Here is a 53,414-nt window from a genome sequence, read left to right as displayed (position 1 = left end):
ACAATGTCTTGCGAGTTCCTGCTGGGTTTTTCCCCTCCCCCCTTTTTCTAAGCCGCTAAGCTGCTTATCAGCTGATCCGATCAGCAGATAAGCCGCTAAAAGCTGCTAATAGCGCTAAGCCGCTTATCAGCTGATCTGATCAGCAGATAAGCCGCTAAAAGCCTCTAAAAGCCGCTAATAGCGCTAATCCGCTAATCCGTCAATGGGCTTGCTTCGCAAGACGAAAAAAACCACTAGACGAAGAGAATCACAGAACGGATTCTTTTCGTCTTGCGAGGCATCACTGTATTTATTTAAGCAAGCAAATTCTCTTCTTCCTCTTAAGTCACCCCCTGGCTGCATTAAGTAACAGGGGGCTGACCAGTTCCCTGACTGCTGCAGTATTTCAGAGAACCACTTGGATGGCTGAAGGTTGCATTCATTCACACTCAGGTGGCAAGCGCAGCTAGTTAGAAAGACATGTCCCTGCTCTGCTGGCCTCCAGTGTTGATTGGCAAGCTAGCTGAGCAGGAAATACTATTCCTGCCCTGCTCCAACCTTGCCTTCCCCGTCCTCCACCTTTCAGCATCAGTCAATGAAAAAGAGCCCCCTTCTGCCTGATTGTACTGAACATTGCATTAGGGGAAGGGTGTGTGAAAATGTTTATAGTGTGAGCTCATGGAAAGAGAAGCACTGGCAAGAATCTAGATTGCAGAGCAAATGCCAGAGGAATCTCAGAGCCCCAGCATAAAGTGCATCATTGCTTTTAGTGAGTGCTGACTTGCTGCTAATGCTGATGTGCTGGTTGGAGTGAGGGATTATCAGGGAATGCAATAAAATTGACATCATGCTTCGGAGCTGAGGCAAGGTTGCATCTGTCAACAGCATGACCCTCTTCTTTGCTCAGAATTCTAAAAATATATCTGTATTGAATGAAGGACTTCATCGACTTCATCCGTGGCAGAGAGAGAGGCTTCCTACAAATGCAGACAGGAATTGTACATCCCTAGAGTAGCTTTCCAGACATCTTTGATACTCACGGGAGACATGGTGGCCCAGCTTTTCATAGTGGGAGAGGTTTTTTTTAAAAAAAATGCAATTAGCCCATTAATTCTTAAACTTACATATACACAGAATATTATTCCCTTCCCTCAAAATAAGCAGCTTTTCCTTTTTATGTAATGAGGATACTCTGTGTGTACCAATTGGGCCTAGAGTCAGTGGGTGGGGGAATCTGTTTTTGCAGACCCTGTACCCATTTTTCCTACTGGAAGGTCCGCAACACAGCCACACAATATATTTAAAGCACATGGTTTCTCTCAAAGAATCCTGGGAACAGAACTGGGAACAGAACCACAATTCCCAGCCACCTTAACAAACTACAGCCAGTTGGGTAGGGTATAAATAATAAAATTATCATCATCAACATCACCAGGACTCAGGTTTTTTGGGGGGTGGGGGGGAGGTGAAGATGTGACCATAGTCCTTACTTCCTGTCTGACACCTAGACTCTTTCCCAGAAGCTTCTTATACATCCTGAATAAACAGGGAGGGTGGTCCTTCTATGAGTGATCCCAAATTGAGAAAAACTAACATTTAGGATATATCATCCAAAATTGGTTTGAAGTCCACATCATGGTAACAGTTTCATAATATTTGGCATGGTGATATATTGCAAATCACGATGTGTGTGTGTGTGCTATGTAAAAAATCATGACGTGGGGGGGGGGGGATATCATGATTCTCTCATGATTCCTGCCATCTCTGTTGCTCTATACTATAAAATAACAGTTGGAACAATATGTTAAATGTAAGTAAAAATATCTCTGTTTTAGACTCCTGAGTAGTAGCAGTTGTCAGGACATTGTCCCATTCGCTTCCACACAGTTGCATCCTGATTTCAGACATTGTCATATATTGGTATATTGTGATGTTTAGCTGGTGATATATCGTGATGTTGGAAACCGGACATCACTCAGCCCTAACACCCTTATGGATCGCAGGATCTAGAATCAGTGGTGGAGCAAGCTGATTGGGCACCTGGGGAGGTGTGCGTACCCTGTGCCCAGGGGCGGGGCCAACCACCCACGGGACGGGGCAAGCCAGGGCAGGACGCTCAGCGGGGCCTCTGAAGAGTCTGTCCTACAGCTGAGGGGGAGGCAGTGGGCAGACCGTTTGGGGCAGTGTGGAGCCTGTGGGCGCCAAGCCACTGCTTCACTCCCAGGAGAAATACATGGCTCAGGCACACAGTAGGCCCCATGGTGAATGCCGCCCAGCATTTTATCACCCCCTCAGTAGTGACACCCAGGGTGGCCCGCCCCCACCACACCCCCTTCCTCCACCCCTGTCTTTGTTGCCCAACAAATTGGGCTACAGCTGAACTGGGGTGGGGAGGGTCAAATGGGATGAGCTCCCAGTTTTGAAAATTCAGATTCTGATGGTGTGTGGATTCAAAAGGTCTTTGTAAGACAAAAATCTGATGCTTTGATAGAACTAGAGACCTTCTTAATTACTTATGCCATTTATGGCTCACCACCAAGAAGCTCAAGATAGCATAAATGGTTCTCCACCCCGATTTCATCCTCACAGCATCCCTGTGAAGTAGGCTTGGCTATTTATACCGACTGACTGACTGACCTTCTGTCTATCAGAGTGGGCACCCTCAACGGCAAAGACCTCTGTATAGATATCCAAAACAATCAAAGTGGAATGTGGAAAGAAACGAGCCTCAGATGTCCCTATTGGTATAAAAAAATATTTTCCTAAGTAAGTAGATTAAATTATTTTTTTTGGCACAGCCAAGACTACCACAAACCTGACTCCCACAAACTCTGATTACCATGATACCCAAAGCAACAAAGACACCTTCCTCTTCCACACACCCACAAACACACCTCCTCCTCTATTTTGGAACTGACTGCGGGCAGAGCCTCAAAATGCTCTTCTGCCTCTTGTATTTTTGGCCCAGTCTCCACTTTGAAATGTGGCCAAGGTGATATTTGGATGATTAGCGTAACCAGTGGTTATCAGCTTTCCTGGCTGCTTAGGACCTTCTCACAGCCTTGCCATTCCTCAAACGCTGTAGATGCTTCGTGTGAAAAAGAACACCCCTTTTCTGGTTAGTCGCAAGAAGATGACTGAGAGAGAACCGGGACTATCCCTCAAATTAGCACCTGCACATCAGAGCCAGTCCCAGATGCTGAACAATAATTATGGCAAAAACAGTTCATTGTGCAGCAAATACCTTCTTTGGGCAACTTTCAATAGTCACTGGGAGGAACTCAGCATTGCATTAAGTTGATCGTTCTGACAGCTCAAGCATTTCAGCTTACAGGGAAATCTTCTCTAAGCTTTAACACTTTGTTTTGGGGGTTCTCCTGACCTGCCCAGAGCCAATGTCAGTGGGTACATGGGGTGAAGAAAAGGGTACAAGTCTCATTGCATGAGAAGGAGTCAGGTGAACCCCACATACTGATTCCTACTGTGACAGAAAAAGAGAATACAACTTTCAGAAATTTTAGCCAGATTTTAATTGCTGGCTTACATGTGTGCACATTTGTACAACTAGTTTTACATATTGGACAGTATTACATATTTTAAAATACTGATTAAGATTATATGGTGAATCCATTTGTTCTATTTTCACCTTTTTAATGGAGGGGTGGTGGTGGGGAATCTCAGATATTTAGGGCATGTCCGGTAGGCCACTTTCCAAGTTTCTACTCTGGCCAAAGCACTCAAGAATTCAGGGAGCATCTTAGGAGGAAATACCAGTAGGTAGTCTGACATCCTTCATCCTGGGAAATCTGGGTCTTTAATGGTCCTTGTCAACTAATAGCCTGCAGTCTCCAACCACCTCAAGATATCTGCAATCACCTTAAAGAAAATTCTCATTTTTATATCCACGTTTACTCCAGTCTTTTCCCATCCTCATGTATGTAACTGGATCAAAATTCTGCAAAACTTGAAATCCTGCTTCCCTAATGCAAGCTGGTCTTCAAGCAGAGGCTGGACAGTCATCTGTTGGAGAGGATCCAGTTCTGTATCAAGCAGGGAGATGAACTTGGTGGCCTACAAGGCCCCCTTCTGACTCTATGGTCACCTCCACATCATACTTTTAACTCATGGTTCTGTGTTCTTTTGTGCACCGGGGACCAATTTGTGGGACGGTGCTGCTAGCTCCAATTGCAAGGGGCCCTCCTGGTCTTTTGAGTGATCTCACAAGGCCTTGCCCTGCACTTGTGTGGCCTTGTGGGTAGAATGCTGGCCTTTTCAAAAGGGCTCGTCATGGTCTTTCCCTTCATCAAGCTTCCCCAACTCACCCTCTCTCAGTTTAGAGTATCTTCACTGAAGCTTCAAATGGCGGCTGATTTTCTGGGCCAAAGGAGAATTTTACTCTCAGTCACCATTGTCTAGGTGGGGTTTCTTTTGTGGCTTTTTTCTCAGTAAAAAAAAAAGCCATTTTTGTTAGGTGTTTGTCATAACTTGGGTAAAAATAGGATTGGCTTAACATGGCAGGTGCTCTGGGATACTTTCCCATAGTCTATTCCAAACCCCACAGCATCACCCTGAGTCAGACATCCCCCCCTGTGCTCCACATTGAGGAATTTCCTTTGGAAGAGCCCAAGGTCTGAACATGGGGGTGTCTGATTCATGAGGTAACTGCTGCTTGTCAATGACATACAGCCTGGAGGCATTTGGGTTGAGAGGAAGGGAGACTGCCCAGGGAAGGAAGGAAGAAGAGGCAAGGCTCCAGGGCTGTACGGCCAACCAGTCACGCCTGTGTGTACAGACAGAAATCCTGGCTGTGTAGGTGGTGATCTCAGAACAAATCATTCACTAGCATATCCTTCAAAGATACAAACGGGGCTTTGCCAAATATCCCTTCCTTGGAACAGTAGTCAAACGCACATGTACTGGTTGTATCTCCGCCCAGTGGTTCATAGCAACGTGCTGTTGCATTGTCTCCTGCTAGTTCCCCCCCTTAACCCAGAACAAAGGAAAGAACAAATGTCTTTGTGGCTCACGATGGCAGTAAAGAGAAGGAAAAACTTATTCACTTCCAGGAATGCTGGAAGTCAAGGGAGCACTTGGCAGCACTTCAGTTGATGACACTGCCTCTCTCTATGAGACCATGCGCTTCACATCCCAACGAATAGATGGGGGAGCAATGTTGCTTTATTTACAGCGGGCGGATGCTTCAGATGGTTCTGTTCCCAGAAATAATCAGTACCCTTTGACTAAGTTAATCCCTGATACAAAATCCTCTAAATGAGCGGTGGGGAGACTTCTTCAGCCTGAGGACTGCATTCCTGCCATACGTTACCTTCCAGAGTTGACATGCCAACAGAGGGTGGGGCCAAAGCTCCATATACCTTCCATTCACACATGTATATACCTTTCATTCACACTCATCCCTTCATCCATCCACATGCTCCTGACCCACCTTCACTCTGTGCTCATCCTCATCTATGCATCAGCAGCACATGGTTCCTCTTGGGTTTTTCCCCGAAGATGAAAGTTACAGCTTGCCTGATGTTAAATAGAGAATTGTGAAATTGCTAGTTGTGGCCTGATTAAATAATGGTTATTATGATCAGAGCCAAGGCTGGTCCAATACATTTGGGCACCTGAGGTGAGCCACAAAATGACACCCCCTTTCCCTGCCAGGAAGGGGGGGGGAGAGAGATAAAGACATCAGGTTCTGCTGCCCCTGTGGGTCCTGCCACCTGAGGTGGTCATCGTGACTAGTGTCACCAGCAAACCCCATAGTCTTTCACTGCGTGGTTGGATTTCATGCCATATAAGCAAAGCTAAACACTTTACTTGACATGGTGACATTAAGTGATTGACATGTGGTGGCCCCGCCCACCTTTCAAAATAGCCCACGGGACTTGCGGGAGGTTGAGATCTGGCTCACCGGCTAGATCCAATTCCCACCCCTGCCTTAAAGCAGCACCTGGACACCTAGGATCGGAATGTTAATAGCTCAGGGTATTCAGGTGATGTGTCTCCATGGGAGATAATTGTTAGATGATTGCTTCTTAATACAAGACCACCTTGCATTGTTCTGAAAGTAAAATACCTGGAAGGTCATGAAAAGTGACATGCCTTTCTTCTCCTGACAGAAGCTGCAGTTGGAGTTGGGAAGAAGAAAGGCTGAGAGAACCAAGAGGGCAGAGAGGTGAGTTTGGGTTCTGTAAGCAGCTTTGGGACGCATCTCTTTGGAGATCTGAAGTGGACAACAGTTTGGCTATCTGCTGTCATGTGCAAACTGGGGCTCCAACTCTACTCAATCTATATATCTGCAAATAAATTATACAAAATGCTAGCTAGACTCTAGTGACCACCTTCCAAAGGGAAACAAACTTGCGTAACTGCTTTGCCTCAGGAGCTTCCTACCATGTGGAGAAATCACAATACTTCAACAATATTAGTAGCAGTGGTGCAGGTAACGGCTAGCAGGTAACAAAGTTTCAGTGCCTGTGTCTCTGGGTTGCACCATGCCCCTGAAACGGATGCAGAGAGGAAATGAAAGTGAGGAAGAGGCTGCAGGAAAACAAAGGAGAGAGGATGTTGTTACAGAGTGTTCAGCCACTTGGAGTGGCAGCCTTCTAATGGACTCCTGACACAAGGAGAGATGTTGACTTGGAGCCTTGGATTTCAAGCCAATCCAAGTAGCCTTGGTCTTTGTGGTTTCTTGCATTGTCTTTTCCCTAGTTGACCCCCTGCCAGTTGTTTGTGACTCCCACACTGTACAGCGTCACATGCACAGTTCCGGTGTGAGCTGTGAGCCTGCCAAGAGGATGACTTAATCTAGATCTACAAGAGGCATCTCTCTCTCTCTCTCTCTCTCTCTCTCTCTCTCTCTTTCTTTCTTTCTTTCTTTCTTTCTTTCTTTCTTTCGTTCTTTCTTCTGAGGATGCCAAAAAAGTGCATCATTGTTTGCTTTGACAGCCTTGATTTCACCTCAGGGAAGCTTCCCCCACAGTGACTCTTCCAGTATTCCTGTTAGAAAACCATTTATCTCGGATTGCTTCCAACCTGGCAGCAACAGGAACAGAAATATCTCCTGCAGAAACATACCATTTACAATGCTCAGTCCAACAGGGGTTTGAGGAGGAATTATAGTAGCATTGAAATGTTAGGGAGGTTAGATGTCATGGGCATCTGTGGGTTATAAATAGATAAAGATAAATAGATAAAGATATAAATAGATAAAGATATAGATAAAGTGGGCAGGTGCTCCCTGCCCATGACCCATAATCCCCAGATTCCTATCATTTTACCAAACAAAAAGAGTAAGTTTCTAACATTTCTAGAACCTCAGATATGAAGCAAAATGTACAGGCAGTAATTCTCCTATCTTTTTTTTTGAAACTAGCATGCTCCTCCCCTTTCAGTGTTTTACCTCTCTGGGATAATTCCTGCAGAGGCTCATGGGTACCACCAACTTGATAGGGAGTAGCACTTTGACACTACCCACTTCACAATGTCCCCTGTGGGCTATAACAACACTCTAAGGCCAGGTCGCCAATTCAACAAATAAGTTTGCTGGCGTTTGTGGTACAGTTGGGCTACGCTCTTCTATAAGCCCCTGTTGGACAACCCCAACACTAGGTATAAATCTTCCTTGGTCAAGGCCTCTGGTGGGCCCCACAGAACCTCTTGCCATATAGGTTGCCATGCTCAGTCACAGACTGCTTTCTTGTTCCATCATCTTGGCCAACTGGGAACTTCTCTGTTCCTGTTTCCTTCCCTGCCCCATTCTCTATGGTTCTTTTAGCTCTCAACCTTTTGTCCTTTGCCTCCCCTGCTTTACCATAGAGCTTTGTCCATTTTCTTAAGGGAGAGGGCCATAACTCTGTGGTGTGCCATAAAAAACCATATCCTTTATATGAAAAAGGTCCCAAGTTGAATGCCCAGGATCTCCAGATAACGCTGGGAGAGACCCCTGTCTGAAACCCTGGAGAGCTACTGACTATCAGAATAGAGTCAATATTGAACTGGATAGACCAGTGGCTTGACTCGGTATACACCAGCTTTCTCTCACTGTCCTCTTGCCTGTTTGGGGCACTCTCTCTTCACCTGCTTTTGCCTGCTCCTCTGGGACTCTTCATCAGCAATTTCCCACCACACCATCTGTCTAATTCTTATCCACCTAAACTCCCTTTCACTGCTCTCTGCCTCCTGCCCTCTCCTTTCCTCATCTTCACTTTCTGTCAATGCCAACCAAACTTGGAAGAAATTGCCAGCCTGTTTTACATAAGTCATAGTGTTGTTGAGTTTTTGTTGAGCTCATAGGGCTGGACCCCACCACCACCACCTCAATCTGCAAAACAACAGGGCTGATTCCCATTCATCAACCCAAGTGAAAGGGGACATTTGCAGCATCTGCACTGATGGAATTCTGCTAAATCTTCTCAACAGGGTATGATTGTTCAAATGATGCTTTGTACACTTTAACACACCACAGACTGACAGTGCAGGAAGCTTCCATGCAGGCACATCCTTAGAAAGCACAATCAAACTCTCACTTAGGCTCCCATGTGCCCAACTCTTCCATGTATCTACCCTGCAGTTGCCTGGTAGCTGACACAACATGTTCTCAGTTGTAAATCTTTTAATTCCACCAAAGCTTGACGGCAACTTAGCCAGCAGAGCTGCAGGATGCAAGATCCCTAAAATGGAGGAATGATATAACTGGATTACTGTGCCAACTATGTCATAATCCCAGCTCCTAGCAATAATCTACAATGCTATGTTGCAGAGTGATATGAGGATGCCACAATGATTTACACCAAGGGAGCCTCAAGGAGCAGGGCAGAACAACAGCTGCATGAGTATTGATTCCTAATTCTATTTGCAGGAGAAAACAACTCCTACTAGCACGATAACACATGAGAGGGTTTCTTCCAGAGGGACTTGAAGTTCCCATTGCACCTGATAGTCAGAAAAGAAGAGAGAGCCTTCCTTAGGTACCATATGCTTCATGACACCAGGAAGGGTTGTAGCTCAGTGGTAGAACGCATGATTTGCATGCAGAAGGTTCCAGGTTCAAGCCTTGAAATCTCTAAGCAGGGCTGGGAAAGGCCTCTGCCTCAAACTTTGGAAATCCAGTGTCAGTCCATGTAGACCAGGGTTTCCCAAACTTGGATCTCCAGTTGTTGTTGGACTACAACTCCCATCATCCCTAGCTATGAGGGTGATGGAAATTATAGTCCAAAAAACAGCTGGAGACCCAAGTTTGGGAAACCCTGGTGTTGACAGTACTGAGCCAGATGACACTAGCAGTCTTATTATTATTATTATTTATTCATACCCTGCCCACCTGGCTGGGTTTCCCCAGCCACTCTGGGCGGTTCCCAACAGAACATTAAAAACATGATAAAACATCAAGTATTAAAAACTTCCCTAAATAGGGCTGCCTTCAGAGTCTTCTAAACATCAGGTAGTTGTTTATTTCCTTGTCAACTGATGGGAAGGCATTCCACAGGGCGGGCGCCACTACCAAGAAGGCTCTCTGCCTGGCCAAGGGCTTCATGCTATATTGCTCTGTTTTGCTCTGTCTTAATTTGCATTGCTCCATTAGCCAACATGGCAACTGAACTAAAAAGAGGTGATAAATTGCATGGAAAAAGAGACGCAGGGAAGGTAAAGAACAGTCTGTTTAGTAACACCGCATTGGTCCTCAAAGGGCAGCTTGATTAATTATGGCAATGTGCATAAACTTTCATTCTGGAATCATAGTTTTTGCATGAGGCATTGACTACAACGATTAATAGAAAAGACGCTAAGGTTATATCGTACTGCCTTGTGTTGTGTGGAACAAACTTTTGCACTGAAGTGCCTCATAATTATGGAAGTGAATGATAAAACGCCTCTTCATTTTAGATGGTCTGTGAACCTAGCAATGTCCCTCGTGAGCCTTTATTTCCTTGAGCAGGACTTCAATATAGCAGCTCTATGGCAACCACCCTGTTTACTGGCAGGCATTTGCAACTTTCTAAACTGCACCTAGCTTCTGGGAGAGCAAAAGAAACAGAAATGCAGCCTGTTTGCTGTGTGCCAACCTGTAACTTATTAAGCCTGACAAATGGATATTTTCTTAAAGGATCTCTTAGAGCCTTCTCAGAGGGACATCTTCAATCACTTGACAAGGACGAAAACAACCATGGCAGTCCCTTTTAAGAGCGCACTGAAAGGTAAGGCATTCTGGGTTGACTTGCTACATCACCATCAGAGAGCCAATCATCTGTTGTGGCCAAATCCCAATCTGAACAAAATTACTGAAGAGTTGATCTATTTTGTTAGGAAAGCTTATGTACTGCTTAATCAAAAGGAACATCCAAGTGGTGTTATGTGTTCCCCATACATCTTCATTGAATTACATGTTTAAAGTTTTCTTGGTACATGCTGAATTTGCACAGTTGCAGCCCCGCATATTCAAATATATTGGATGAAGTGTTGCTATTATTTTTTAAAGGTGGGTTTGGGGAAGAGAGTGATCCTTGAGATGGGACTATATAGCACCTGTGTTTATCTTATGCCAAAAGAAATTAATAGAAGTTACCATATTCTCGGAGGCAGGAGGGCGGTCATGGATGCAAAGGCATAAATTCACTTTCATTGAAAGACTTTCATACTGAAGAAGGAATAGAACTACGGCCAGAAGGATGGCTTCTATCCAAACTAAACAAAAATGTTTTGCACCTATTTTTTGTAGAGTTCAAAAAACCCAAGAAAGTGGAGAATGACCACTGAATGACCATAGAATGTGTAGTGCACGCAGCCCCACTTCCTTGCATGATTATACTCAGCAGATCACATGAAAAATTGCCATAGACATTTGTCCCAATTCAGCAGTAAATAGCAGGTTTTCCCAGGGGAAAGTGGTGGGAAAAGTGGAAGTGTGGGTGAGCCATAGGTTGGAAATATGCATTGTGAAATATGGAGAGCACAAATTTTGAAGCGCTGCTGTGTTTCAGTTAACGAATTGTTTTGGAAAGTGCAGATCATGTTGGTTCATCTTCAAATGCAAACTGAATTTAGTTTTCTCCTGGTTCCTAGGCCCCACCACTGGGCATGAGAATTTTGAAGCAAAATCCAATCATTTGAAGGTTCTCTGTTGACAGTTCCAACCTGATAATCTGGCAACCCTGGTTTGTATTCCTTAATCAACCACTATCCTTGCAGCCAGAATTATTTTCCTTCTTTCTTTATATATTGGAAAGCACAATGGTGTGTTTTAGAAGAGAGAGTTCACTGTTATTACTGCAAAAGTTGCTGAAGCACAAAAGCAAACCCTTCCACATGTTAGAGCAATGTTTTCCTTTTCACTGAGGTCTGAAGGACAAAACCAGAAGAACGCTCGGTGTGTTTTTTGGATAAGGTTTCTGGCAATGCTTTCACTTGAAGTAGAGGTTTGGGGTAACTCATATTACTTTTGATGTTTATTTATTTTTATCTCAGTGGTTTCTAAGTGTTACATTTTGGTTCGAGTAGGCAATGAAAATGTTCAAAATTTCAGCCCGACTGATAGTTAAAAAGGTAAAGGGACCCCTGACCATTAGGTCCAGTCATGACTGACTCTGGTGTTGCGGCGCTCATCTCGCTTTATTGGCCAAGGGAGCCGGTGTACAGCTTCCGGGTCATGTGGCCAGCATGACTAAGCTGCTTCTGGCGAACCAGAGCAGTGTACGGAAATGCCGTTTACCATCCCGCCGGAGCGGTACCTATTTATCTACGTGCACTTTGACGTGCTTTCAAACTGCTAGGTTGGCAGGAGCAGGGACCAAGCAATGGGAGCTCACCCCGTCATGGGGATTCGAACCGCCGACCTTCTGATCAGTAAGTCCTAGGCTCTGTGGTTTAACCCACAGCGCCACCCACATCCCAGTGATTGATAGTTACCTGGGTGCCAAAATTACCTGGGTGCCAAATAGGTGAGTCCACCCCACTGACAGAGGAAGAGGGGAGCGGGGGAGCGCACTGCCCCCAGCAGCACGATCCCGGTGGGGTGCCATCGTGACTGCCCCCCGCCTGTGTGGGCGCCACACCCCTGCGGGCAGCACGCCACACCCCCACCTGCTCTCTGCTCCCCGGTGCTGGAGCATGAAGCTCCACCACTGGTCCACCCCATCCTCAGCAGGCTTGCTTCTTAGGGATTTGTAGCTCTCTTTGAGTGGCTTCAGAAGCCTCATATGGAAACTGCCCAGAGAAATTGGTGTTATGGGACCAGCGTCATCCAAGTCTCCTCCAAAAACATGAAATAAACCCATGACCAACAGTTCTTCATGGCTTAACAAGGTCTGTGGCTCCATAATGTGAACTTTCTCCATTAGCCTCCTTACTCAGCACGGTGAGTGATGGCTAACATGCAAGGGTCATGGGGAGGGAATGTAACCACAATTCACTGATATTCTTCTCGCCTTTGTCTGCCTTAACACAAGAGAGTTCTGCTGGATCAGACCAAAGGCCTACCTACTCCAGCATCCTGTTCTCACAGTGGCCAGCCAGATGTCTTACTGAGGAACTTAAATGATCCATTGGAAGTGCATCACTTCTGCCACTCTCCTCTTTCTCACAAGCAACCTTTAAGTTGCTATGCTTTCACTTGGCTTCTGCATTATTTGCTTCCCCTAAAAATGCCTAGGCTTTTTTTTATATATATATAAATTTTTTATTGATTTTACCAAATTTTTTAAGACAATACAAACATATAAAAAGACATACAAACACGTATAATTTCATAACCTTTTTTTCATAAACCGTGTTTCTCAGACTTCCCCATACCTCCCCTTTCTGCATCCCAATGTCCAAAAGTTTTAGCAACTCTGAATATATCTGTCAGTCCTCTGTCCTCTTAGTCCTTTCTTCAACCTAGTCTTATATCGCTGTATCCCTTTCTTACTCAAACCTCGACATTCTAACATTCATCAAGTTTATAATAGTCCTTAAGGTAGATCTTGAATTTCTTCCATTCTTCTTCCGCCGTCTCTTTTCCCTGATCGCGGATTCTGCCAGTCATCTCAGCTAATGTCATATAGTCCATCACTTTCATCTGCCATTCTTCCAGGGTGGGTAAATCTTGTGTCTTCCAATACTTTGCAATAAGTATTCTTGCTGCTGTTGTAGCATACATAAAGAAAGTTCTGTCCTTCTTTAACACCAATTGGCCGACAATGCCCAAGAGAAAGGCCTCTGGTTTTTTAGGAAAAGTACATTTAAGTATCTTTTTCATTTCATTATATATCATTATATATCATTTCATTATATATCATTATATATCATTTATAAAGCCTTAATCTTCGGGCATGTCCACCAAAGGTGATAGAAAGTACCTTCAGTTTCTTTACATTTCCAACACTTATTGTCAGGCAAATGGTAGATTTTTGCTAGCTTGACTGGGGTCATGTACCACCTGTAAATCATTTTCATAATGTTTTCCTTTAAGGCATTACATGCCGTGAATTTAATACCGGTGTTCCACAACCATTCCCAGTCAGCAAACATAATGTTATGACCAATATCCTGTGCCCACTTAATCATAGCCGATTTGACTGTTTCATCTTGTGTATTCCATTTCAGCAGCAAGTTATACATTCTTGACAAATTCTTAGAATTAGGTTCTAACAGTTCAGTTAAAAATGCCTAGGCTTGGGCCTTAGTGTGTTGTAGTAATGAAGGTTGCCATTCTATGTGACCTAGCTACCCTGGATTGGTTCACTGATAGCAGCTTCAGAAAGGAAGCTGTTCCCAGTCATGGAGAGAAGCCACTAGAACAGTCATGAGGAACCTGTGGCCCTCTCAGGTGTTGCTGGGCTCCAGCTCCCAATCGTCCCTGACATTTTCCCATTCCGAATGGCGCTGATCAAACTTTTGAGTCCAATTATATGTGCAGGCCATTGGTTCTGCATATCTGCGCTAGACCCATCAGCCCAGATAGGTAAGGGTGGAGCTGATGAGAGGCTGCAAGCTCTCAGATTCCTCCTGATGGCATCTAAGCCTCAGAAAGAACTATGAAAAAGAGGGAGAGAACCAGCCTGAAATGGCCTCCTGAGGAAGGAACTGCTGGGGACTGGCTATGTGCTATCTATTCCCCCCTTCCCAGGATGAACCCAGCTTCTCTGATTTGAAGCAAGTGAGGTGAAGTTGTCCTGAGTTCCAAGGGGTTTGGGACCCAGAAAATGTGACACCTGCCTTTAAAACAGGGTTGGGGAACCTGTGCCCCACATCATCCCTGATCATTGACCATGCTGCTGTGAGTCGTAGTCCACAACCTCTAGAGGGTGCCACATTGGCCAGAAGAACATCTAGGCCAGGGCTAGGACCAGAAATCTGTATCTAGCTGCCCCACGTTGTAACCTATGAGAAGTACAGTTGCTGGCAGCAAAGTAGGCTATGGATTGGCTCCACCCCATTGGGTTGTCTTGGACAGGAAGACCTATAAAAGGCTTGCCATTTGGGCTGGGATCCTGCCTGAGTAGCAAAGCCTTCCTGGCTTGATTCCTCAGCTCTGACTCAACTCCTGGCTCACCTTGCTCAGCTGCCGAAAGCTGTCAGACAGCATCCGGATGAAGGGAGCAGATTCCAGAGCCTGTGCCTGGTGGAAGGAAAGAGACTACCTCTTCCATGACTGACATAGCTGTGGGTGCGCGAACTTCTTTCGAGGTGAAACCTGGAACTTCTTTAAAGTTCTAGGAGCAGATAGCTGAGAAATCTGAATTGCATTTTCAGTTCTTCTCTCCCTCCTCTTTTTAGCAGCCGGCTGAGCTGCCTTCTGGAGAACAGGAAGGTCAATCTCTGCTTTAGTTCATCCAGGCAGCAGATGTGCTGGTTGCCACCCAGGTGGTGGGGGTTACGAAAACACTGTCTGCAGCGATTGGGCTTGGCGGCTGTGGGCTGCGGAAGCGCCGCCTCTGCCTCAGGGAGAGAATGCTCTTCGAGCCAGAAAGATCATTAACTTTTGCTCAGAGCAGCCTCCTTTTCATGAGCCTTCTTGTGAGGGGCTCCTTCGAAATCAGGCAGGGCAGGATGGCGCTGGTGGCAGATGCTGCTGCTGCTGCTTGCAGGGTCCCCACATGGAGCTGTTGCCATCTGAGAGCTTCAGGAGGCAAATAAGACATCCCGGGCACAGATGGATCTATGAGGCTGCATATTGTTAGAAGCTTGGCGCCTTGCCCAAGAAGACACAGAAAACAGATGTTGCTCTGATGGCGATCCAATGGATAAGCTGTATGCACGCATGCTGCCAGCTCTGATGTCAGCTTCCTTCTCACTCCTCAGGGTCTGAGGCATTTGGCTCTCAGCCTGCAGTGGAGGCTGCGAAAGCTGAGCAGCTCCCACTTGCTCTGGGTGGGTAAACAGGGAGGGGAAGGACTGTGTTGGAGCATCTGCTTTGCATGCAGAAGGTCCCAGGTTCCATCCATCCCCAGCATCTCCAGTTTGGACTGGGAATGGCTCCTGTTGGAAACCCCCAAAGAGCCACTTTCAGTCAGCATAGATTTCAGACCAGGCAAAAGTGTGTATGGCAGGGTATGCTCAGCAAAACTCTGTTTCTTTGGAGCAAGACAAACCATGAGACCAGGTTTGGACGTAATGCTAAGCCAAACCTAATAATGATAATAATAATAATACCCCACCCATCTGGCTGCATTTCCCCAGCCACTCTGGGTGGCTTACAGATTATATAAAACATAGTTTTGCTCAGTGCTTTTTTTCGAAAAAAATGTTTAGGGCTACTCTCATTTTGACTCAAGAAAATCACCATTTTATAGTTCAAATCAGGAAAAATAAACACAGTAAATGGACAAAAGTACAAAGATTCACGAAATGTTTAGGGGCATGCGTTCCCCTGCGTCTCCCCAGAAAACAAGCACTGGTTTTGCTGTTGGTAATGTGGTAGCAGCAAGGCCAGGTTTTTGTTCTGCATTGCCACATGCTTGCTCATTCACACTAATCCATAGGATGTCTTATCATTATGTCTGAATCAGGCCACTATTTCAGACACCAGTCTTCTCCTCCCAATATGCTTCAGGCAGCAAATCGCCCTCATGTATCTTTAACAGAGTCTCACACAAAAGTTTGTGCACTTATCCATTCATTGCCAATTAAAAGAAGGAAACTTGCTTTTAAAAACTGCAGAATTGTGCCCAGTATGAGCAGGAGGTTTCTGGGTGATATCATGGGAAACAGGGGCAGGGTGGAATTCTGCTTTGAACTCAGTGCCTGGGCTCCTGCTTTGAACTGACAGGCGCATTTCTCCCCAAGGGCTTGAGGAAGGTGCATTTGGACTGGATTCGGCGAGAGTGCCTCTAGAGCTGCCCTACTGCTCTCACAATATTTAATAATGATGATAATGACATGTGTTCCTTCACCATAATGTAAAGTACAAGCCAGGCACTCAATAAACAGGTTATTTGGCATAGCTCACAGCTAAGGGTGTGAGCCTATAGAACCGGTTGCTGTCATTCCCAGTAAACAAGCACCTGTTTCTAATTAGCCGGAAGGGAGAGGAAATCTTACAAAAGCCACCCCTCAAGCATGCTGGCTGGAGGCTGCTGGTCCTTTGCCTCGGAGGAAACACAGATAGGAACAATCTTGGAGGAAAGAGCATCACTCTATCATGGCAAGCAGACAGCTTTTCTGTATGATAGAGTGGCAGTGGTGAAATAAACTCTGAAACATGGTCCCTCCATTTATTCATCCCCGACGCAGGCCTTAAGAGGAATCTGGGCCACACACACCCATCTCAGCAAGAGTTGCTGAGTTCAAGGCCATGCTGGATTAGCATTCCTGAGTGATGAATGAGGGGTTGAAGTGTTTACTTTGAACACTGTGATCTGTGTCTGAATCTACTAGGCATTAAAATCTTTCAGGTTTCTGAATCCGTGCTGCAATTGCAGAAGCGGGAGGTGGCAGCCCTTGCATTTCGGAATTTAGACTGTAATCCAGTATCCACTTACCTGGGAATAAGCCCTGTTGAACTGGGTGGAATTGACTAGGAGACAGGTGTAGGATTGCGCTGTTGTGGTAGGCATTTTAAGCCCTAGTCGCTGATATTAATTGGCGCCTAAAGTGGCACGAGAGACTGCTGAGAGACTGTGACTGGTTCAATGCCACCCAGTGAACTTTGTGGCCGAGTGGGGATTTGAACCCTGGTCTCCCAGGTCTTAGGCCAACACTCTAACCGCTACGCTACACACTGCTGTAGTGTGGGAGAGCTCTGCCGGAAAACCTAGATAGGTGCTGCCAGTCAGAATAAACAAAAATGCACTTGACTTGACTTATAAATACCTTCACTTGCTGTAAGACAGCCTCTCTCTGTTCCTAAAAGTAGATTAGGTAAATTTATGGCAGATAAAGCTATCTATCAGGCATGGTGGCTGGGTGGAACTCCTTTGTTCAGAAGTAGCATGCCCTTGATTACCACTTGCTTTGTGGCAAATAGCAGGGTGGGGCTATTGCCTTGGTGTCTTGTGGGCTTTCTGCATCTCCAACAATGGTTGGCCATTGTGGGAAGCAGCAGGATGGGTTTGTCTTACTTTCTTAATTGTTGTAGCCCAGCAGACCAGGTTTTTCCTGAGGCAGAGTGATGTTCTGAGCAAAGCAGGAGGATGAAGGGCATCACCATTTCACTTGTAAGCCAGCTGACAGTCCTCTTGCCAAAAGGCCTTACAGGACACTTCCAGGCTCTAGGAACGTCTGTAATTATCCCACTTCATTTTGTCCTTGTTTATCTGGTTCACCCACTGGAATAGTTCTCACAGGGAAGTGAATAACATATCTAGAAAGGGCTGCGAAACCTATGGCTCTCCAGATGTTGTTGGACTCCAGCATGGCCAATGGTCAAGGGGGGATGGGAGTTGCAGGTTATCAACATCTGGAGGGGGAATTTGTACTGCAGCAGTTTCCCCATTTGTTGCTTTTATAGAAGATGAGAATCTCTCTCTTGTGTTGCGGACAAGGAAGAGGATGAGAGATAAGGAAAGGGGGCATATCATGAAGAGATAATGAAGACTAGGCCTCCTCTAATATATGTCATAGGGAACCAGGAGATTTACCCTGGTGTGGGCAGATGCAATCTTGTCTGAATGATAATTAGTGGATCCTATTTTTTGGGGGGGGGAGCTATTTCTGGAAGAAGAAAATTGGTTCTTTAAAAACAAAGCTTCTGGATTCAATTCTCCACTATTATCTTAAGGTCAAAACAAATCAGAGTAACCTCTAAATTCAGCTGTGGCTTTTTTTTTCTACCAAGAAGTGAAAGGAAGGTAGAAATGTCATCCAAATATGAGATCAGGACATTTCACATTTTAAACACTCCCATGAACTTTGGATTGGAAATTCTATATTGTCTTCCTGGAAACAAATTCAATATATCCTCAAATTGACATGGAAGCATGAGCTCATTTGGACTTCTATAAGAGAGGAGCAGTATAAAGAGCAGGGTTAGTCATTACTGTCAAAAACAAATGGATGATCATTCAGCAGTTGTCTATTAGAAATGAGCAGCAGAGTGCACTAAGCTTTGAAAATCTGGCATATTCAGAGGATGAATGGGTAGCTCAAATCCTCAGTTAAAACAACAGTTTTGTATGTGCCTTCTACAACCCAGAGTGTGCAGTTCCTTGCTGTATGTCGGGGATAAGAAAGCTTTGGCCCTCCAGATGTTTTATTCTTTTTATTCTTTAATTTTTATACCGCTTAACACCAAAATAGTCGTTCGACTCCAAGTCCCAACATCCCTGACCTTTTGCCATGCTGGCTGGGGCTGATGGAAGCTGAAGTGCAACCTAATTTGTAAGGCAATTCTTAAGGTATCCTGGACCCAAGTTCATAGCTGTCAACGTTTCCCTTTTTTAAAGGGAAATTCCCTTATTCCGAATAGGATTCCTCGCAAGAAAAAGGAAAAGTTGACAGCTATGCCCAAGTTATTAAGGACTTGTAAATCTACCAGCTTGCCATTCCATCCTGTGTGCTATAATTTTAAACTGAAAACAGAGCTGATGAAACAGAGAAGTTATAGGCTGGTGATTAAGGAACAGAACACTCAGCATTCCTGGCTTCCATAGCAGAATTCCAAGGATTTCTTTGGGGGGAGGTCCCCCCACCCCCACCCAGAAGATGACAAGAATATACCACATATTATGTGAGCCTGAATTGTAGCTGAAGGCAATCTTGACAAAAGGTTCTCTCTATGGAAAGGCTTACAGTTTTTTGTTTTTGCTCCAGCTACAGGCCTTCACTGGGGTTGAGGGATAGCTGCAGAATAATTTAACACAAGGTTTTTAAGAGCTTTTTTTAGGAATCCACAAGAAAAGAGCCTTTGAATAGGGATGCTGGCATAAGCATAATAATGGAAGTGACATAGAAACATAGAATTGTAGAGTTGGAAGAGACCCTGAGGGTCACCTAGTCCAACCCCCTGCAATGCAAGAATCTTCTGCCCAACGTGGGGCTCGAACGCATGACCTTGAGATAAAGAGTCTCATGCTCTTCGGACTGAGCTCTATCCCATTACATGTGCAGAAGAAGAGCACTTCAATATTTGCAGCTATGTTTACTTGAACTTCATCATCTAGGGAACGGTTCAGACATGCTAAATCACATTTTTCAGGCATCTGCTTTGCCTCTGTATTTAAGGAAGCAATACAGTAAGTAGTTACATGGTGACAATTTCAAAAATGGCTCATGTTTCTTCTCATGCTGACCTGCCACATGAAGGCTAAAAAGCAACATGCAGCCCTAAGATGAACCACATACATTACATCCTTCAAACAGTGAGTGAAGGATAATACTCCAAAATATGAGTTTTATGGGGCCAAAGTGCAATGGAGGCAGCAGGGAGGGAGGGGCATGAGAACCCTTCACTCCCAGTTCATGTTTATCTGTCGATACCTGTTTCTATATATTTTTAATAGAGCAGTTTTGTGCAAGAGCCGACTTGTGCAAAGCCTCCCTATTAAAAATAATTTTAAAAGGTTGGTTTATCTTCTAAATAAATGAACCTGCCCTCAGTGTGCAGCAATTTGAAATAGGCACACTTAATCACTCACATTACAGTGGTACCTCGGGTTAAGTACTTAATTCGTTCCAGAGGTCCGTTCTTAACCTGAAACTGTTCTTAACCTGAAGCACCACTTTAGCTAATGGGGCCTCCTGCTGCTGCTGTGCTGCCGGAGCACGATTTCTGTTCTCATGCTGAAGTAAAGTTCTTAACCCAAGGTATTATTTCTGGGTTAGCGGAGTCTGTAACCTGAAGTGTATGTAACCTGAAGCATATGTAACCCGAGGTACCACTGTAATGTAGTCAGCCCCAAATTCTTTTGTGTGTGTTCACACACACACACACACACACACACACACACACACACACACTTTCACCCTGTATGTCATGGTGGGCAACCCTCAACCCTCTCTAACACTGCCATGGTTGAGTGGGGTGGCCTTCAACAGCAAGGGCAAGATGAATTTGAATAGCAGTCAATGCAACAGATTCCTCACACTTGGCAAAATTTGAATTCTCATCAAAGCAGGAACCTTCATGCTACATTGATAGTCAATTTTATTATTGTTGTTGTTATTCATCATTTACAACTAGCTTAGTAAATTGTTGGCAATTTTGAATTGAATTAGCCGACAAACAACAAACAGTATATATATATTTTCTAAATTATTCCAAAATCCAAGAGCCAGGCACTTAGAATTTTGAGACATTTCAAACTAAGCAATTTCCCCCATCAAAGCTCGTCAAGGTTCGCTGGGCCAGGATTTGAAGAGGGCAGTTTTAAATTGGAAAAGTCAAAGGAATTGAAAGGGCTATTCTGTTCTTGAATCTGGGCCTCTGAAAGACCCACTTGTTCCAATCGGTCTCTCCCAATTTGCAGACCTGAAAGAAACAAGTTGAGCTTTGCTGGGACAGTTTTTCAGGAGGCACTGAAGCATTCAGCACATGTTGGGATTTGAGCTCATGTAAGCAGGTTCTATTTGAATGTAGTCAGCCAGAACAGGAAGCTTTGACAACCTTATCAAGCCAAGCTGGACTTTGGGCTGAAGCCACCACAGTATTAACACTGGGAACACTGGACCAGCCTGGCCAATCCCATTCATTGATGGCTCCAAAACTTTGTGCTGTGTTTATTACGAGTTCCAGGGAAAAGCTGATTTAAACCAAAGCTCACTGCTCGCTCCATGGGAGGCAGGGTTGTGATTGCTGGCGTCTGAGGCTATCAAGCCGAGCAAGCGAGAGAGACAGAGAAGGGGAGCCCAGAGCCACTAGCCTGGTTCTTGTGGGGAGTCCAGGCAGGAAGGAAAAGCTGCTGTGTTTATTTATATGGTTTTCACCATGAAGGATAACAAATTTACACAAAACCTCAGTGCATAAGACAGCTGCCAATGCTTAAAACAGAATTATTGTTTCATTAAACAGTGAAAACAAGCAGAGCGCCAAAGACAGCAGTGGGCTTTCGTAGTAGAGGAGCCAGCGTGATCAGGGCTGCCCGGTGAAACTATTTCGCAGGGTGCAGCCATTTATTTGTGTGTTTGTTTCCTTCTGGCTAAATTCTCCTTTCTCACATCAGAACTTGCAGGTTTCATAGGCGCCTTCTTACTAATTCTTTTAAAAACGGAACCCTCTTTATTAAAAAGACAGGGAGGCCCACACTTCTGGTTTGGAATGGAGTCAATGTGAATCTGGAAGAGCATCTTGGTATGAAAAGCAGCTGTGTGTGTTTGTATGTGTGTGTGTGCGTGCATATTGTAGTTTGAAGGGAGAGTTTTCAGTGGAAACACCAATGAAGGAAGGGTTAAGCACACCCTCCCCCTGCCACTTTTCTGCTTCAAATTGCCCTCTCATGAACCTGCGTTTCCCGTCCTGGAGTGGCCATTGGGGGTTTGGTGCACAGTCCTGCTTTTATACTGTAACTGAGCCAGAGAGTGACCTATTGGTGATGCATAGCATGAGCCCAATCACGGATGGCATCATGTCCTGCTGTAAAGCTCAGTTATTTTAAGATGATGGCAGATATGAAATAAGCCTGAGGCTTCTTTGGAGAGGAAGTGAAGCCTGGCTTTTGTTTTTGTTTTTCTAGAGACCAGGGAAATATGCTTTCAGTTTATTCAAGGACTTAATGCATGTATACTGAGTTGGGGCTGCAGGAATGCATGGTCCATTGAGAGCTCAGTTGGAAAATACAGCCATATTATCAATCCATTGTAGCAAAAAATACAAGGAGCCCAGTGACTCCTTATATACCTTATTGTGTGCACACCTCTTTAGTCGTTTAGTCATGTCCGACTCTTCGTGACCCCATGGACCAGAGCACGCCAGGCACTCCTGTCTTCCACTGCCTCCCACAGTTTGGTCAAACTCATGCTGGTAGCTTCAAGAACACTGTCCAACCATCTCGTCCTCTGTCATCCCCTTCTCCTTGTGCCCTCCATCTTTCCCAACATCGGGGTCTTTTCCAGGGAGTCTTCTCTTCTCATGAGGTGGCCAAAGTATTGGAGCCTCAGCTTCAAGATCTGTCCTTCCAGTGAGCACTCAGGGCTGATTTCCTTCAGAATGGATAGGTTTGATCTTCTTGCAGTCCATGGGACTCTCAAGAGTCTCCTCCAGCACCATAATTCAAAAGCGATCAGCCTTCTTTATGGTCTAGCTCTCATTTCCATACATCACTACTGGGAAAACCATAGCTTTAACTATACGAAGGTTAGCTAGGAAGCAGCAAAATATACTGTGCAGGCGACAGGTCCCAAGTTCAATCTGTGAGATCTCATATAGAATCGTAGCATTGTAGAGTTTGAAGGGACCTCATGGGTCATCTAGTCCAACCCCCTGCAATGCAGGAATCTCAGCATATAATCAGGTATCAAGTGAGGCTGGAGAACCAATGCTGGAAATCTGTCAGCAGGCAAGAGTAGAAAATGCCGTCCTAGGAGGACAAATAGTCTGGCCTCCTGATACCAGGCACCTGGTATCCCATTCCTTTCCTAATAATTTCAGGAAAAATAGGATCTGGGGTGTATTAAGTCTTCTTCTTTAGCACTTCAGTCCTTTGGTAGCATTTTTGCATAGTCTGCAATGGTCCTGAATTGATCAGCTTAGAGAGTTCCATGGATAGTCCCCTTGAGGTTTGAAATTTTAACAACTGAATGCTGTGCAAGTGGCTGAGTAGCTTAGGAAAAGTCAACACCCACTTCCTTCTTTACAAGCATGTCTTATATTTCATGGTTTCATATGTGATGTGCAGCACACCTTTAAGCACATTTGCTCAGAAGCACATTCCTTGAGAATTAAGAACAAGTAAATGGTATTGCAGCGCCGATCATACCTTCAGGGATTTTTTACAGCTCAAGGGTACTTCTTCACATAGTAAAATTGTATTCTCAGGCACTGCTACATCCTCAGGGGGCTTCATAAGGATTTGATTCCGATTATTATTAGCACCTGGGTGACTGTTGCTTTTGTTGGGAAGATTGCCGGCTGTAATAGTGAGCTCCCGTTGATAAGGTATCAGCTAACTGAGGTTAGGAGATGGTCTCCTGGTACGTGGAGGCATCTCTTGAGCGTTCAGAAGCACCCAGCCATCATTACAGCTTGGAGAAGGACACATTCAGATAAGTTTGTGGGCGGGTGTGGTGGATGTGTTTGCATAGAAACATCAGGTGATGCATTTTGGAAGAAATGGGCAGAAGTAGGCAAGAGAGAGAGAGAAGGGACATGGGTGGCGCTGTGGTCTAAACCACAGAGCCTAGGGCTTGCCAATCAGAAGGCCGGCGGTTCGAATCACCACGATGGAGTGAGCTCCTGTTTTTCTGTCCCTGCTCCTGCCTACCTAGCAGTTTGAAAGCACGTCAAAGTGCAAGTAGATAAATAGGTACCACTCTGGCGGGAAGGTAAACGGTGTTTCCGTGCACTGCTCTGGTTCGCTAGAAGCGGCTTAGTCATGCTGGCCACATGATCCGGAAGCTGTCTGCGGACAAACGCTGGCTCCCTTGGCCTATAGAGCGAAATGAGCGCGCAACCCCAGAGTTGTCCACAACTGGATCTAACGGTCAGGGGTATCTTTACCTTTAGGCAAGAGAGAGGGAGAAAAAATGAGCCGTGAGTTAGCTCAAATCACCTGAGGACTGTCAGGCCTTTTTTTGGAGATATGGGGTAGCAGATCCACCTGAATAAATACCTGTTCTTTCCCCCTCAACTTGTACTCAACAGTCGTACCTTGGAAGTCGAACAGAATCCGTTCAGGAAGTCTGTTTGACTTCCAAAACGTTTGGAAACCAAAGTGTGTCTTCTGATTGGCTGCAGGAAGCCACAGAAGCCGTGTCGGATGTTCAGCTTCCAAAAATAGCTCGAAAACCAGAAGACTCACTTCTAGATTTTGATCGTTTGGGAGCCGATTTGTTTGGGAGCCAAGGCATTTGAGTTCCAGGGTATGACTGGCAAAGGCCCATGGGAGTAAGCAGCTGGGAGGGGCAGTTTGGAGGTTTAAAATCAGTAGTGTGGAAAGGGCCAAGTCCTGCAGCATGCATCAATCTCTCAGTGGGCTTTGCAGCCCGGATACCCGATTTAGTTTTTTAAAAAGAAAAGGTGTCTGAGGGGGTTGGTGGTTATTACCTACCTTGAATGAAGGTGGAATCTAAACTGCGATAATGAAGAAAGGCTTTAACCTATGTTGTGGGCATTCATCCTGATTTTCTTGCACAAAGATCACACAGTTTGATTATACTGAATCTTTACAGTGGTACCTCGGGTTAAGAACTTAATTCGTTCTGGAGGCCAGTTCGTAACCTGAAACTGTTCTTAACCTGAGGTACCACTTTAGCTAATGGGGCCTCCCGCTGCCACTGCGCCGCCACGCGATTTCTGTTCTCATCTTGAAGCAAAGTTCTTAACCCGAGGTACTATTTATAGGTTAGCGGAGTTTGTAACCTGAAGCGTCTGTAACCTGAAGTGTCTGTAACCCGAGGTACCACTGTACTGAGCATTCATTCTGATTTGCTTGCAAGGAGGTTATACGATGATGAACATTCCTTTTGCATTCCTCCTAATTTGCTTGCGGGTTGTTGGCATGTATTCCCATGAATGATTCATTCATTCATTCATTCCACGTTTTCTGTCCATTTCCCCATCACTTTCTGAACTGCAAAGAAATCTGTTTCTTTTGTAAAAGTGGATTTGTTGCACTAGGTGACATAGCTCTTTAATCCACTTTAATTGCAGAAACCTCAATTTTCTGCCATGCTCTTGAATCCCAATACTCTGTCCAGCACATGGTCAACTTCCTGGGACAAATAAGCCTTAAAAGGCAAGTTTCACAACAGTGCCGCCTAGTGATATCTGCCGTCACATGGAAGTGGCATTTGCTCACGGGTAATTTCAGGGCAAATAAAATTAGCAGCCGCCTAATTTTTGTAGCAGGAGGACCGTTGGGTCTTTCAATCCTGTGCCCTTTGCAGGCTCACCATTCGCTCCTCCTCAATAACATCAGCAGAGAGTTAATGACAACCAGATTCCATGGACTTTTCAAACCTGGCATGTATTATTAGGACACGCAAGCTGGGAATGACAGCCGTGTGTCCGCTCCAGAATTTGTGGCGCTGTTCTTAGAACAGTTTGAGAAGAACTCAAATGTCTTCAGACTTAGCTCTGCTCTGAAACGGCGGTGCCGGAATTTCTCACTGGAGTCCTGGGGAAACGCCGTCTGAATTGGTTGATCCCCTTCTGAACGATTCTGCCAGCCTAGCATGTAATTTTTAATGCCGTGTTGTGTTTTCCTGGCTTGTTCTCCAAGCTCACAAAGGCGGCCTTTGTTCGGGCTGCTACAGCACTTCCTCTCCCTCTCTCCCTCTCTCTTTCTCTGACTGTTTGGAAATTGGGCAGTCACTTATATCCAAGGTTTCACTGTCTGATGGGCATGGAGGAGTGTCTGTGCAACAGCAACAGAATACTACTTCAGGGGGAAACGAGCAAAACAGCTGTTGAATGATGCTTTAGGGGCAGATCACTGCCGTAAGTGGTGAGGATTTGCTCTGTGAAAGGCAGGGCTCTTTGGCAGGGCTAGTTTGAGCATCAAAGCACAGAGCAGCTCAGCCTTTGTGTCCAACACTGTTGTCTGTGTTGTCTGCTCTGACTAGGAGCTGTAGTAATCAAAGGTCTCAAGTGGAAATGACATTTACTTTTAAAATGTCTGCATCATGCAGGTGTTAAAGGTGAAAAAGCACAGGGTGTTAGTGGTGGTCAAGTGGCTACGTTACCACCCTCTGGAATACGTTCATGCTATTATGTGCCTCCTTCATCTCTATCCACAATGCCTAGGATTGTTTGCACTATCTACAATCCCACTGTGGGTCATGCTCAAGCTGCATTGCTAACTCCCTTGGCGCCAGAGTGATGTGCCATGCATCCCATTCAATTGCACGGCCTTGTCTTAAACGACCCTGATATTATCTCCCAGTATGTATGTATTTGCAATGGAAATGGTGGCAATGTTCAAAGGAGCTTTAAAAGCGATGTCTTCAATTCCTCCTACACAAGGTGGGAGGGGGCAGAACTCCTAGTTGGTGGTCTAAACCCGGCTGCCCATATTGTGTAATTCCAGATTGTGAAGTTGTGCATGGTACAGGGTTCACAAGTTGCATCTAATGAATCAGAACAGTGTGCCCCCCCACCAAATGCAATGTACCCCAGTTCAAGTAATTGGCTATTGACTTACCTTAGGACTCAGCTGTACAGCTGCAAATATAATGTTTTAAGTGCATTATACAAATGTGACACTAGATGGCTATGGTGAGCTTATGGCAAATTTAATATATTTTTCAAAACGCTTTTTTAAAAACCCCACTTTCACAGCATTTTTTATATGTTTCTAGATTCCAGTTTAATTTCATTCTGGGAATTAGGACGCTTTAGGATCCTAGTAGCTAGGGAAACAATGAAGTTGTAAGGTCTAGCTTGATGAATCTTAGGTGTTAGGATTGTTCCTTTGGCTGGCGGTGCCACAAACAGCCAACGTTTAACATGGTTCATTCGCTGTGCAGCAATGCTTCCTCTTCCCCCGTTAGCTATAGATTAAATGCTAAACTGCTGAGGCATTTTGCATGGTGTCTGTCTGAGGCCTTTCTAGCTGCCTTTTTGAAAAGAAAAGAAAAAAAATGCTTCTTCCTGCCTTGTGCTGCTTTTGTGCTCATCTGTACCCAGCACAGGCATTGAGCTATATTTCCTCCCAAGTCCTTGGAAAATGCTCTATCCCTGCCACAGAAGGAAACCATCTGGATCCCCCCAAAATGAGCAACAACTGTGGGTCTATTATCATCCGAGAGAAGGCCCTTAGAATAGAACCACACTTTATTTATCCAAGTTACATTTCCAAACTTTGGGCATTGCTTCTTCACTGTGTCAGAACTATGGGTCCGGAACTGTAGGTTGGGGCAAAATGGAATGAGGAGGCAGGCACAGACAATGCTACAACTATGTGACCTCCTCCAACTGCTCCTTTTATAAATATCGCTCACTGGATTCTGCTTTGCAGCAAAGAAGCAACACCTGAAGTCTGCAAACCTGACTTGGACACCCCATGTGTAGCTCCAGACCTAAGCTTCTCTGGCCTGGCACCTGTCAACAGTGCTGAACAAGTCCTTCCTTGGAGGTTTTTAAGTAGAGGTTGGATGGCCAGGGCCGTCTTTACCTGGGGGTGCAAGGGGTTCAGGGCACCCGGGCACCGAATTCTGGAGGGCACCAGGCGCCCACCACTGAAGCTGCCTAAGCTCTTAACTATCTACCTGTTATGAAATAATAAATAATTTTGATCAAGCTAAAAAAATACAAAATACATATATACCTAGGTATTACCGAAATGTATACCTATTAAAAAAAAAATCATTCCAGTAGCACCTTAGAGACCAACTAAGTTTGTTATTGGTATGAGCTTTGGTGTGAATGCACACTTCTTCAGATGCATGCACACGAAAGCTCATACCAATAACAAATTGTTTCAACTACGGCAGACCAACACGGCTACCTACCTGTAACTAGATGTATACCTACTGTTTCACTACGGTTTCACCTACTGTTTGCACGCTCATTTACCAAAAACACACCGCGCCAGCGGTGGTGCTTGTCATTCACAATGGTGCCGCTTGTCAGACTCAACAACAGCGCTCACAACGGTGATGCAAAAGTTAATTGGGGGGCTAAACTAAATTTGGGGGCGCTGGGCGGATCTTTGCACCCCGGCAGCGCATCTGCTAAAGACTTGCCTATGGATGGCCATCTGCCATGGATGCTTTAGCTCAAATTCCTGCATTGCAGGGGGTTGGGACTGAATGGCCCTTTGCGGTCCCTTCCAACTCTACAATTCTATGATTCTTTGGTTCTATGAATCAGTGGAAGGCAATCTAGGCCGCCATGCTGTGCACAGTCACAGACCCTGCAAATGTCCCTATTTTCCAAGGACAGTCCCGGATTTACAGAAGCCATCTTGGTTTCTGATTTGATCCCGAAATGTCCCGCTTTTCCTTAAGACATCCCTATTTTCATCAGAAAAATGTATGGAAAGTATGGAGTTATGTAACCTCCAAGCCAAGGAGCTAAGTAACTATACAACCTTTCGAAAACATCTGAAGACAGCTCTGTATGGGGAAGCGGGGTTTTTGTATTTAATGTTTTATTATGTTTTTATATATGTTGGAAGCCGCCCAGAGTGGCTGGGGCAACCCAGTCAGATGGGTGGGGTATCAATAATAAAATGATGATGATGATGATGATGATGATGATGATGATGATGATGGAATAGGGCATCCCTACTTTCACTGGAGAAATGCTGGAGGGTATGCAGCCAGGCTGCCTAAATGTGTGGCAGGATTTTTACTGTAGACGTTGGAGACCAGCAAGAACTCTCACCAAGTTCTGAGTGAGGGGGAATCGGCCGGGGTAGGCGGGGAAGGCAAATCCATGGTCACGTGAGACCCTGGTGGCCTTTTGCGTCCTACGTGGTCTGTGCATTTCAAAGCACAGACCATTGTGCTTTTGGGATAGCAAACCCTCCCCAGAAATTCCACAGGCCTTTCCCCTAGCTATCAATATCGTTTCTGTATTTCTCGTTCTGTTGCTTGTCTTTAGCAGTGAGACAAAAAAGGGGCCCTTTGTGTGAGCGCCTGAAAGGAATAGCCTAGTCCCACAGCCTGCATGCAATTTTAATGTCAACTATTTGTTGCCTTGGCATTTCACATTAGCAAGCTCTCTCCTCCACCCCCAAATATCTGTGAGCTGTGCCTTCCTGCCAAGGGGCCATATTTAACTTTGCTCCTCCATAGTGCGGTGCAGTCGGCACCAGGCAGAAGGGTCCATTCATATAGAGAAGCTTTCTCACCCGCACAGGGGGAAAGACATATGTGAAAACACTGGAATTGAGGACAGGGTCACTGACCTGGATAGGCCTTCCCAGTAAAAAACAAAACAAAAACTGGTCCAGGAAAAGTTTCCCAGCTCTCTTACTCGATGCATTCCCGGGCTTGCCTTAAGTTTGCAGAATCACTCCCCACCCACCCTGCTCCACCCCAGCCATTTTACTGTTAGTGCAACAGCGGCAGCCGAGTCATTCCTGCAATATGAGCACAATCATTGTAAAAACACAATGGAAAATATAGCCTCATTGCAGGAGGCGCAGGGGGCTGTTTCTGTGTACAAGAGCGGCAGCCACAACTCAGTGTTTTCCTTTGCAGGGGGAAAAATTGGGGGGGGGGGAGTCTTCAAAGAAAAAAAGAATGAAAATTGTGATGGAGATGGCATCTTCTCCCAAGAAAATCCATCTCTAGGAACTGTTCTAGCTTTCTAGCTAGATTAATTTAAGGACTAGTTCTTTGGAATTAGACTTCAGATAGATGATAGATGATAGATAGATAGATAGATAGATAGATAGATAGATAGATAGATAGATAGTAGATAGATAGATGGGAGATCAAGTGTAAAGTGTTATTTAGTGCAGCCAGTCATGTAAGCTACACCTGTTGAAACTGCCTCTTCTATACAGCTATTAAAGGTGTCAGATGTCTTGTCCTTTTTTACAAAAGGCAGACAAACCTGACCACCCTAAGATAGAGATACAGGATTCAGGCATGCGTAAATGGGAGGAAAGGATGAGAAACCAATCTATAAGACAATAACATCATAAGGGGGAAAAAGGGGAATTCTGTAAGTTAAATGTAATAGGAGGTCTATGGCTGGGTCTCTGTTACCTCCTGCTATCTATACAGTGGTACCTTGGGTTTTGAAATTAATCTGTTCCGGAAGACCATTCGACTTCTGAAACATTCAAAAACCAAAGCTTTTACTTCCAGAAAACTCAAAACAGAAGCCGTGTGGCACATTCGACTTCCGAAAAGTGTTTGAAAACTGAAGCGGTTACTTCCAGGTTTTCGGTGTTTGGAAGCCGAAACGTTTGACTTCCAAGACTCTCGAAAACTGAGGTAGCACTGTATATGGTTTTGTAGCAACTACACCTCCTGAACAGAGCAGCTGTATTTAGATGGCTCACTGGTTCCCTCCAGTTTCCTTCCTATTCCTCCCTCATTCTAGCCTGTCTTTCTTTCTTGGAGGGGGACTCTGCCTGGCTAAATCCCTTCCCATGAGTTGGATTCTAGGCTGCACTTAATGTGTGACTGCTGGTAATGTATGCTAGATTTTGTGGACCTGAATCTACAGTGACACCAAAGCTGAAATTCCAATGCAAATGCTCTTTAGGGATTCTTCTCAGTGGCTCAGATTGCACGGGTTGTGTTTGTATGAGGGAGCACATGAATGAGAACTTCACCATACAAGTACTCAGTCTGGGCTGGCAAACAGAAGCAAGGGTTGAAAATTAATGGCCCCGAGGACTCCTGAGAAGGCAGGCTCCAAAGTAAGTAACATCTAAAATTTTGAAATGAAAATGGAATATGAGGCACCTCTTGGGTTCTGTGCATTCTGATGTTCTGAAATTACAACAGAAAGTATTATAAAATTGAAAATACTTGGCAACTTTAATGCAACTCTTGTTTTCACATGTCTTTCAAAGTAATGTACTGGAAATCCTAATAATGAGGTTCCATCTCCCTTCAGAAAAAAATAACTTCTTCTAAAAAAACCCTTTTTATAGTAGCAAGGACTACTAAAAAATCCCTCTTTTCATCTTTTCCTGCCTATGTCCTCAACAGCATCCCCTGGAGATGAGTTTCAGAATGTATGTATTTATATTTGTATGTACGTATTTGCATTTTTAAAACTTATTATCCTCATTTCTAAAAACAAAAAAACCTGCAAAAGTGGCTACTCCCACCCCAAAAACATCAAGCAGTATTTCAAAAAGCACATGACAGTCATAAAACTCTAATAATAACATCATAAACTGACAAAGATGACAATTTCTGGGCACAGCAAGCCATGAATACTGTGAGAATGAGCCTAGCATCCCTGAACTGCCTGACTTTGTGTATCTGAACCTCTGCTAATTCTAGTGAGAACATGAACTCCTACTTTTTGTTTTCTTTCAGAGTCTTTATTATACTCCCCCACCCTTTGTGGACTGCTTTATCTTTCCCCCTCCCTCATTTAAGAGCACCATGATGATGACAACCAGTTGAGCTACAACATACTCACTTGCTTTAGGCCAGACTGTACTTAGCCAAAGACTGAAATTCAAATACGTTTGTGTAGGGGGAGCTATTATGCCCACTTCAAGACAAGTGTTTTGCATTAGTCTGGCTCTCCATTACAAAGCGAACAAAAGCATTTGCCACACCTCTCCCTTCCCGTGCTAGTGTCTTGAGGTAGGAGCGCCTTCCGATTGGAGGCCCCAGAGTGAGCGTATATGGAAACCACATGGCAAAATAAATAGGAGACAAGCTCGGGGGCCCTACAACCTTATGCATGTGTGGCGAGGGAGGGCTAAAAACATACAGCTTTGAAACAAGAAAGAGCAAAAGAGACTGTAACTCTGCAGCCCCCTTCTCAAATAAAAAGCCCACCCATTTGCGAAGTTCCCATCTTCAGTGTATAATTTCATTTCCCCTCGTTTGCTTTTGCTAATCATTCTATACACTGTCAGAACATGCTGAGTTACAGCCAGCAGGGTTTAACTTTATTTCCCCTCTCTTTTTCCCTACCACAGGCAAATGGTCTTTAAATAGAAGAGTGTGGAAATTGCCTCCATGCCAGTTTCTCGTCAGAACTAGAAGCGATTATCCATTTTAACATGTACTGTTGGATAGGTTGCCATGATAGTAATATGTCCCCTGCCCTCTTTCATAAAAAGAAACTTTCTTCAGTTGGGGGAATCTGGAAACACCCCCCCTCTCTCTTATGCAGTGTTGGGTCACAAAATCTCTTGGCATGTCATAGGAAAGCTACAAGTGGACCTGTCCGTGCTGACTCCTCTGTGGCAAACTCCTTGACAAAGCCTGCCCAGTGCTAGGGAAAACTCTTCCAAGAGGAACATTTTTATCTGTTGAGTTTTGTTTCGTGGAATTTATATTCCCATCAAATGGTTTCCTGCCGTCCCCTGTAAACTCAATCAGCCTAATGGAAGTGACACAAAAACAAAGTGTTTCTCAGCTGGGGTAACCATGGAGAAGAGAAAAGGCATGCAGAGAGCTAGCCAAGTGTTAGGATTTTATAGGCACAGTGTTAAAGGTCTCAAGGCAGGATGGGACCTTGTTCAGTGAAATATCAGCAGGGACCAAAAAAAAAGCAACCGGAAAGGGAAGGGAAAATATGGAAATGATAGAGCCACATGGGTACGAAAGCTGACTGATGCTTTGCCATCAAAGATGCAGGCAGGTTATGGGGAAGAAAGGTGTTCTCTGCAGAAAGGCACTGGCAACTTCACTGGGTTTCCTTCTATGGTCATGTATTTCTTGCCTCGAGAGGAGGTGGGGAAGATCCTGTATTTTGAATGCTGTCATTCAGAAGGATTGAGTAGAACACAGAAATGTTTCTTCTACTTCAACATGCAGCCCTCCATCCTGAGATCAAGGGAAGGGTTGGCTATTACTTTCACTCAGCACAAGATTCCATGAGCTTCTGCGGATGTTGCAATACAGTGGTTGGGAACCTGTGGCCCTCCAGATGTTTCTGGACTCAAACTCCTATCACCCTTATCATTGACCATGTTGGCTGGGGGTGACGGGAGTTGGCTTCCAACAACATCCAGTGAGCCTTAGTTTCCCCAACCCTGATGTCATTGATGTCAAAACATGATTCTTAAACATCCATGAACTGCTCACTGAATAGAGGATATTTTTGACCCATCCCTTCCCACTCAAATCTATGGGGAATTTTTCAGTCATGTAAAAATTACCCACTTTCACCCATTTGAAAGCTCATATTTTTATTTCTTAGTTTTATCCTGAATTGAAATTCCCCAAATATTAGACCAAAGTAGAATATCCTAGATGAAATGGAACCAGGTTTGTGCTGGAATTCAAGTACTCATCTCCTGCTCAGACACCAATTTCCATCTCAGACACCAGTTTCCATCTTTCGATTCTCTCCATCCATTTGTTTTGTGCATTTACTATTCACCTACTGTAAGCCAATACCTTTAATTTTATTTCCCTCATTTGAATCTCTTGCACAGTCACCTGGAGGAAATTGTTGTTCTTTTTCCACTAAGTGTAGTGTAGCTTGGGCAGCTTAATGTGTCAGGTGGTAGAAGAAACAAAAACAAAAAACTGGGGCTGCACCTTTTTGCATTGTAACTAAAGCTCCTTCTATATTTTGATCCAATAACGTGAATGAGGGCCAATTTGGTTTCTTGCCAGAGTCAGAGTGGGACTGTCAGCCAGTTCTGAGAGGGCCAATGCAGGAGAAAGAAAGAGAAAAAAAATCACAAAAGGACAACAAAATAGCTCATCCAAGAACATTGGGGTGGGGGTTTTACTTCCATGTGTTCTTTCAGGGAAGGTGAATGTGCAACTTACAATGGAGAGAAATCCAAGAGGGTTTTGCACCCCATGTGAAGCAAGATGTCAGTGGTAGTTTCACAGCAGCTGAGTCAAGGAGTCCAAAGGCAGCAGGCATAATTGTTAGGCTGTTACATTGAGGTGTCATGCTCCCAACACAAAACCGTCTGGCCAGTTTTCTCCAATGTCTGCCAAAGTGGATTCAGGCACAGCTTGAGGTTGTGAAATACAGCTACTGGTGCATAAATTTTTCTTGGCCTTGCAGTGTGCCTTTTATGGACCACTGCACCCAATACGAATTGCTGGATCTTGAATTGAGAGCATTTTTGCCCTGTAGATACTTAACTGCCAGTGTGTGATGATAGCAGTTGTTTTATTTATTGAGGGCTTCATAACAAACAATGTCATGCAGGCTGGGAAAGATCCATCTGAAATAAATGTTTGCGTGCCTTGGTCAAGAAGCTATTGGTTTATGATTTACTTATTTTTTAGATCCAGCACTACAAAGGTGTTCCAGGATTTCCAAGGTCCTTCTTCATGGTTCTTTAACTTTGTGTCTTATTTCTGTGAACTTCTCTGTCCTCTTCCTGTTTGCAGGCTAGGCTAAAGGGAATTTCTCTTTCCTTGGGATTTCCTTGGAGAAACCTATTCTGCACATGATGCTAAACCATGGCTTATTAAACAATATTTTGTTAAACCATGACATAGCGCTATATGTTAACCCTTTCCAGCAGCTTAACTATGGATTGCTTACTGTCAACAAACCACAGTCAGAAGCCATAGTTTGTTGTTGGTATACAAATCTTGGTTTGTTTCAGCTATGGCTTAGTTTTACATGCAAACCCAGCACTCATCTTTAATTATAGTTTGTTTGACCATCCCACTCCAGAAAGGCACTCATCAAACTACAAAGGCCACAGGGCAAGAACAGCTAGAAAACAAAGTAAGCTTTAGAGAAACAAGATGTGGTTTGGTCAGTCATCTGTGAGACAACTTGTGCTTAAACAAACTATGGCTTAAACAAAACACAGCTTAGCATTATGCACAAACCGGTATAGATAGGCAAGGATTTGTTTTCTGGAATCAAAATCCTTGAAACCGAAAATCCGAAAACTAATATATATTCTCTATCTTTTGGGTTTTAGATCGGGCTTTGGTATCAAGCAATATTGGCATCCCACCACATCTGATCCACCGCATCCAGTATCCAGCCTACACTAGTCACACATCTCCTGTGGTCAAGAAGCTTGCGGAGCAAGACAAATTAAGAATTTCCAAGTTGCTGTCAGCACCTCGGATAAGCATTCAAGGACTGAGCAGCAGGGAGAACAGCCTTGCTCACACACCCCAGCAGAAGCGCAGCCGCGGGTCTCAAGATGTAGGTGTGGCTGCTGAATCAAGTCCAGCAGTGTCACGATTCAGCATAGCAACTAGTCCCCTTTATGTTAGCAGGGAATTCTTTGATGGTGGCCTAGTCCCCATAAGCAGCTTTTTCCCAGAGGGAGCCTCAGCTCCAGGTAACTTTGTCATTTTTGCCAAAAAAAGAGCCCCTTTCCGTGTGTTACCAATGAAGCCACTAGATGCCTCCAGTATCAGAAAAGGCAAGAAGATGCAAATAGCCTCCTCGGATTGGTCCACATTAAAATCCTTCGGCAACTAATATTTATATTTGGGCCATTTTCTTTAGAAATCCAGACAGGAGGGTTCATTTATGTGGGATATATTGTGCAGAAGAAAAGACTGACCAGAATGAGAGCGTATGAAACCAGATGTCAAACATTAGAGGTCTTTTCACACTCTCACAGAAGTGGCTGAGCACAGTAGGTTATGGGGCCACAGGTCTGTGCCTGATCATGCTAGCTCCTGCCCACCCATTCTTGCCCCAGAAATGCTTTGCCTTCAAGTGCTGGTCACAATTTCCAAGTGATGTATCTCGCTGATATAAAAAATGGTTAAGGATATGGTCACACTGCAGTTTGCTTGGCTGCAGACAGGTGGTGCTGTAAACTACAGTGTGGCAAGCTGGTGGGCAGGTAGGCGGCCCAGGTGAGGAGAGGAGGAGTGATCCAGAGAGTAGAGATGCAAGCCTAGGTGAGGTGAGTAGGAGGGAACTGGAGAAGGGAGACATAAAAACGCTGGGATAGCTCAGTTTGGTAGAACATGAGACTCTTAATATCAGGGCCATAGGTTTAAATCCCGTGTGGGGCAAAATATTCCTGCATTGCAGGAGGTTGGACTAGATGAACCTCGGGGTCACTTCCAACTCTACATTCTATGATAAGCAGGAGGCCCAGGCAAGAGAAGCAAGTGAGGTGAGGAGGTGGGAACCCAAGGACAGAGATGCAGGCAGGTGGATGGCCCAGGAGAGTGGTCCAGGAGACCCTCAGAGAGGTATGGTAAGATCTGAGACATTCTTTGGGTGAGCTGTAAAGGCAGGGGGAGAGGGTTGGTGAGGTTGGCGACTGAAGTGAGTAGGGATGCAGCCCCTATTGTGTACATAGAACTCCACTGCCCATATTTAGTACATGCAATTGCCTGCACCCTTGATTTTGAGAAGGTTCACGTGTTATTAAGCATATGAATGGAAGATGCTATAAGCAGAGTCTTGGCAGCTGCACATTTATTGTGAGGGCAAATAAGAATGCACAAACATCCCTGTAAGATCAGTTCAAGGCCCACCTGGTCCAGCATTCTGTTCATTTGTTGTTTTTTTTATAAAATTTTTATTGGTTTTACAAAATTTTAAAAAGACAAACAAACACTAAAAATGACAAACATACACGTATAGTTTCAAACATATTTTCATAAACCTCTTTTCTTGGACTTCCCCATACCCCCCCTCTCTGCATCCCAATGTCCATACTTCAACTAGCAACTCCCAATTGTTGCTTTCAAATCTCTGTCATCTTAGTCCTCTTTTATATTCTAACCTTATATCCCTGTACCCCTTTGTTTCTGGAAACCACAACATTTTAGCATTCATTAAGTTTGTAGTAGTCCTTAAGGTAACTTTTAAATTTTCTCCATTCTTCTTCCACCGTCTCTTTTCGTTGGTCACGGATTCTGCCTGTCATCTCGGCCAATGTCATATAGTCCATCACTTTCATCTGCCATTCTTCCAGAGTGGGTAAGTCTTGTGTCTTCCAATACTTTGCGATGAGTATTCTTGCTGCTGTTGTAGCGTACATGAAAAAAGTTCTATCCTTCTTTGTCACCAATTGGCCGACAATGCCCAAAAGAAAGGCCTCTGGCTTTTTAGAGAAGGTACATTTAAGTACCTTTTTCATTTCATTATAGATCATTTCCCAGAAGGCCTTAATCTTCGGGCATGTCCACCAAAGGTGGTAGAAGGTACCTTCAGTCTCCTTACACTTCCAACATTTGTTGTCGGGCAAATGATAGATTTTTGCCAGCTTGACTGGGGTCATGTACCACCTATAAACCATTTTCATGGTGTTTTCCTTTAAGGCATTACATGCCGTAAATTTAATACCGGTGTTCCATAACCATTCCCAGTCAGCTGACATAATGTTATGTCCAACATCCTGTGCCCACTTAATCATAGCCGATTTGACTGTTTCATCCTGTGTATTCCACTTCAACAACAAGTTATACATTCTAGATAAATTCTTAGTATTGGGTTCTAGCAGTTCGGTTTCTAATTTTGATTTTTCCACTTGGAAACCGATTTTCCTGTCCTGTTTAAAAAATTCCATTATTTGGCGATATTGGAACCAATTTTCTACTTTGTGTTTCAATTTCTCCTGACTTTGTAGTTTGAACTTATCTCCATCCTGTTCTAAAATTTCCCAATACTTCGGCCATCCGACCTCCATATTGAGTTTCTTCACTGCTTTAGCCTCCACTGGTGACACCCATCTAGGGGTTTTATTTTCCAATAGATCTTTGTATCTTATCCAAACATTAATCAATGCTTTTCTGACAATGTGATTTTTAAAGGCACTGTTGACTTTATCATACCAAAGATATGCATGCCAACCAAAAGCGTTATTGAAACCTTCCAGATCCAAGATGTCCGTGTTCTCGAGGAGCATCCATTCTTTCAGCCAGCAAAAAGCTGCTGCCTCATAGTACAATTTTAAGTCCGGCAGGGCAAAACCCCCTCTTTGTTTAGCATCTGTCAGTATCTTAAATTTAATTCTGGGCTTTTTGCCCTGCCAGACAAATTTCGAGATATCTTTGTGCCACCTCTTAAAACCTTCCATCTTGTCAAGAATCTGCAAGGTCTGAAACAGAAATAACATTCTAGGCAATACATTCATTTTAATCACTGCAATTCGGCCTAACATTGACAATTTCAACTTTGACCATATTTCTAGATCTTTTTTAATTTCTGACCAACATTTTTCGTAGTTATCCTTGTACAAATTCACATTCTTAGATGTTAAGTAAACCCCTAGGTATTTCACCTTCTTGACCACAGTCAAACCTGTCTCCTCTTGAAATTTCTCCTTTTCCATATCTGTTAAGTTCTTCCCTAAAACTTTAGTTTTTTGCTTATTCAACTTAAATCCAGCTACCTGGCCAAACTGTTGTATTATTTCTAAAACCTTTTTCGTACTAGTGTTTGGCTCTTGCAAAGTCAATACTAAGTCATCTGCAAACGCTCTTAACTTATAATGTTTAGCTCCGACCTGCACACCTTTAACCTGCTGGTCATTTCTTATCATGTTCAGCAACACCTCCAGAACTGAGATAAAAAGTAATGGGGAGATCGGGCACCCCTGTCGTGTTCCTTTTTCTATCTTAAGTTCCTCAGTCACAACATTGTTTACAATCAGTTTAGCTTTTTGTTCAGAATATATTGCAGCCATACCATTCTCAAAGCCCTGGCCTACCCCCATCCCATGAAGATTCTTCCTCATAAAACTCCAAGAAATATTGTCAAAGGCTTTCTCCGCGTCCACAAAGATCAATACTGCTTTAGTGTTTATGTTCACCTCTAGCTTTTCTAGAATGTCTATTACATTCCTTACATTATCTGCCAGGTGTCTTTTAGGGAGAAAGCCTGCTTGGTCCCTATGAATCTTCTCCATCAACACTCTTTTAAATCTTTTTGCCAAAATGTCTGCAAAAATTTTGTAATCCACATTGAGCAATGATATTGGGCGGTAGTTCTTAAGTTGGGTCTTTTCAGTCTCTGACTTTGGTATGAGTGAAATATATGCCTCTTTCCACGATTCAGGTGCCCTTTTTCCCTCAAGGATCTCATTACAAACTTCTCTTAATGGTTGAGTCAACCATTCCTTCAGCGATTTGTAGTATCTGGAAGTCAGTCCATCTGGTCCCGGAGATTTGCCCAGTTGCATATTCTGAATGGCAGCCTCTATCTCTTGTTCTGAGATTCTCTGGTTTAAATCCATCTTACTTTGATGAGAGATGTTTTGTAATCCATATTTTCCAAGGAATTTGTCTATGTCCTCTTCATTTTGCGGGCCTTGAGTGTAGAGTTTTTTGAAATAACTTAAAAAGCAGTTTCTAATTTCATTGGGTTTAGATATATTCTTTCCGTCGACCTCTAGGCTTGTGACTGTATTTAATTTCTGCCTTTTCTTCAGTTGCCAAGCCAAAAGTTTGCCACATTTATTTGCTGATTCAAAAGTCTTTTGCTTCATTTGCTTTATCTTCCATTCAATCTCTTGGTTCATCAATTCCATATATTGTGTTTGGTATAACTTAATCTCTCTTAAAATGTCCTGAGACTTTGGTTTTGTTCTTAATTTTCTCTCTCCTTCCTTTATCTTTTCCAGAATCTTTTCTTTTTTCTCATTTTGTTTTTTCCTCTTAATTGAATTTTGTTGAATCAAAAATCCTCTCATCACCGCTTTACTTGCATCCCAGATCACTCTTTTCTCCACGTCGGTCCTCAAATTTATTTCAAAATAGTCTTTTAGGGTCTTTTGGGCCTTCGTGAGAATCTCCTTATCTCGGAAGAGGGTGTCATTCATTCTCCATCTAAATTGACCAGTTATTGTGAGTTTCATCTCCATCTTCACGGCGTTATGGTCGGAGCAAGTTTTTGGGCAGATTTCCACTTTCTTGATCTTTGGGGCCATTCCACTAGTAATCCAAATTTGATCGATTCTGGTCCAGGTCATCATTGCTTGGGAGAAGAAAGTTCCCTCTCTCTCCAGAGGGTTCCTTGTTCTCCATATGTCTATCAAGTCCATATTTTCTGTCATTTCGAAAAAAGTCTTAGGGAGTCTCCCTTCCTTGCTAACTGTTAGTCTTTGTGCCTTGTCCATATTAGTGGAGACCACGCCATTCATGTCTCCCATGATTATCATATTGTAATCCAAATAGTCGGTGAGGCTTTCATGGAGTCTCTTAAAGAAGTCAGATTTGCCTTCATTTGGTGCATAAATTCCGACCACTAAGAATTTTTCTCCTTGTATTTGTATCTCCACTGCCAAGTATCTCCCTTGTTCGTCCTTAAATATCATTTTTGGGGCCCATTTCTCTTTCACGTATATTACAACTCCTCTTTTCTTGACTTTATCTGATGAAATAAATTCTTGTCCTAGCCTTTTATTTATAAGTAGTCTCCTGTGGGCTCTGGTTATGTGAGTTTCTTGCAGACATATCAGATCCAATTGTTGTCTGTTCAATATATGAAATACCTGTCTTCTCTTCAAAGGCCCATTGAGCCCATTACAATTCCAACTAAGGAATTGCAAAGCCATCTTGTTATTTTTCTAAACTCCTCCCACAGCTCCGAGTTGTTGCTCTTCCTCTGATGGTGGTAGTTTTTGTCCAGTCGAGAGATTCAGAATCTCTAGTGCTCTCCTCTGTTCTGCAAGTGGGTCCACAGTCCCCTTCTGGAGGTCCTCCTGATTTCTTGCCAAAAATTTGTCCTTGTCTTGAATTGTCTTTATTTTCACCTTCTTTGCCTTGTAGCCAAATGACAGTCCTTGTGGGAACTCCCACCTGAAGCGGATAGAATTTTTCTTTAGCAAAAGAACCAAATCCTTGTAGAAATTTCTTAAATCCAGAATATATTTTGGGATGTCTTTAAAGATCTGTACAGCTGAGTTTCCGATTTGCAGGGCCTTTTCAAAGTGTAGTCCTAGTATTTTGTCTCTTTCCTCCTTGGATCTGAGTGTGATCAAGCAGTCTCTCGGAGTCTTTCTGTCTTGCTTTTTACCCAGTCTAAAGGCTGTCGTAATTTTAACTTCGTCTTCCTCAAGGTCCCAACAGTCCACAAACTCCCGTGTCAGATATTCCACAAGGTTGTCTCTTTCATTCTCCGGGATCAGTCTTAATTTTAAATTCCTCTCTTTTCTCTGTAACTCCCACAAGGCCAAAGTTGCATCGTGCTCATAAACCTTCTTGGCAATCGGCTCTAATTTCTCCTGTGTCTCTCCAGCAGTAGCTTTAGCTTCTTCAGCAATTTGGCGCGTGGTGGCGTTTTCCTCCACCAATTTATTTATAGATTCTGTATTCTGGTTTAATCTTACTGATATTTCTGTTAATTTTTGTGTGTTCTCTGAAGTCTGTTTTGTCAAAGACTCCAGAGTTTGGTTTATCTTGAGCAGAGCATCTGTCACAGCTTCCATAGAAGCGGCTGTACCTTTATCTTGTCCTGTTGTTCCTGCTGATCCGGCTGTTGCGCCTGAAATTGAGCCTCTTTTCTTTGTCTGTTGCTGCTGCAGCTGTTGTTGTTGTTGTTGCTTGGTCTTAGCTCTTGTAACTATCTCTTCTTGTGAGCCACTCATGTCAAGGTCAATTCCCACGGGATCTGTTCTCCGTTGGAAAATTCCACTGTCTTAGGCCGTGCCGAGCTTACTTTATCCTCTAGAGGGAGCAAATCAAAATGGCCATAGAGCAAAATATCCAGATACAAAAACAAAGGAGACTATCCAAAGATGTAAAAAAGAAGATTAACACAGTCAAAGTCAGTATTACTAGAAACTTATAACTTCAAATTGCCACAGTTGCCCAGTTTATGCTGTTTCTTCTTGTATTATACAGTAGCCAGGCACTGTGGAAACTTTGTATCAAAGTATCACTTCACAGGGAAAAGTCAGTTCAGTGTCCTAAGAAGGCAGACCGTTTCATACTTTCAAAAGGTGAGACAGCAGAGGTTTTTTACTTCATATAGATCATGCAGATATTGATCTCATACGCCTCCCCTCTGCTCTGCTAGCTAGAGGGGAGATCAAAGGTCTAAATGTCCGGTTTAGCTGATCAAAGAGCGGGTTTCAACGGATGCAAGTTCAGAGTTCCGTTGCTTTCACTTTCATGCAGTCGGGGGGAGGCAGACTTCCTTAGTTTAAATCTCCCCGTTTTTAGCCCAATTTTCAAGATTAAAAGGGGTCCCGATTATTTTCCAACTCTTACTCACGGGAATTCAGTCCAAATTTTCTTTTCAGGAAGGAATCGGCGCTCTCCGCTTATGGCGACGCGGCTTCACTTCGCAGGCTGGGTAGCGACTCTCAGCACCGCGCTCACTCCTGATGTCGATCCGTAGCCTTTAAAAAGGCTCTTTCACGGTACCGGGGGGCGCAAAGGTGCCCACCGAGTCTCCTTGTTCTCAGGCTTCAGCGCCTGGGATTTTAGGGGTCCCCCCGCTCGCCGTAGCGGGTAAGACCCGAACTTGCGAAGCAGTCCTTCTCCGGAGCTCGGAGCTAGGACCGCCATTAAGCGCTGGCACCGACCGGAAGTCAGCATTCTGTTCATTTGGTGCCCACTTGCGATTCCCAGCATACTGCTTCTGACTGTGGAGGTGGAATATAGCCAAAGAGGCTCATAACGGTTGTTAGCCATTGTTACTTTACTGGGTGAAAAACAGGGTATAACTTGAGGAGAAATGAACACAGAGGTTCGTCTTCCTTAGGCCAGGTTGACACAGAGGAATAACTCCTCCCGAACCGCTTTTCCCTCCAGCTCCTCAAATGGTCAAATCTCAGCAGTCTTTCTCACTGCCAGCCAACTTCCAACTGACTCGAGTCTCCAACTCATCAGCCTGCTGTCACACTTGCCAATTACAAAAGTACCACCCCCCATACAAAGCTGCAAACTGAACATTTGCTGTGCTTCCAACAGTTCCCTCATGACCCAGTTCCCTGCTTCTCTTTTATGGACTCTCCTGAGGACAGCAGGGTTGGAGGGGTTGTGCCCAGATCAGTTTAAATGACCACCCTTATCCTAACGATGTTTTCAGTCTTGTGTGCTGGTTACTTAATTCATTCTTTGTATTATGATAACAGCCCTTGAGCTGGCTATGTTTAATGCATGTTGCCATTTCCCAAAACTGAATAAAGATAATGTTTCGAAACAAACAAACAAAGGACATACCTGATGAAGAAGGCAAGACTTCCTGTTTTCTGCTATTTCCTGTTTTCTGCTATTTCTTATATTAGAAATATCTTCCTAACCTTCCTAAATAATGTCTGAATACATTCACTTTAGTAATTATTATTTAAGAGAGATCTGAAGGCAGCCCTCTTTAGGGAAGTTTTTAATACTTAATGCTGTGTTGTTTTTAACACTCGATTGGGAGCCGCCCAGAGTGGCTGGGGAAACTCAGCCAGATGGGTGGGGTATAAATAACACATCATCATCATTATTATTATTATTATTATTATTATTATTATTATTATTATTATTTTCCCTACCTCACCCCCAGATCCCAGTATTTTGGGGGTGGCTTTTGATTGATCTGCCACCAGCCAAGAGAAAGACAGAATGTAGCACTTTCATTGTCCAACCGTGTCTGGTGGTTATGTTAAATGAACAGTGAAAAGTGAGCAAAGGGTTAATAAGGAAAGACCAAAAGGAGTAAGTCAGTACTCCTGACTGACACTATGTATAAAAGTGGCAGACCCCACTGCTTACTATAACATGAAACACTGACTCCCCACCCCTGTCCTGCCCCTGCTCTGCTCTAAAGGGGCTTTGTTGTGCTATGTCTGGGTAGATTGAATCCAGGTGTTCCTGTTGGTGTACCAACAGAATCCAGGTGCTGTCTGCCTTGTATAAGTGATATATTGACTAACCTCACACCAGTGACAATGTGGTCAGATTTACACACACACACATACAGAGGCAAACGAAAACGACCTGCAGGAAAGGGCAAAAAGTCTGTATTTTTAAGCAGCCAATTTGAGAATTTAATATTGTGCAGTTAGAGCAGATGGATATTGTACATGAGAGCCAAATTAGCATGGTTTATAACTTCCTTGCTCAGAACAGCAATAACTTTGGTGGTAATTAAGGGCCAAGGGTTTGCTTTGCCAAGTAATTTATGGATGAATCTGGTCTAGTTATGGATGGATCTGGTCCAACATTAAGCCCTGCATGGTATTCGAAGGCTCAAGAGTAACGATTATTGAGCAGTGATGGGCACATTTGTCCTGGATAAAGAAACAGCCAAGAAGAGAGAGGAGGGATTTTTCTAAGGACATTATATTGATCTGGTGGTTTACGGTGGAGAGAGCCAGGTTTACCGCATTTCATGGGTAGGCCTGGATCAGTCAAACACCTTGCCACATAGTGCTGTTGTGATAATGAGACTGGTTCAGGGGATGGATGCTGCCCTGAACTCTGTGGATGAAGGGCAGAGTCAGTGTAGAATGTAAATGTCTGGAAATAAAGAGTCTCTGAGCATGTGCACATTTCCTTTCTGAAATCACTCCGTAAGGAGGGCTTGTCCCTACCAGGGCTGGATTTAGGTTTGATGAGGCCCTAAGCTACAGAAGGTAATGGGGCCCTTTATATGTCCTGCTGTCCTTTGTCAGCAACAAATTGTCACTGTTTTTTGTGTTGAATATATGCTATATGGTAATTTATGGACCTAATAGGTATCTAAAGCCATTTGCACATGCAGAATGTAGGCACCCTATATATAGAAATGAGCAAACCAGTGATATTTTAGGGAGCAGGCTAGCAGGCAGGGCCCCTTAGTTACATCATAGGAGCCTACACAACACTGTACATTGTTACTGTAGGTTTAATTTTATTTGTTTTTTTATCTTATATTTTGGAAATGTACATCCAGGTTTTTTCCCCTTTAAATTTTTTGAGGTCCCCAAGAGAGTAGGGCCCTAAGCTGTAGCTTGTTTAGCTTATATATAAATCAGGCACTGGTCCCTATGCCTATGGGACTGGATTCCAAACACATTCCCAACACAACAGTTTTTCTTTATAGAAAAATGATCCATAGCTGCTGTTTCTCCTACTTTGATTGCTCTGGGGATCCCAACTTCACGTGAATGTGAAACCATCTTTGCTGTAGGCTTTGTTGTTACTCAGGTATTGCAGGCTTCAAATGTTACCCAGATATTCCATCTTTTTCTGGTGCTGCCCAGAAGCCCAAGTGGCAGTCAGGGTAGTTGCCATTTCTAGTTTTTGTGCCTCACTGAATGCCAGTGGCTCTCCCTTTTCCAGGCTGGCAGCAATTTCAGACATTAATTTTTAGGAGTATAAAAAGTTCTAAGATCTATTCCAATTGCCACTTTGTAATGCTTCCACACTTGCCAGTTCTCATGTACCTCTGAGAGGAGACACCCTTTCAGAAACAAAAGGAAGTCTGTCTTTGCGGAGCAAACCTCACATGCAGCGGCCATGCATCTACCGGTAATTCTAATTCTCAGCAGTGACGGTGTTGTTAAGGTGGGGCTTTAGATCCATATTGTTGCATGCCACCCCAATCTCCAAGCAGTGCAAGATTCCAGGGGTTCCAGGTGCTTAAAATGAAAAAGCACACACTCACACATACAAATCACAAATGGCTGCAACGAGGCCATGTCCGTTCTTTTCCTCACACTCCCTTCTGGTCTGCCACGGTTCCACATTTCAGGGGCAGCCTTGCCTCTGTAGGAGATTGGTATGATGTCAATGCTTGGAGTGGGCGAGGTGGAGGAGGCAGAAATAAGTCTTTTATACATTTCCCCAGCTCTGCAAGTGTGAAAGGGAGTGTTTATGGCTCTTTGCATACACACAAGTGCTTTGTGTATGCCCAGCGCTGATGGCATTGCGTGTGTGTGTGTGTTTCAGCAGTAGCACTCAAAGCAGCCTGTTTCTGGACATGCCCATCACTCTGAGAACTGACTTGGGAGATAACACAGCCATGAGTCTAAGCAGGTTGAATCAAAAGTTCAGTCCCAGTGAGTTGAACAGGTGGTGCGCTCAGGATGGCAAGCCCTACTCCCATATGAGGAAAAGGAAACACTGAGGACCTCTTTGGGCAAGGAGGGGGTGTAGAGTGGAAGCTTTACTACTACTACTACTACTACTACTACTACTACTACTACTACTACTTATTACAGTCATAAACCAGCATATGGAGGGAGGGATACAATCATTTTAAGAACTCAAAAAAAGATAAAAGTTAAAATAGAAAGTATATATAAAAGTCTATAAAAATCCAAAAGAAGCTAAGAGAGTCTAAAAGAAGGGCTAGGAACATTAGACAAGAGTGAAAGAGCATACAAAGTTTAGTATATATAAGACTATAGCCATCAGTCTACAGAGCACTCTAATGAGTGCTCATTATATCTAGTTTGTGGCACAGGTCATCATCTGACAAATTTTGAGCGCTGCTGTGCAGAATCCGGCAACATTGTATGTTGTAGCAGGATTGGTATCTGAAAGCATTAGGGAGGTATAGAATTGTCCTGTGCGCCCTGGGGACTTATGCAGTGATTGTAAGATGAGGCTAGTATGAATGTCTCTATAATAAAGACATTGGAGAAGCACATGCCCTGTTGTTTCTGGAAGCTTAACAAAATGTGGGTGCAAGCCTACAGACAGGGTGTGCATCAAATGACTTCTGATGCAAATCTGGATCCATGAGATCTCCACTACACCCACTGGTTGTGTCAGAATTAAGGATGTGATGATGGGTGTTCCCACATCATGCATCTGCAGGAGCAGCTCAAGGGCATTGTAGTTTATGATGTGACTGCTAAAATAGGAAGGATTTCTCATATTGCTGCTGTGGTTGAATAGTTTGCAGCACCATGGCTTCCTCAAAGTGAAAATCAGCTGCAAGGGTAATGAAGCCGAGACCCCAAACATAGCTTGATATCAGAGGACACTGAGGGAAGACATTCCACCGATGGGGAGAGATGCCTCCATTCACACTATACTTTTAATGCATCCTGATGCCACACAGTCTTGGCTTGTCCCAAAGAATCATGGGAACTGTAGTTTGCTAAGGATGCTGAGTGTTGTTAGGAAACCCCTTGCAGAACTACAGCTCCCAGCACCCTTAAAGAACAGCAGTTCCCAGGATTCTGTGGGGAAAGGCAAGACCATGTCAAAGTGGCCTAAGAGTGCTTTACATGTGCAATGATCGCATTCAAACATGCCCTTAAAAAAATAAAAAAGCACCCTGTTCAGGATCAGAACAGTGTAGCTCACAATAGCAGATTTCCTTCCATGGGAGGGATTGTAATCTGGACCGTGATATGGGGTGGGGGCAGACCTATACCCACCCATGTTCCACATTTCCATTCTTCAACCAACACCCTCCCACCCCCAGCACTGCTTCTTTGCAAAAAATGTATGTTAAAAACATGGTGATATTTAATGCACTGTGTAGTTCAGTGGCGAATGTTTTTCCAGGAGCTGGATGCCAGTGGTAGATGGGACCAGGGGGAAAGTGGGCAGAGTAACAGATACGATTCTTAGGGCTCATCCACACTTGCCTTCATCCAATGTGAAAGCTTTGCCTTCAGTCCTACTGCCTTCCCTGGGAAATCCCGTGGTTTATCACTGAATCGGGACAAATGCCGGTTGGGTTTCCTGCAGGGAAAGTGGCGGATGAAAAAGGAAAACCTCTCGCGCCCATGCCTGGAAATCGCAGCACAAATGGAAATGCGTATGAGCCCTGGCTTTTGTGCAGCAGGCTACATTCCAGCCATGCCAAGGCGGTAGGTTTCTACCCGCACATCTCTCCCTCCAGACAGGCAAGAGGCATTGCCACAGTTCAAGGACACATTCCAGCCAGGCAAAAGCACTCAAGGTGGGTGCAGAGTAGGGCTGGTTAGGAGCAGGGCTTCTTTTCAGCAGGAATGCACCGGAAAGCAGTTCCGGCACCTCTTAGGTGGGTGCCCTTGCAGGCCCCGTAGCTGGGAGGAGGAGAGGATGGGGCCAGAGAAGAAGGAGTGGGACCTGTGGATAGGGAATTGCCTGGGGAGTCTTGAGGACTGGAGGTCCACATTCAGCCCCCTGGTGTAGTTTGGCCTTAAGGTTGAAAATGAGAAGAGAAGAAAAGGTTATTGTGCTTAGTCTGCCTGTAGTTTGCCACCAATCCGCGCTTGGCCCCCTGCATTTCCAAAATGCAAACACAGATGTTGCAAACTAAAGTAGAAAGCCAGTACAGGAGAACTTAGCTGTCCCCCACAGGCTATTTCTCCACTAAAATCACCCCCCTTCCAAGCACACACATAAGCTTTGTTGTGCTCAGATCTGTCCTTGCTTAAATGGGGCTTCCCTTGCTCTTACTCACTGCTGTAAGTTCCCACATCTTTGCTGCCTACCTCTCAGGCTTTTTACACATGATTAGCGCAAAATAGAATTTCCTGTGTTTCCACTATGAGTCAGCCGCATATTTTCTGCAATATGGTATCTGAAGGGCTTTTGGTGTCTCAGAACTGTGACCAGCACATGCCCAGAGAGAGTCATGCCCAGAGAGAGTCATGCTCAAGGATGGTTGCATAGCTTCAAAATATTGCCAAGCAGGTTTAATTGACCCACGAAGCAGAACTGCTGTTGACACCTACTACCTGACTGCTTTTGATCTGGAAAGGCTTGTGCAAATGAATAGCTGGGACCCCAAAGAAAGTGATTTGGGGCTAGATTGAGGTTAATCCAAAGTCTGAATTTGCTGACCTAGGTTATATTTCTGTCAGTAATTTACGCAAGAGCAAGCACTATTGTCTGAAGAGCCTCAACCCTTGTGACTTCAGCCTAACCAGGAAGGGCAAGCTGCAGAGTTTATTAATATGACCGCAAGGCATGTCTCTCAGCCGCAGTTGCGGAAGCTGTTGTTCCTTTTCTCCAGGATACAGCAACTGCGTGTGACTTTGAGTCAGAAAGGGGATTTCACTGCTGGAGAGGAAAGGATGCATAATGGCCACTTTGTTAGAAATACTGCCATTAAACAGACAGACAGAAAGACCAATTTTGGGGTAGGGTGTTCAGTGCCATATCAAATCACTTGCTCCTTGATCATTCTGTTGAAGATGATGGTCTTTGTGACTTGTTCAGGTCAGAGAACAGTCCTTAGGGGGGACTTCCGGTGGAGCGCGGAACCCGCTGCAGGCGAGGGTTTTTTCCGGTGGGAGAGCCCTAGCTTTTTGAGCCGAAAAAAGAGGTTTTTAGGGCGCAAAAACCTCTGGTTTTACCTCTGGAGGGTGTCTAGAGGTCCTGGTTCCCGGCGGTGCCTAGGAGCTGCCAGTTTCGGCCGTCAGGTAGCCTCCGTAAAAAGAGGAGAAGAGGTGAAGAGCGCGGCGTAAAAAGAGGTGAAGAGCACGGCGGAACGAACAGTAGGCGATCGGGCGACCATTGCAACGGCTAATAAGCGAAGCCCCGAGCCTGGGGGGGATAGCGCTCCGCTCTCGAAACAAAGAAATTCGGACACAAACATCTAAAACTGCTGAGCAGCAAGAACAAGGAAGTCTCCGAATTAACAAGAGAGGAGTCCGAGCTCAGCGGACGTCTGCTTTCGCCAAAAGACACAGGCTGTATGCAGAGCCTAAAAATGAAAGTAAGTTGCTGCTAGCGGCTACTCTTTTCGTTTCCCCTGTAACAATTTATCTCTGTGGACTAAGACAAGGAGAAGTAACTCTCTCCAAAGAAGAAAGGGGAACAGAAACTTTCGTGAAGGGAACGGATTCCCAGTGTGGGCGAAGCATTGGAAAGATAAAGAGAGCTGTATAAATACATCCCTGTGAGCTCTGTGAGTGACTAACTACAGCCAATAATTGGGAAACTGTGAGTGAAATTCAAGCTAAAGAAACCTCTGACGCCATATTAGGTTCAAGAGGTTCCTAGATGTTATACTAAATAACTTCCTAAGACATTTGCTTGGCTTTTTTTTTTTTTTTTTTTCTTTTGGTTTTGATAAAGAAGGCTGGGTTTTGGGAATTAGCCAAAAAAAAAAAAATTTTTTTTTTTTTTGCATTTATCTACTTTCCTTGTTTGGGACATTAAATTGGTGAAAATTGGATTTAAAAAAAAAAAAAAAAAAATTTGCCGGAGCAAAGGAACCATTTTAGGATCTTCCTCTCTCCAGAACTTTCTTCAAGACTAGGTAGAGTCAGACTCCCTCTAGGGGTCTGAACCAAGTATTACTATTGAAAGCAGAAAACCTGTGTGGAAGCAACCCAAGACTGCGAAATAGAAGAGGCTTATCTTTAAAGTTCCTTCAACACCTAACGGGAAACCTCCTGGGATTATATACTATAGGAACCTATTTCCAAGGGGTAAATTTATTTCTAAGGGACAAATAAAAGATACTCTGGAATTGGGTCGTGAAATTTGAACTTGAATTTGAAATTGGAATATATTAGAACATATTTTGAAATTTAAACTTATTTGAAAGTACAGTCAGACGTTATATCTACTATCTACTATCTTTGTTCCTTGAAATTTGGATCTTGCCCCCATTATTTTTGCCTTCTGGAATATCTCAGGACTACCAAACTGAAGGGAAACTGTTAGTTTCTTCTTTGGAGCGTTTTTGGACCCTCAAAATATAAATCTCTGATTGGATTAGCCCGAACGGGGGCAAGAAGAACACGAAGAAACAACTAAAGCTTTCAAAATTCTAGTGGAAGACGGGACAATATTTTACATAAGACTTTGAGGAGGAACTGTTTAAGTTATTTGTAAATCATAATTCAATACTCTGTTTGGTATTGCTAATCTGCAACAGACATTCCAAATAGCATTTAAGGATAACACCAATTGTAACTGCAATTATTTAGGAACTGTTTAGAGATTGTATAACCTAATTTAGTATTTGATAATTGATATCTGATAGTTGGGGGAATGTCGCATACACAAAAAAAGGGGGCGGAGGGGGGGACCCCAACAGATAGAAGAGCTTCAAAACAGGAAGCAGAGTTTAAAACAGAAATATTGAGGATGTTTGCTGAAATCAAACAGAGTGAAAAGAACTTGGAGATAAAATTAGAACAGGTTGATAACAAAATTGGGAAAATGGACAAAAAGATTGAGGAGACAGTTAGTGAACTAAAGGGACAAATTAAAGAGGTCTCAAAGAGAGTGGATGAGGGTCTCAAAAAAACAAAACAAGAAATGAAAGAGATGAAACGGGAGGAAGAGAAGATAAAAAATGAGATTGCAGATCTAAACAGAATACAGGAAGAAATAAAAGATTCTATCGCAATGAATGAATTAAAACAGAGAGAAGTGAATCTGAGATTGAGGCAAATACCCGAAGTGCAAAATGAAAACATAAAAGAAAGATTGACAAGAGAGATTGCGCAGTGGATGGGGTTATCGGAGGAGGAAGTTGGGAGAACAATACAAAATGCTTTTAGAATGAAAATAAGATCAAGTAAAGCAAAAAAATTCCCAGGTGACTGTCTAATAACATTTAAAGATAGAGAGATGAGAAATCAGATTTTACAAAGAAATAGAGAGAAAAGACTTTATATTGATGGGAATTATATAATCATATTCAAAGATATCCCAATAAGACTGTTGAAACGAAGAGAATTTTATAAACCATTGGTGCAACTGCTCAAGAAAAATAAGATCGACTTTAGATGGGAATTTCCGGAAGGGGTTTCGTTTTTCTACAAAGGGGTAAAAAGAAGACTGATTAGCCCGGAGGAAATAGGGAAATTTACAAGGAGATATAAAGAGCTTCAAGTAGAAGAGGAAGAGGTCAAAGGGGCAGAAGGAGGATTAAACTTAAGGGAGGAATTCGAATCAAGAGAAGAAGAAGAACAGGTTGAGAGGGAATCAGAAGAAGAGGAAGAGGACGAGGTAGGAGAGGAGGTAGAAAGATTATAAGGTAAACTTAAATTTAAGCAGGTATAAGAAGAATGGCGTTAAAACTATGGAACTGGAATGTGAATGGAATGAATGATAAGAGAAAACGGAATAGGATTGAACATATGCTAAAAAAGAAAAATTTAGATATCATATGCTTACAAGAAACTCACGTGAATAAAAAACACAGGAAGATTCTAATAAACAAAAGGTTGGGAAATGAATTTGTATCCTCGGATAAAGAGAAAAAAAGAGGTGTTGTACTATACATTAAAAACAAAATTGAATCTCATCAATTATTTAAGGATGAAGAAGGCAGAATTATAATGGTTCAAATTAAGTGGCAAGGTGAAAAGCTGATAATTGTTGGGATCTACTCACCAAATGGGAGTAAGAAGGAGTTCTTTAGATTACTGGAGGAGAAATTACTTGAGTACATGGACCAAAAAATTATAATAATGGGAGATATGAACGGGGTGGTTTCATTAGAAATGGACAGACTGAGAAAAACGGAAAACAAGGAAGGAAAACTACCTAAAACGTTCTTTGCAATGATGAAGAATTGTAATTTAGTAGATATTTGGAGGCTCAGACATCCCCTGGAGAAGCAATTCACATACCACTCAGAATCAAATCAAACAATGTCAAGAATAGACCAAATCTGGGTATCAAATGAGCTAACTCCGAGAATTCAAAAAATAGAAATACAGGCTAAGGTGATTTCAGACCACAACCCAATAGAACTGGAGTTAAAAGGCTTTGAAGAGCGAACGTTCAGGTGGAGGTTGAATGATAATATATGGGATGATCAAAAATTCGTAGAAAAAGCACAAAAAAATCTATCAAATTACTTCAGAGACAATATGGACAAAGGGACAAAAATGAGTGTGGTGTGGGATGCGAGTAAGGCGGTGATGAGGGGCCTCTGTATTCAGCAGAATGCATGGAAAAGAAACAATAAGGAAAAAAAGACAAAGGAGATCTTAGAACAGATTATGTGTAGGGAACAAAAATTGATTAAAAAACCTAATAACGAGAAGATAATACAGGAAATAAAGATTCTTCAAACTCAGTTTGCGATGCTAATAAATAAAGAGGTTGAGTGGAATATTAAAAGGTTAAGGCAAAAAAATTTTGAGTTTGCAAATAAATCTGGAAAATGGCTTGCTTGGCAAGTTAAGAGGAGAAAAGAACAAAACACAATTAATAAAATTGAAGTGAATGGAGAAGAAATAACAGATCCGAAAGAAATTAGGAAGGGATTTGTCGATTTCTATAAACAATTATATAGGAATAAAGAAAGGAATAATAAGAAGAAAATAGAAAGATATCTGAAAGAGAAGATGGTGAGGAAGATCCCATTAGACCAAAAAGAACAGTTGAACACACCAATTTGCAAAGAAGAAGTAGAAGAAGTCATAAAAGAACTAAAAAGAGGGAAAGCACCGGGCCCGGATGGGTTCACCTCAAGTTATTACAAAGAACTGAGAGACACGCTG

At 43.7% G+C, this 53,414-nt stretch overlaps 1 long non-coding RNA gene across 1 annotated transcript; it reads left to right on the top strand.

Annotated features, from left to right (window-relative positions):
• The first annotated feature begins 8,816 nt into the window (after positions 1-8,816).
• On the top strand, positions 8,817-35,581 carry LOC310699597. The gene is made up of 3 exons (XR_014522138.1): positions 8,817-8,957; positions 10,094-10,184; positions 35,067-35,581. It is a non-coding gene; the product is annotated as an uncharacterized lncRNA (long non-coding RNA).
• The last annotated feature ends 17,833 nt before the right edge of the window (positions 35,582-53,414 follow it).

This window comes from Podarcis liolepis, assembly GCF_965112155.1.
Source record: "Podarcis liolepis genome assembly, chromosome: 2".
NCBI lineage: Eukaryota > Metazoa > Chordata > Lepidosauria > Squamata > Lacertidae > Podarcis > Podarcis liolepis.
The sequence above is the reverse complement of the archived record's forward strand: the minus strand, read 5'-3'. Positions and strand labels throughout refer to the sequence as shown.